General features: G+C 39.4%; 2 protein-coding genes and 1 pseudogene across 4 annotated transcripts; 1 reads left to right on the forward strand and 2 right to left on the reverse strand.

Moving 5' to 3' along the window:
• The first annotated feature begins 3,786 nt into the window (after positions 1 to 3,786).
• LOC110778481 (UV-B-induced protein At3g17800, chloroplastic) lies at positions 3,787 to 9,387 on the forward strand. The gene is made up of 4 exons (XM_021983034.2): positions 3,787 to 3,942; positions 4,068 to 4,183; positions 7,968 to 8,260; positions 8,344 to 9,387. The coding sequence occupies exons 2-4, from the start codon at positions 4,079 to 4,081 to the stop codon at positions 9,149 to 9,151; spliced, it is 1,206 nt and encodes a 401-aa protein (XP_021838726.1). The 5' UTR covers positions 3,787 to 3,942; positions 4,068 to 4,078; the 3' UTR covers positions 9,152 to 9,387.
• Positions 9,388 to 11,281: 1,894 nt separating this feature from the next.
• On the reverse strand, positions 11,282 to 28,733 carry LOC110778480 (uncharacterized). Of its 3 annotated transcripts, XM_021983030.2 has the most exons (10): positions 28,401 to 28,731; positions 28,128 to 28,215; positions 27,336 to 27,485; positions 23,420 to 23,551; positions 22,096 to 22,159; positions 21,966 to 22,004; positions 21,789 to 21,863; positions 19,207 to 19,271; positions 13,640 to 13,730; positions 11,282 to 11,576 (listed from the first exon to the last, which is right to left on the reverse strand). In XM_021983030.2, exons 1-10 carry the CDS (start codon positions 28,678 to 28,680, stop codon positions 11,520 to 11,522), a joined length of 1,041 nt encoding a protein of 346 aa, XP_021838722.1. In that variant the 5' UTR covers positions 28,681 to 28,731; the 3' UTR covers positions 11,282 to 11,519. The 3 variants fall into 3 exon arrangements, with proteins under 3 accessions (XP_021838722.1, XP_021838725.1, XP_021838724.1); XM_021983033.2 differs by lacking the exon at positions 23,420 to 23,551 and having other exon boundaries at positions 28,401 to 28,733; XM_021983032.2 differs by lacking the exon at positions 13,640 to 13,730 and having other exon boundaries at positions 28,401 to 28,733.
• A 6,008-nt stretch (positions 28,734 to 34,741) lies between these two features.
• Positions 34,742 to 34,842, reverse strand: LOC130468322 (uncharacterized; annotated as a pseudogene).
• Positions 34,843 to 72,089: the final 37,247 nt, after the last annotated feature.

Below are 72,089 nucleotides of genomic sequence, written 5' to 3' on the forward strand. Positions count from 1 at the left end.
TGCCGTGTGTGTGTGAGTTTGTGCTCATGCGTGATTCCTAAATCTACAAGAGTCAGTGTATGATTAAATTTCTATTCCTAAATTGGATAAATTAATTAAATAGAATTCATGTAGGATTCTAATTTCAATTAATTCGTATCCTACTAGGATTACGATTCCTTTTCCATAACTCTATAAATAAAGGCCTAGGGGTCATTATTTATACACAAGTTTTAAGTATTCAAAACTAAGATTTTTAAGCAGAAAAATCAGCCAATATTCTTGCCTACCTAACCGAAAATATTAGAACCTTAAGGGCGATTCTAGTTGGTCAATCTTAAGGCGGATCCGGACGTGCTGTGGACTATCTACGGAGGGACGACACTTGGAGTCCTAAAGACTTGTTCTTGTTCGGTTCGGGCGCAGCTAGGGAAGGCACGCAACAAAGAGTATGCATCTAAACTATGCTAAATGATTATGTGTAAATAATATGTTTCCTGGCTTTATGGTTTTTCCGCATGATTTATGAACTGTCATATGAATCATAACCTAACAGAGAATACTTCACTAAGTCGTGGCCCATCCTGCACAACTCAAAAAGAAGCATATCCAATGGCCAAGCAGTGTTCCTTATCTATTAGGTGGTGATCAAAATTACAAGAAAAAATCACAACGTTTACTGTGAAAATAAAACAGGGATATACCTCCTCTCTAGGGTTAATAACACCAGGACTTTTTGGTGGTCTTCCCCTCTTTGGTTTTTCTAGAGGTAGACCTTTCTTCGTAACTGCAGGAATTTTGGGTGGTCTTCCCCTCTTTGGTTTTTCTGGAGGTACACGTTCCATAATGACTTCATTTTCTCCTGATCGCTCTGAACCAACATTAGTCTCCTCTTCCTGTTCTCCCACACATATCAAACGACCAAGAGTCAGTTCGCTTTTACATTAATCAAATGCCAACAATGTAATTCATAGAGAACGTTTGGTTTGGTCATATCCACCTCATAATAGGTTGGCATATAAATATTCAGTGATAGCCAATACCCTGTTATAACTACGAAAGATGAACATAGTGCACAAGTGAGTAAGTTACCAGTTGTTTATCTTTGTTACCACGACGAGTTCCTCTTCTTTTTGTAATTTTTCTCTCTAGTTGATTAGCATCGTACGTTATGCCACCTGTACTGTCAGGACTCTTCTTAGTTGGAGCCTTCTCGGTTGTTTTCTTTTCCACCGGACTCGTCACAGGATCTTTTGTCTTTTTATTGACCACATCAAGAATTGGGAATTCCATTAAAGTGTCCATCCCATCAGGGAACTGGGAGTCGTGAAGCGAATATCTCTAATGTTGATTGTTGGACCATCATCATCATCCGGGACTTCTCCATTTTCATCCCGGTCAATAATCAATTTCCTTTTCACAGAATTCCCGACTGGAGTTAAGAACGGAGAATGTCCTCGATTACTCTTTAGGCTGTTATCGTTGATAGAGAATGGGGAATTAGGAGAACATCCTTGATTACCCTTTAGGCTGTCGTCGTTGATAAAGAATGGGGAACTCGGAGAACATCCTCGATTACCATCCCCTGTTTTCATCGACTTAATTATAAGGTCCTTCACTTCTTTCAATGTATACTCCAAGTTTCCAACCCTCCAACTGAGTTGATTCACATGGTTTTCTATAACACTCATTCGCTATTCAAGCAACCATGACATAGGAGAAGAGAAAACAAATAAGCAATTATCCAAATCCAGAAACAAATGAAAGACTTTTGTAATTCTAAATTTAATCTACTTACATCTAAAACAATTTCAAGGGAACCTTTTCCATTTGCATCTTGTATCCCTTCGGACATGACCAACAACGTAGTTTGCCGTTACTAACCTGTATTTGGGAAGTGACCCGGATACCTCCGCCTGCATTTACAAAGAAACAAGGACCCATAATCATTATAAATTCTACAAATTATAAATTATATGTACAATTCATTTAGGGTTTAGGGCCCAATTCACCTGAGAAGGGGCTTAAATTGAAATTAAAGAGAGCGAATTTAGGTTTTAGAAGAATAGAATTTAGGACTATCCTTTAATGTACAATTCTGGGAGTGAGTTGAAGAGACCGAAATTAGGTTTAAGAAGAATAGAATTTAGGGTTTGAATGTACAATTCTGGGAGAAAGCAAGAAAGTGTAGGGGAGAAAGCGGGAAACAGATAAGAAGGGTTTCACTGTTGGGAGAAAAAAGGGGGAAATTACGGACACGTTTTACTAAATCATCATTTTGAATTGTGTTTGGGTACTACCCTTGATTGATGTTGGCAATTTCTGTAATACCTTAAGAGAGGTAGCTACCAACAATGTTTACGGATACTATCCTTGCAGATGTTAGTAAATTCATAAAGACATAAGGATGGTAATCACCACAAAAGTGTTTGGATACTAGCCGTAAACGATGTTAAAGAACATAAGGATATTCAGTAAAAAACCTCGGTTCCTTCCTTCTCCCATGGCAGCGGCAGGCCTGCAACTTTTGCCAAGCAAATTCCAGGCATGGTAACCATCATTAAATCGACGAAAATTCCAGATTTAACACTAAAACATTATTATTATTCAACATATTTAACACTCCCGATGAATTGCCAAACTTCCGTCTGCACTCCATTGTTTCCGGCGGCCACCAAAGTCTGTCATTTCTCATTTCTACGGCTATGGATACCGATAATTGTTGCAAATTCTATGGAACAAGCACCGACATTCATTGCTCTTTAACACCTCCTTCTTTTGATTTCCAGATCTAACAACCCAAAACCCAGAATTTCAGATCTAACAACCCAAAACCCAGAATTTTGTGGTAAGATACAAGGACGAAACTATGAGAATATAAAAGAACTCCGACGATACCCATGAACAATGAACGGCGAACGATGAACGATGAACGACGAACGAGCTTTGTGAGGCCCATCACTGATTCACTGCAGGCCGGTTTCCGGCAATCGGAACTCCGGCGAAACCTTGGGTCAGCTTAAGCAAGAGGAGAGAGAAATAAACTTAATTGTTAATTAATAAACTTAATTGTTAATTAAGTTTCCTAATTATTTTATTTATTAATTTCAGATAATACAAAAGGTATTTTTGGAAAATTCAGAAATTACAAAAGGTATTTTCATAAAAAGAAATTGTGTAATTAAATTTAAAGATAAAAGAAATAAATTGATTAAAATATATTATTTTCATTAAATTTAAAGATAAAAGAAAAGAATTTTGTGTGGCCCATATTAATTCTAAACAATGGTCATTTCTAAGATGACCATGATAGAAACATGCACAAAAGACCACCTTGGTGTCATATAAGTTAAGCACTGAAATCAATTAGTTAAGTACCGAAACTAATTAGTTAAGCACTGAAACCAATTAGTTAAGAAATGAAACTAACTAGTTAATCAGTGGAACTAATTAGTTAGCAATCAAAGTAGTCTTTTCGATAAGGCGGTTTTACACAAAAGTTGCCGTAAATTTATTTGAAGCCACCAACTAATACGAGTACCAAAAACACTCGCATAATTAGCAGAAAAACAACACAAATAAGTTTTACGACCACAAACTCCCTAGTTCCACGAATCTAACACTTGCCTTTCATTTTCATTGTAATAGTACCACCACCCCGTGGGCTCTCCTCAATCACAATTTTATTCTAATCGACCCAGAAACTTCTACAGCCCATTTTCTCTTTCCTCAAATCCCTTCTTGCGAAATTACAGATTACCCTCACATCACACGTTATCCATCACCCACGTCACTCAAATAAAATGTCAGAGTCATTGTAATTCTATTGAAACTGCAAGGGTATTATTGTCCTTGTCCCACCACGTTGTCATCGAGCTATAAAATCCCCAATTGGCCAATTCCCATCTTTCATACTGTATTGTTTTTCGCATCAACAATTAGCTTTTACATCGTGTTCTTCAGGTAAACTGTTTTTGCTCGCAACTTTTGATTCAAATTCTCATTTTTTTGGTAGAAATTTTGCGTTCCAGTAACTTTTGTTAATTATTTGTTTTGATGGGTTTTTGAAATTGTTCAATATTTTGCAGTATTGGTGAAGATGGAAGCGGCAGCTACTGTTCTTCGATTGCCATTACGACCTTCAATTTCAGGCTCAAATGGAAAAAATTCGATTCGTTTTACCACTAATTTTCGCTTGAGCAAGGTGTGAATTTCCCCTTTTGTTAAATAAGTTTCTGGGGTTTTGTTATATATTAAGTTGATTATTGAATAGCTCTGAATGTTAATTAGTTATTGAGTGCCTTGATGATGTACTTTGTATCTAAGTATTTGGGATTGAGTTTTGATGGAAATATTCCATTGCTATCCAAAAAAATTTGGTAGTTAACTTTATTGTTTAGTTAGTAGTGAAATTGGGAATCATAATATTTTCATACTTCCTCCCTTCCAATATTATTGCGCCATTTAACTTTTAGTTTCACAAATATTGCACTATTTCCATTTAGGAAATAAAATACTAAGTATTTGATTTCACACCACCTATGTTACCTAGACTCGGATACCCATGTCAGATACCAAGTGTCTGACAAGGCTATTTTGTGAAAGTTGGCATGATTTTGGTCCAAAATAAAGTGTCCAAGTGTACCTAAGCCATGTACGAGTACCGAGGATCCGACACTGGTATTCGAGGTAAAATGAAGAGTGCGGGTGGGTGACAGAGAATACCACAGATACCCAATATACTATTACATGTAAACTCTTGTTCATTATTTAACATTTTAATCACATGGGCGAGTTTGTATTTTTGCCTTTCTCTTACTTTTTCTCACTACAAAAATATCTTGTGCTAAAATTCCAATGGTCCAATAAATATGGAACGGAGGAAGGACTAGATTAAGTCCCATGTGCGCACGAATATTCTAAAATTATTGAAATATTTTGTATTTTTTAATAATATATTTGACTGAAATATTTATCTTCTAAACATCTTCCTAAAGTTACTGTATGATTAATACATTTTGAATATAGTCGTTTAATCAACTACTCTGTAATATGTACTTTTTGTCTTATTACGTATTACCTATTTGATATGCTTAATACGCTATTTTGATCAAAATATTCGATAGACTTAATATGCTAATTTGACCAAAACATTGAGTAATATGTTTTTCATTATCAATGTAAAAATATTACCAAAATTCATTTTCATCAAATAATTATGTGACATCTATTATTTCCATCATCTATAAACATATTTTTCCCCATACATACAATTAATAAAAATGATAGAAAATTATAAATAAATAAAGTGAAGATTTTTATTAGGAAAAAGAGTTTTGGAGGGAAAGTTTTGCACCGAGAGGTGACATGTATCATTCTTGGTGTATGTTTTAGTAGAAAGTAATAGATAATTCCTACGTTTTCTATAGTTTGCACTGTTTGCCTTATTTGGAAGTTGCATATTTGGAATTATGTTTGAGGATCATGTTGAAGGAATCACGCTTTCCGTCAACGAAGGAATTGGTTAGTGGATTATGGCACTTGTGAGTTAAATATGCTGATTGGGAGTTTGATCCAAAGGAAAGTTTTGATTACTACCTTTTCGTTTTTGTTGTTAGAGTTTGGAACTTTTGAATTTTGAGAACCCTTGTTGCACTAGCATCTTCAAGGAGGAAAACCGCAATGTAGGAAGTCAGATTAACTTGTCAAACTTGTTCAAAGAGCTTTTTACAATATTAGACAATCGAGAGATATAAGAACCATTTTTTAGGTTAGAAGCTCGAGATCTGTAGGCTGTTTGACTTGGAGGCAGTTGAAATGAGTGAGATCTTTTTCGAGTGTTGATGTCGGAAGCTTAAGATACTAGCTATTCAAGTAAATATGTTGGGTTTACTTTTATCATTTATTTTTTGTAGTGTTCGAGTCAATCCTATAATGTATGTCCTAGTTCTTTTTCCCTTTAAGATCAGATTCTCCTGGGCTTATGTTAAAGAGTAGGTATAGTGGTGGTGTAGGGGCTTATGACTTGAATGGGGTCAAGAAATGTGTGACTTGAATCACTTGAGATATGGCAATGAGAGTTTATTTCCTTGGCCTTTCAATTTATCACAACAGTACTATTTGTACACGATCCTCCGATTAATTTCTTTCAAAAACATGTCACACATGTAATTTCTTAAATAGGATTTCAAGTTGGTGATTAACTATTTAAGGGTCTCGCTTCAATTATACTATTTGTACACGATCCTCCGATTAATATCTTTCAGAAATTCCTTTTTAGCTGGACATATCTTGCGTGATATACTCCGTACATTTAAAGACATCAAAACAAATCACCAGATTCACCACTAATAAAACTTTCTGTACCCCTGAATAATATGCTACATTTTTATTTGGCATTGCTCTATGCAAGAGGCTGCTAGGAAGTTGAAAGTTTGAAATTTCTTATGCTACATTACATATGGCTTATATTACCCAGACACGGATTGAAGTGTCATGTCACGGTGACACGATCCAAAATTTTGCAGACACGACGACAGGATCAAAGGAGTGTCTTGAGTAGTTCTTTAGACACGGCTATCATATAAAGTGTTGGATTTCCCACTCTTTTATTTTAATATATAAAAGAAAAAAGAAGAGGAGAGCAATACGTTAACCTAACTTTTCAGTTTTTTATTTTACTTTAGAGTTTTGGATCCGGGTAACATCCATTAAGACTAATTTATTTGCCGATGATACTTCATCTTCATCTTGGATACCAAAAATTGGACTTTTTGTGTTCTCTTTTTATCTTCTCCTCCAATCTCGACACTTGATTTCTGATCCTTGTGCCGACACGGGGTGTCAACACTTCCTAGGACACATGTCGAGTGTCATGTCGTACCTACACCCGACACCCCTGGTCAACTAGGGTGTCGAGTAACATAGCATATGGCCAATTTAATAGGGTGTAGGGAATGACGGCAATGAGAATGCGATGCTTGTGCTTTTGCAAGGAAATTGTCATGCTAATGTGCATGGGTAAATAATTTTTGCCATCTTTGTTATGTGAGAGTCGTGAGACGGGAGTACGGGCAGACCTTTGGAAGTCAAATGAATTTTTTTACATCTAGATCTCCATTGGCACATGAATGTTGCTTTTTGGACGTGTTGGAGTGTACAAGGCTTTGTGTACATCTGGGTCTCTAAACCTCCGTTCGTAGGGATAAGTTTCATACTCAGAGATTTTTTGGCTGCTGTTATAAAGTTATGTACTCTTTCGGGTCTTGGATTTGGCTTCTCCAGTTGTATTTTGCTTTGTCCAAATTTCAGGAAGGGCTTATTTATATTCCAAACAAAGTTCAGTACTTCTGTGGAAATCTAAGTTATGAACTGGAAGTAGTTGTTTCTAACAAAATCATTTATGACTTTTAGCCAATTGTTTGGTGAACACACTGCTATGTGAGGTTGCTGCATAGTCACAGTCTAAAGAAAGACTTGTTTTTTGTATTTATACCATGTGTGTAAAACTTGTGCCTTTTTTGTTTTGGCATAGGTAATGTTGGAGTTGGTTTAATAAATTGCTTATTGTACTTGTATTGTTGGGTGATAAATGTGCTGAATTCAGTTGAATCATTTTTATGATTTTTTTGTATGAACTTAGTGAATTTGTGTTTTTTGCTTCTTGATTGTCATGGATGTAGGATTATATGGGCTGTGTTTTGGAGATTAGATCCCAAAATTACTCAACATTGTTTTAACTGTTGATTGTGGATTTTGAATCTCAATGATGGGTTACCTGCTGGAGTCAGAGGGTAGGTTATTGCTGCTAGTAGTAATTTTGAGGATAGCTTTTTATGAGAATTAATTGGGGAAGGGTTGGTTGTTCTTTTGTGCATTTAGTTGTTATTTTAGGGATGACCTTTATTTCCATATAGATTTAAAATACTTCCTTTATGCATTGAAACTATCGATTAAGATACTAATTGTTGCCATCTTAAATTCTGCAGTCTACTTCTCCGTATAATGTAAAGCTTGGGGTTGGAAGATGGTCCTCTAGAAGCATGAAGTCTCTCGTGGTTAGAGCATCTAAGTCATCGAATTCTTTTGAGTCTACTGGACACATTGCTCCACTCCAGCTGGAGTCTCCAGTTGGGCAGTTTCTGTCCCAAATCTTAGTAAGTCATCCACACCTTGTCCCTGCTGCAGTTGAACAGCAACTTGAGCAGTTGCAGACTGATTCTGAAGCCGGAAAACAGAAGGAAGAGCCATCTGCTACTGGTACCGATCTTGTATTATACAGGTCAGTGGTTTATGTTTATCTAATCCATAACCATCATATATACCTTACATTTTTACTGACTTATCAATCAATTATGTGATCAGGAGGATAGCAGAGGTTAAGGCTAATGAAAGGAGAAAAGTTTTGGAAGAGATCTTGTACACTTTGGTGGTACAGAAATTCATGGATGCAAATATTTCTTTGATCCCCTCCATTTCTCCATCTTCAGCTGATCGTGTTGACATGTGGCCTAGTTTGGATGGGAAGCTAGAAGATGTTCACTCTCCTGAAGCCTACGAAATGATCCAGAATCACCTTGCTCTTATACTTGGTAATCGATTGGAAGATTCGACGTCGGTAGCACAGATCAGCAAACTCAGGGTAGGACAGGTGTATGCAGCATCAGTGATGTTTGGTTACTTTCTCAAGCGCATAGATCAAAGGTTTCAGCTAGAAAAGGCTATGAAGATCCTTCCAGAACATATTGACGGGAATGAAAATGACGTTATAATGGAAGATGGGACTACACACATGGCTTCAAACCATCAAGATGAAGCACAATTGCATCCTGAAGTATCATCGTCTTGGGCGGCTGGTGGATTTGATCAAGGGACAACTTCCTCCCGTCTTAAAAGCTATGTCATGGCGTTTGACGCTGAAACACTTGCAAGATATGCCACTATTCGGTCCAAGGAAGCTGTTTCTATTATTGAGAAGCACACTGAAGCTTTATTTGGGAAACCTGAAATAACCATGACACCTCAGGGAACTATTGACTCTTCCAAGGATGAGTTGATTAAGATTGGATTTGGTGGTTTAAGAAGACTGGTTTTAGAAGCTGTCACTTTTGGGTCGTATTTGTGGGATGTCGAGACTTATGTTGAATCCAGGCACCGTTTTGTCCTTAATTAGCTCCTCCACAGGAAACCTTCTCCCTAGGTTTCAACTAAGACTTGTTTTATTTTACTAACTAAGACTTACCCTAAATGACTGTTTTTGTACATAGATTTGGAGATTCATGTATTTCTTTTGTGTTTAGAATATTGTGAAATCTGGGCAAAATCGTTAACGTAATGATGTGAAGACACATTTGAGATTGTTTCAGTAATAGATATACCAACTATAAAAGTACACATCATTTGGGTGAACGTACTCTAGGTTTGTTTATGTTATGCAATAACTCGGATAACAAATTTAATGTGTAGCCCCTTTCGTCAAGCATTTTGCAAAGAGTTCGCAGGTTGGAAAAATTCATGTGTGGACCTAGTCCAAAATAAATGTATTGTGGACTCAAAGCCCACACGTGCCTAACAATAAGGGAAGGGGCAGCCGCAAGTCACATTCATTCCTCCAACATTCAGCGTGCCTTCGCGGTCTAGCTGGCACCGTCTCCTTTACTATTTAATTGCAATTGAAAATTCTGAATTAATTGAATCATCAGAAGTCGCACAAATAGATCTTAACAAAACGATTTAAGAATCCGAGTCAAGTGAAATTTACAAATTCATAATTAAGGTATTCAATTATGCAACAATAAGTTGATAAAACTATGCAAATTGTTTTTTACAGAATTTCATATATTCCGTACTATATTGTCAAGGTCATGTTGCAGTTCATGAAGTTGAAGAAAACAAAGAGGTTGAAGATGACCTAGTATTGATTTCTGCAATTGGCCCGTTCGTTGACTCATTTAGTAAACAAGTCAAACCATACATTCTCTTAGCTAAATTCGTCCCTCAAATGACGTCCTTTAGGGATAAGCCCTCGTGGAGTAGGGGTTAAAGAACTCCTACAAAGTTCGCATATGCCTTATCCAGCATTTTCATGAGGTGTTAATCCTCTTTCGTCCTATTAGACTATGGTGAGCCCATGGAATCATTCTTATCCCTTCCACTCAGCAAAATTGTAAAGGGCTTTCATATGGTATTTGTTTCCTCTCATCTTAGCATCTATTTTATGGATCTAGTTGAAGTCGCCTAAAACAAACATTGGGATTTGATTTGCAAAATTCATCCATGGGGAGATTTGGTCCCATATAAGGTGCCTTTTTGAGTGGTCGTGTTCACCATAGAGCAAATCAAGTTTCGGATTACATTACTAGTGCTTTTAACTTCCGCAATAACAAAATTAAAGCATTTTAAAACTATGCATAAGAGGGAGGCATCTTTCCCTCCTAACAAGAGACCCCCACTAGAACCTCTAGCATCTACACCATCCCGACTAGTTAGAAAAACCTAAGAAACTTTGTCTATTTTTCACTACTATTTTCCGACATTTTGTTTCCATTATGAATACAAAATTTGGGGAATGTGTACCAACAAAGAATTTCAGTTTGGGAATTATCGGGTTGTTGGATTGTTAAGGCCCACACAATTCCACGCCAGTCCATTCATGGAGTCTCCGGTGGTTGATTTAAGACAACAACCCTAACGGCCTGGCCCCTTCATCTTAAGCAATTGTGAAGTCAAGAGCAAGTTCCAATTTACTCCGTGGTAGTTTATTTGATCAATAAACTTACATAACACTCTTTTTTTGTAGTAACATTTTCTTTTTCGTTAATCAATACTCTCAACCTATCCAATATATATAAATAAGAATGTCATATTTCCAACTTTTAACCACAAGCCTTCACTCTCTTAAACCTTTATTTATGTGCAATTCCTCTTTTAAAAAACAATATTTAAAGAAAATATTATTCCATAATAACTTTCCATAACTCCTAACTTCCAACATTGTTTTCTTTTGCAAATGTTAATATATCCCGTAAATTAGCACGAAAACATTCTAATTAGTTGACTGGAAATGTTAGCAACCTGAAGTTGGAACTGCTCAAAAAGCTTCTTCAAGATTATTTTTTTTTGTTTTTTTTAAAGAATATATGATTCAAATGCCTTGATAGTGGATTGATTTGATTAATTAACTAAGGGTCATTCTAAAATGATAAGTATTCTCCAATTTTAATTGAAAAAACTAAGCATGACTCAATATTATCTAGTGTATTATTATGAGATGGCAAGGGATGAGTAACCTGGCCACAAAAACTAAATTGAGACTTTCAATTTTCGATCAGCTTGTAGATAACAAACCAGAGAGAAATATTTCTATATGCTAGCATTTTATTCTATTAACTGTACACAAATTCATGAAACTGCAGCAGCTTCTCAAAATCCAGCTCTCAGCCTATCCAAGATCATACAGCAGAGGTAAACGTATTAACGTAAGACTAGTATTTGATCCTATTAACTGTACACAAGTAGTTCATGAAACCGCAGCAGCTTCCTTAAAATCCAGCTCTCAGCTTATCCAAGTATAAACCATGTCTGCGAAGAATACGGATCTGCACAAAAGAAAAGGAAGATGAAGATGAAAAAAATAAACAGTGAATCTACATTTTGTATAAATCGTGCATGCAGATAAGTATGGAATTTAGTGTATCTAAATTCTTATGTGCGACGTATGCACGCCACACAACCCACTCAATCACTTGGTGTGACGCATTCAGATGAGGTTCCTTAGTTCTTACCATGCATCACGGCATTACAAATAAGCATTAGTATGGTGTAAATGGGGTTACTGTAAATGCTTTGAAGGGGTAATTATAATATTATTTATGGTTTAATGATAATGAGGCACAATAAATCGAGTGTGTGGGCATATCACATAGAAGATGAGATGTTACTGTGAAACTTGCTAATAGTCAAGTTCGATCTACCTTCTATCATGGCGTGCTTGTGACTCTTGGTTCTTTCTTCAGCAACTTTTATGGCAACCATTTTTTAGGGGTTTCATTAGTGTAATTATGTTAGGTAGGTTTGTAAATTGTAGTATTATATAGGTCAGAATAGTTTTCTTTTGTGTTTGTGTAATTGTTTTGATTTCCTTCTTTTTATGTAGTTTAGCTTTGCTCTTTGCTGTCTTGCTTAGAGTTGCGGTTTTTGGGTGAGATAGAAGAGTATGTATTTGTAGCTTAATGTGTCGTCACCGTTTAATACTCCGAACTGGGGCTTGGGGTTTGGTCGGTGCTTGAGTTAGGGTTTCGTTAGGCTCTCTTTTCTTACTACTGTAATATCTCGAAGCGTCTGTACTCCAGCCGAAAGGGTGCTTCAAGTTTTTCACGTGGTCTTCTTACCTATTAAAAAAAACGCCTCTTGTTTGGAGAGTGGATACATTAAAAAACCTCTTTTTTTTGGAAAGTGGATACATAAAAAAAAAGGACTATTTAATAGTTTTAGTTCCGTAAAAATCTGTTGCTGATTTAGTTGGTAGGTCTCCAATAGGTCATTTTCCAAAAAAGATATGTTTTTTTTATGTATCAATTTCTACTTCTATTTTTGGCAATCATTTCCGATGGAGCCAAAAATTCATTTGTTCTTTTGGCGGTGGGATGTAATGGACTAAATCAAAATGGCTTTTAAAACCTCTTCGCTTCCTTTCCATGAAGTAGAAGATGGACTTCCCATTGTCGTCCCGCTATCGCTTTTGGGTCAATTGGAAACAACCTCTCTGCAATTGCAAGGGTAAGGTTGCGTACACTTGACCCCCGCTTCTTGCGGAAGCCTCTTTGAGGCAATGAGGTAATGATAATGATAATGATAATGATGATGATGATTTTTGGCAATCATTTTTTACCATCTTGCACTTTTTCCCATAAGAATTACACATTTTCATCACCTTTCTCGTACTTTACCCACTATTACCCATTGATTTATCAGTTTTTTCATGAAATGCCCCCGATGATTAACAAAATTGGAAGGGGGTCGATGGCATAGCATAAGCGAATTAGAAGCAACATTGGGTGGTGGTGGCGGCCATGGCTTTGGTGGTGAGAGATAAGAAGAAGATGATGATGATGATGGTGTAATAGAAGCGAAGAAGAAAGGAAGCAACATAAGCAAAGGGGTTATTGTTTTTTTTTAAAATTTTTTATAATAGTTAATTAATTATCTTTAGGGGGGTTTAATCTAGTGGGTAAGTGCTTCATTAAATTAATTATGGGTTAATGCTAGGGTTAACAGAGAAAAGGGATGATTAGGGGTTAATGGGTTAACAACCGTTAGTCAATAAGGGTATTTGGTGCATTTTTATAAACCTCAAGGGTAGGTGCAGGTTTGAAAAAGTTGACGGTGTTTGGTACATAAAACCTCAGGGGCATTTCATGAACAAACCGTTACTTATTAGTCTCTTACTTTCCCCACCTTTTTCTTACCCCCAATCATCACTCCTCGAAACAATAAGTATACAGTAAAGAGGAACATAAAAAACGGAGGAGTATGAACAAAATCTCTATCAGGTAAGGCAACCATCAGTTATACTCAGCATTTCACTATTTTTGTTTTAATTAGGAAAACCATACATGCAACTGCATCTAAGAAACAGATAACGCACAAATAAGAAAGGTACCTGAGCAAAGGCATAAATAGCTTGCAGGATCCTTATATAATCAGTTCCTAACATTTGGATGACGATATCTGCTAACAATGTTCCCCACACCCTAACAAGACACAGAAAGTAGATAAGGCATCAATATATGAGGAACATCAATAGTGGGCCAAAGTCATACAATATGGCTGCCAATTATTTATTTTATTTATACTCTATATTGAGGAACATCAATAGTGGGCCAAAGTCATACTCCTTTTAGCGCACATAAAACCCTAGGTCCTTTTTGGAACAACTAATATCTTTCTGTTATTTTTAAAAATTCTACTAACTGCTAAAATGAGATCATTATGGATAAGAAACAACAAAACTTTGGGTCCTGACTGTAGAACTAGATCAACAGTTTAGTCTTCCAAGCTTCATTCCTGGAAAAAGGCTCTAATGTTTGCACATTTCCTGGCATTGATCCACCCTCAGTTAGTCGATATCATCTGTAAACAGAGCCTTAGGATCTGAATCAATGCTGATTGAAATGTCCCTAACATAATTGATCTATCATACATTAACAGAGAAGTGTGGGAAGGTCTAGCTCTCAACCAAGGATCAGAAAATAGTCTACTCTTATCTCATGTTGAATCATAACTGCCTTCATGTTGAAGTAGGGGTTAATAAGAAAAGAACAAACGAAAGCGTTCCAAGACAGATTAGGAGAAAAATAACAAACAGGTTGCTTCAAAATATTAAGTGGGCCCAGAATCTGGATCAACAACCTTCAATCTGGATCAACAACCTTAAAAGAAAATGATTTACATTCACAGGAAGCACCATCAATCTGGATCAACAACCTTCAAAACTCCCTCAAAATGATGATAACTTATCTGAGCTTATTTTCTCCATTTCCATTAAACATATGCAGAATGAGTCTGTATTTCGAGAGCAGCAAACAGAAACTACTCAGAAATGGATATGACCTAATCAGCATTTTGCAGTTGACATACAAGATGGTATTTATTGGTTAGAGCAACTTTTGCCGACAGCTTCATGCCTTCCTCCCTTTCCTAACATTCAATGAAGTGGAGCTCTTGGCGACATTATTGAATACTTCAAAAATTATGGTCCAACAACTTCGAAGATTGGTGGACATCTTTTCACCTTTTCCAATATGCACGAGAGCATGCTGGACATAGGTGCATAGAGCATGGTGCACCCAAAGAACACAAATGTTTGTTTAAGAACATGATTATGTTTTTTTATAGTTTTAATGACAACTAGAGAACATATGTCTCATGTTCTTTTAACACAATGTCATGTTCTTTTACTTATGCTTTTATGTTCATTGGGTGCACCATGCTCACTTTGCCCCCTGTCCACAGTCCACAGTCCACGAATTGCGCAGCAGGAGAGAAATTTTATATAACACAGAAAGGAGAATAAACCAAGAGGACAAAGTATCTTCTAAAAAAACAAAAAAATGCATGTACAAACTAGTCCAATACCTTTATATCTCCAAAAGTTTATTTTATTTTGGCAAAGAATGATTTCAGTTACCAAAACAAGGAAACAAAGCCTACCAAGCTAGTCCACAACACACCATTAGCTATGCCTAGCACAACATTACAATCAAGAGCAACAGCTCACACTAAAAGAAAGTTATTATCAGCCCAGATTGATAATCTGTTCGGGCACCCTACAAGTCCCACGTTCAAACAATGAAATTACCAAAGTACCCTCCATAGGGAAATCACAGAAATACTCCCGACGACGACCCCTAGATGGGCTTATATAGAAATCTCAAGTCCCAATCTTAGGCCTCCAAAGGCCCACCGATTTTATACCCCTACAATTGCAAATATTAACCAACGATGCCCTCGGTCCCTCACACATCCTATAAAATTTATTTGCATAACTGTCTCCTAGAGTATCTTGATCAATGGCAAGCCAAGTACACCTTTCAATGCCAGAAAAGGGTTAAGACAAGGTGATCTAGTGTCTATTTTTCTTTTTGCAATTAGTATGGAGCATCTCTCAAGAAAGTTGCTGCTACTAAAGGGAAACTCGGACTTTAACTTTCACCCTAAATGTGAGAAAATGAACATCACACATTTAATGTCGAAAACGATCTACTTCTTTTGGCTAAAGCTGATGACGTGTCTATAGCTTTGTTGTTTAAGGCTTTTGCAGATTTTTCTCAAACTTCTGGTTTAGAAGCCAATCTTGACAAGGGCAATATTTATTTAGGTGGAGTTGATACTCAAACTAGAGACAAAATGATCAACAAGTTGAAAGTTTCGGTTGGAAAGTCCTTTCGGGTACTTAGGGGTGCCTTTTTCAACTAAAAAGCTCTCTTATGTGTAGTAAAAGTCTCTTGTTAAAACTTGGAATGCAAGAACTCTTTCTTATGCTCGTCGGCTATAACTTGTTAAAGTTTTTCTTCTTAGCCTCCAGAATTTTTGGTGTTAGAGCTTTATTTTGCCTAAGAAAGTAAATAAAGAGATTCGGAGTTACTGTAGACTTTTCTTTGGTTGTGGTGTAAATGAGTTGTAATCCCCCGTAAAATTATAAATGTTATTAATATATTTTAGCGTATAGTTAATTATATTTAAATAGAAATTACGAATTTTAGAAATGAATATATAATTAACGTATATTTATTTTATTACATTTTTAAATATTTCAACGATTTATGAAATCAAAAAAATAATTTTTGAATTTGATGTTGAAAAGAATTTGAATTTAGAAAATAATCCTAAGCGGTGTTGGATTCAAATTCTAATACTAAATCCTAATTCTAGCACAATTGGGTGAAGCCCAGAATAATAAAACCCAAAACACTTTACTCCCTTCTCTTTCAATTTCACGTAAAAACCAATCAAGCCAACAAACCCTTTCCTCCTTCAACAACCCATGTGAACCAGCAAACAAACTGTGTGCTGCAGTCCACGACTCCACGCCGCCGCCACCACCACCGACGCTTCCTCCATCGTTGTCCCTCTCCGTCGCCGCACGGTAATATCTCCTTCTCTCACTCGTTCGTTCTCCTTCCCCTTCGTTTTCTTGCCCTTCTCCTCCTCACTTGTTTCGGTTTCTCACAGCAACCACCGTAGGCTTGCCGCCGCCTGACCATCGTCCCTTTTGCACGGTAGTCTCTCTCGTCCCTCCTTTATGTTCTCCTTCGTTCTTTCTCTTTCTCTTTCGCTCTCTTTTGCTTACTGCTCAAATCGTGCCTTGCTTGTTTGCGCAGCCGCACCACCTCGCTGCCACCACGCACCGCCGTGTGCCGCCCAGCCACCGGCCTTGTCGCCCGACCGACAACCACCCACGCCTGCTGCCGCGTCGCCATTGCCGCCGGCCAGCAGTGCCTCTCTTCTTCTTTTTGTTATTTCTTCCCCCTTCAATTTGTTTAAATTATTATTCATGTTTTAATAAATTAATTAATGTTTTTCATGTTTTAAATTATTAGTTTTGATGATGTATATTTAGAATTCAGATTATATGTTGATATTATAAATTAGTTTATTTTCAGATTTGTTAATAATGTTTAAGTTAGGGTTTTAATTATGTTTTGTCAATTTAATTTATGTTTACTTGAAGTAAATTTATAGTTTTTATGGTTTAATATAGATTTCAAAATATATGAACTACGTAATAAAGTTATTAATTTCAGATTATATAACTTTGTTAAATAAGGGTTTTAAATTATTAAAGAATAAATTTTTAGGATTTTAATAGTTTTAAAATCATAGTAGGATGGTTATAAATTATGAAAGTTATTTTTTTTTATGATTTTAAACATGTTAATTATGTTTTGGAGTAGTTTGAAATTAGTTTATGTTGCTGGAAATTTCAAAGGGCATGTTATGTTGGAGTTTATGATAAATTGTGATTATTAGTGAAGAAATCATTATGCTAGGAGATTAAATATCCAAGTTTTGATATTGGGGAATGCTCTAATCATGTTTATAAAGGGTTTGAAGCACCCTAATGTTGCTGAAAATTCAATGTGAATTGATATGAATCTATATTGGTTGTTTTTAGGTGGAGAATTCTCCTTAGGCGACTTTTGAATTATTAAAGTGGCCTCTCAATTTGTTTACACAAGGTACGTACATACCTGTGTGTTTGTGAATGTGTGCTATTGTTGAAACTATGTTGGATGTATGTGTGGACTGGGTTATGTTGGAAATTTCATGATTCAATGTCGTTGAATGAATGCATTGAGCATATAACTTTATTATGAGAATTATGCATGTTAGCATGGGTGATTGATGCAAGCATGTCAGTTGGGAACTTTATATCATTTTATATATATTGATTTAGATCAATTGATCGTTGTTCCCTTTTAGCATTTCACTACTTTATGAGGGCCGAGGACCTTGTTTAGTAAGTTGATACTTTACACCTACATAAAGGTGGTTAGCAATTATTAAAGGAAGGATTGAATTAATTGGAATAAATTCTTGATTGACAGCTTTGTGATCACTTATTTAATTCCAAGATAAAAACAATTGTGAATACTTGTTGATTAGGTGATTTATGTGATTGATGAGTTGTAACAAAATATTAATTGGTAAATCATGTAAAGTGAAACTGAGTAGCAATAGCTTTAGACTGTGCACGTCTGAAGTGACGGACAATCAGGAGTTGGGGTCATGGGTCGCCTATGGCTTTTTCTGAGGGCGGATTGATCACCGGTTCTATTTTACTCAAAAGTTCCTCGATATCGCAGGTCATTGGGGTTACGGAGTCGCGCCCGTACCTCGTCTTCCTCAGTGAAGGCTTCTAGTAGACAACTCGGTCCATTGACTATTTCAATTAAATAATATTAATGTTATAAAAGTCTGGTCCAGTCTAGTCCAGTCTAGTCCAGTCTAGTCAAGTGTGGTCTTCAAGTTAATACGTTTTGGTTGTCCTTACTTATGTTATTAGTATCATGTTAGGAATGTTCGTTTAATAGAATCATGTTAGAATTATTATTGATTTAGTATGTAGTACTCAACTTTGCTGAGTACGTGCTTTGTTTGTGTGTGTTGATCATGGCTATGCCTTATTGATCCTGTGATGACCCATTTTGGTGAGCAGTCTCTAAGGATCAATAAGCGTTGCCCATCTACAGGTTTGAAGATGATGCATCATTGGGATCGGGATTAGAGAGTTTGTATTTGTTTTTGATTTGCTAAGTTGACTTAGGTTTGTTAAATTGAACTTTAAACTTGTCGTACTAGCTACATCACTTTATTTTCGTTGATTGGTTTTGGATTTTACTCTGTAATTGATTATTTATAAACCTAAAGTTAGTTTTATGTTTTCCGCTGCAAAATTCTGAATAAGCCGTTACGTTTTCACACGGGCGATAATGCCTTGATAATTCTCTACGTTTTATATTAAAAGGTTATTCTAGAAAATAGAGAATTGTCGGGGTGTTACATGAGTTAACTGCTTTTATTCTAAAGGGTAGAAGCTTAGATTAGTTCATGCTCCCAAACACAATGTCGTGGGCTTTGAGGAAGATCTTAAGTAGTTACTTACAAATGAAAGATAAATAATTTTTACAGACAAAGAAAAGAAAGACTAGGTACGTAATTACTTACAGTGGACCAACGAATGCACCTAAACTGCGAAACCCAAAATATTGCGATGCAGACCCAATAAGCCCCTAAAAGAAACAATCATACACGAAAGTATCAGTCTAAATATTACAACAAATATAATGGAGCAAATTAGGTTAGCTAAAGGGGGCATGCCAATACACATTAGAAAGGTCAATTAGGATTAGACACACCGGTAAAAGAAGAACGCCGTGGCTAGTTACAGTGATTGTATATAGTGCTAATATTGTAATTCAACTTCAAATGCATAAACAAGTGAATTTAGAAGTAATATTTGGACAGTAATGAAACTGGAAGATATAACATACCAGCACAAATGCACAATGCTTGATGATGCGGAATAGATTTGATGCATGGTACAATGAGGGTATTCTTTTTACTTGGGCATTCGGATTTCTTACACTAGGATGTGGGTTGTCAAAAAAGGGTTATTTAGGCATAAACTAGGAGTACATAAATGCTGAAAAGTCGAATTTGAATCACTTGCCAAAACAGGGGGAAAAAAGTACTGCAAAAATCAAATATTGTTGTAGCCTGATTCCTACTCGAGTATTTCCATAAGTTAACGTTAATAAGGGGGTGTTTGTAGTTGAAGAGTGCATCTCTCAACTCTTTCTCGAAGATGGGATACATGGAATACTGAATTATAGATGCAATTTGGTGAAGGAATGGTGTTGAATTGTTGACAAAGGTTTTGCTAGATTATTGTAGTTACCACTACTATTTTACTTTCATTATCATTATCATTACCCCATTGCCTCAAAGAGGCTCCCGCAAGAAGCGGGGTAAAGGGGGGTCGGACGTACGCAACCTTACCCCTGCAATTGCAGAGAGGTTTCCAATTGGCCCAAAAGCGATAACGGGACAACAACGGAACGACCATCTTCTACTTCATGGAAAGGAAACGAAGAGGTATTAAGAGCCATTTTGATTTAGTCCATCACATCCCACAGCCAAAAGAACAAATGAATCTTTGGCTCCATCGGAAATGGACAAACCACTACTATTTTACTTTCCGGTAATAAATTTATATTAAACATATAAATAGCCAATTGGTATGGAGGGCCAAGAGAGGGAAAAGGAGTAAAGCGTATTCTGTTTCTTTGCTTAAAAAACGTCATTCCTTTTTCCCAATTTGAACAATAAGATTTCCTTAAATTCCTCTATACTGATTCCTCACCCATCCTACCCAAGGATTTCACTTCCCCAACCTACTCTATAACCACACTTCCATAAATATTATTATGTTTCTAGTTGGTAATGAATTAGTTTAGTAACAGCCTAAATGGAAAAATTCATCAAATTAACAACACTTTATGCATAATTAATAAAGTAAAGAAACATAATTACAAATTTTAAACATATAACACTCATGTCGACAAAATTATTGGAATCTCTTATTTATTGTTATATATAGAGGAAATATATTTCGGCCTTTTTATTATTTTTTTAAGCAAAATTGTCATAAAGTACCTTGCTTTTAAGTACCTTATTGGTTTGATTTTGTCAAAAAGTACATTGAATTAAAAAGTTGTATAAAAAACGGGACCTTTGGCCAACACTCCAGCCAAAAAGTCAACATTTCGTCTATTGAGTCCAATAGTTGGCAAAAATTAAGTGGGAATATAGCGCATGTGCACACGCATAATTGTATAAGAACCAAATCCAAAGTTTTTGCAACCAAAACACCCAAATAGCACCTTTGGATCTGAGATTTTTGGTGTATTAAAGCAGGTACTTTTGGAAATTTAGGTCTTCTTCCACACAATACTAGATTACTAATAGCATAGAAAAATGTAACGGTATTACTTCAGTACCCAAGCATCTTATAAACCACGGAACAAACATGACAGGCAAAGTGACAATGTCGGATAAGATGCTCATCAAGTCATCATATTTGCACTACCAAATAAACAGCAGACAAATGTGTAGAGATAAGACTAGCTCTTACACAACATGTTCATTGATACTAATTGTTGAAATAAAATTCTTAATGTTAACAGGAATTTTGGTTGTCCAAAGAAAGCTACAAAGTGAAAACTGTAAAGGAGATATTATGGGCGTAAACAATAAAATATTGATAGAAGAGATTAAGAGTAAATCAGCAAGAGTAAAAGAATCATAAAACCACCCGCCCCCATTAAACTAATCTTCTGAAAGAAAATTCCAGAAGAAATTACCACCAATTGTTCTCACAAACACTATGGTGCAATATCTTACTCATAGCCACATCCAAATTCGAAGCAGCCATTTCAAAATAATTTATGTGCAACATTAAGCATGTTGTGCCACATGTTATCAAAAAAATAAAAAGCATGATGTGCACATCGTTAAGTTGATAACTAAGGCTGTGTTCTCCACAGCTTATTTTTGCTGAACTTTGGCCTTACAAGACTCATATTTTGCTGAATTTTACTTGTTCTTTTGCGGAACTCGACTTATTTTGATTAGCTAACGAGAACAGTGCTTAAAGCAGGTCTTAAGGTGGGTACATAATTAAAAAAAAAGAAGGATGATCTCATTTACAAATAGCAACATTGATCAGCTGCAGAATCAACATGTACCTTTTTAACAAATTCACCGTCTAGCTTATGTTTAGCTGCTTCAAATAGCAATTTTCCTGATAACCTGGTCGTTACCTTGCAAGAGACACATTATGCAGATTATTAGGAGGAATGTGGAATACTATGGAAGTGAGAATCCAAACTATCCGATGATTCACATTATAGTATATCTCTTACCAATTCAGAAATCTTCAACATGGAAATCAGCTGACCACCCTAAACCAAAAACTATTAAATAATTACACAATCCAATGAATTTTTTTAAAGATCCAGACAGATAAAGAGAATGATGCAAAAGTAGTAGTACTTTAAGAAGCACCGAACATAGTTCTGCTGTCCCAACTTTTATAGCAGCGGCAGTATCCCGGTCTCTGAAACAAAATCAAATATGAAGACATCAAAAAGGAGAAAGGATGAAAGAATTCAGCAAGGTATCGCCTCATAAGAGCGTAACTCACTTCAACAGATGATGACAGCACATAATACTTGCATACGCACAGTCGGCTATTTCAAGTAGTCAAATTTGTTGATGCACTACTTGAAGTCTTGGAGTACTAAATAGCACAATAAAAAAAGCTGAAAAGATATTTCTTGCCTATACTTAGCACACAACTAGGTTCACAGCACAAAGAAAAAACCTCATGTACCAGATAGACAGCACACTTTGCTTTTGGAAGCTGACACTTGTATAAAACTACCATTGCCTGCATGAAAATTAAAATGATTTCCCTACTACAACAGCTTTTACTTATCTAACTACAATTCAGTTAACATTTTTCTACTCCTGATTTCCTTAGTCCTCCCCGGCTGCCCCAATATAAAAGTTCATTATGTCCTTCCGAGTTCTAGCCCCAGTGAAACTGTCAATTATTCAAATTTGAGATGTCCAAATGTATATGTTCTCTTTCTGAAGAGGTTTATATTCTTTTCTATTTTCCTATGATGCCTTGCTTTTCGCCATTTATTACTGTTCTTCTATATGTTTTTAATAGATTACTCCCTCCGTATTTTTTAGGGGTTACATATACCACTTACGGCAGTATTTATTTAGGGGTTATATTTCTATTTTTGGTAAGTTTTCTACCCACTCACAAATTATTTAATATATCTTACTTTCCTATGGGGCAACTACTACAATAAACTCCCTCTCTACTTTGATCAAAATACTTTTCCCACCATCTTTTTTCTATTTGTTTATTACTCCCTCCCCTGCTTGCTTTATTATTTATATTTACATTCAACTCTAATTTCTTAATACTTGTGCCGGTAAACATATAACTCCTAAAAAATTATTGAGGGAGGCAAAAGATAAGACAATAGGTCAGACATCACAAACACTCATACGACCATCACTTAAGAAGAGGTATACAACTTGCCTTATGTCTAAAGAAAATTAGACTTTTGCACCACCAGAGGACAAAGATATTCTGCAACACTGTATTCACTCTTATGGGTGTTGGTCACAGAAGAAAACAAATATCTATTTTCAATCTAGCAAGGTCTTTAGAGGTCCAACACCCAAATGTAAGAAGATAGTAACTTCTTTAAGTGCAAAGAAATCATACTGTTAGTCTTTTATAGTCACACAAGATAAGAGTTAGTTGTTATTTGTAGGAAATAACAGTATTTACCTTGAACATTCTCCAAGTACATGAATAAAAATCTCCACCTCTAAGTCCTCTGTTGATAATTTTGTAGAGCATGGAATTTTCAACTCTTTTCTTACATCAAGCAAAATATTTCTATATGAAGGCCTCCACCCTCTGTTCAGAGATACAAGATGATAATGTGTCAAATGAACTGAGTAACTATTATGTTCAGGAAGTCAACTCCAGTCAGCATTTATTTAACGTTGCATCACTTCATTAAGACATAACCGAAACATAGATGCATTTGTGCGTTCTCAGCAAGCAAAAGAAGGATAACAAACTTTCATGCTTAGCAAACCTATATTCAAAAAGACTCGCGTTCGATACAAAATTATTGGAGCAAGAACACACAAAAAAACAACTCAACTATTGCTCTCTTCTCTCAATCAAAGAAAATTCAACAGCGTGGCTTTTTTATGCGAAACAATAATATATTATCAGCTGTAAGAAAAGGAGTACCCAACTACACACAAGAGGAAATTTGTCCCAGCGTTACCAGATTCGCGGGTACCCCCTGCAAATCTCGAACCGGTTCGCCCGTACCGAATCGGGTTCTCCGGCGACCCAATTCGCTGTGGTTCGCGAAACAAATCATTGGTATTGTCAGGCCGAATCCGAAACTCTAGTTATAGCTATTGAAGGTCAGGGAAGACAAGAGAATAAAATATATGTTGGGGCTTTTATTTGGGAAGGAAATAACATATTATCTGAGTACGAATGTATGAGTATTAAAACAAAATCTTGATCAATTTTGTTTTTAAAATTCCTGGAAAAAAGAGTTTCAAACCCTCTTGCGAACCTAAAACCAGCCAACCCGCGAATCGCGAACCCGAAGTCGTACCCCGTACCGAAGCGAACCACGAATCAGGTAACCTTGACCTGCCCTTTGATTATGAATCTAAATGTCAGTTTCTCTGAACCTCCAGAATCGAATAGCTGATATAGCTCCTAAAAGCCTCATCCCCCTTACCCCATCAAGAAGCTAGATAAGGTACCTTGTCCCGGCGCAAATCAAAAGATAAGGAAGTTCGATAAAAGACACGAGAATTTCAAAAGTCCAACCTAACACGCCACAAACTTGTCATAATAGCGTTACGCTACATTAACATCTTCTCCTTGTCCTTACCATACCCCACAAGACAAACTTGTAGCCGGTCCAAAACCGTCAGAGGGAAAACCCATTATTCTTAACACATGGCAAACAATCTTCCCCCATGGTGAACATGCCATTTTACAATAAACATAGACATGTGCACAAAAGTCACTAGTAGCATGGCACATCAAACCGGGGGCAAGAACTAGTCCCATCCAACGCCTGGAACTAGAGTAAAATCCTACAGTATGTGAACCTGGTAAATACAAAACCTGTTTTCAAATGCTAACAAACCCAGCAAGAGAGGGTGGAACCTAAAAAAGAAAACAAATATATCAAACTATGAAGCCCTCAAGAAATTGCATCAAGGCTTTCGAGCACCAATCCCTACCAATTAAGTCAAGCTAACCCTTGCGTCCAGTGAACTAGAGGGTCAGGGTCAGGTGGCAATTTTGCCAAAACCTTGTGAATATAGACAACGCAAAAGTTGACCCTACCAAAAAGCTTGACCAAAACCACCCAGAAATTCACGGTCTACAACACAACTGGGAAAAAATTACAGAAAATAACCCATAAACGAACAAAAATTTGCCCAAACAACACTAAGAATCACCCAACCTCAGCCAGCTTGACTGAACTACTTTACAAGTTTACATGGATACTCAAAAATGCCAACTGAAAAAATGGAAATCACAAAAGGAAAGTGCAACACCCCATGGTTTGATCAATTACCTATCTATTAGGCAACAATATCTTCTTTCAAGAAGTTGCATTGACTTCAAGTAGATGGTGAGCAACTATAGAATAGAAGTATGTGAGCATGTCTGCTCAGTGTTGTAATTGGTTAACTTCAAGTAGATGGTGACAACTATAGAACAGAAGTATGTTGTTTCTTTGAGCATGGTTGCTCAGTAATTGTTTAACATCAAGTAGTGAACAACTATAGAATAGAAGTATGTTGTTTCTTTTAGCATGGCTTTGGTATGATCAGCTTTGTTATTGGTTAGACATTAAAAATTTCCGTACAGGACTACAGGTGACATGACGTCAACCATTCTCCTTTAATCACCCAATTCACCATTGAATGGAGTTTCTCATCAGCAGAACGGGTGGGGTGGAGTGATGTTCTGGGTGGAGGTCCACAAACCCAAATATCACATTTATACTAGAGCGAGCTTCATTATACTCCCACATACATTCAGCAGAAAAAAAAACCCTTACAACCGCTGTAAATTTTTAAGTGATACAACAAATGCTTCTGAAGCAATCAAAAATCAAACCAAGGTACTTTGTTAATAAATTCCTAAGTCCTAACCCCCCCCCCCCCCCCCACACACACACACACACACATATTTTTCCTGGTATATGCAAGGGTTGTAAATCCATATGGCACAATCGTTGTTTGAGAAAACTTCCGCGTTGGTAATAAACAAAAGCAGAAGAAAAGAAGATGCAACCCTTAATATGAAGAAATAAGCAGGTTGTAGAGCTTATTTGGTAAATGACGGCTATTTTATTGGCTTTTATCTTTTAGCTTATTAATGTGGTCAAACAACCAAAAACCAGGTTTCATAAGTGACTTGTTCATTGGCTGCAAAGATGGCTTTGAACTCAAAAAACAAAAGCCTTATTCCATCTTTAGTTGTTGGCTTGTCACAAATTCAACGAATATTTTGACCAAAAGTTGTGATTTGGCACATTGACAACTAACTCCTAGTTTTACCAAACATTTGATTAATAAAATGCTAATGCTACTAGTTGATTGCCAAACATATTGAAAGATGCAAAATACAGTAACATTTTACTATCCTGAATCAAAATCTTATTCTATCCTAAATTGGAGGTATTACATCTACATGGCTAATAGACGGAAAGGTCATTCCTATGGCAAAGTTTCTTCTTAAAAAAGGGAGCTATCTATAAGAATATAGAAGCACCGAAGCAGTACCAAAGGTGAAGTTCCATTAAAAGCCTATTGTGTGAGACAATTGAAAGATGTTGAAACTCATAATACACCACAGGAATTCATCACACATTCCTAGAGATCGTCTGGCCTTCAAAGTAACTGCGTTATTAAACATAGCTTCCTGAAAAAAATCCTCAAAATCTAATTAATTGTGTTTTCCATTTTTCTTTAAGCAACCATATGTATCCCAGATTAATCCCTAAATCAATTTATTCTCAGTTTCTCATCCTCCCTTGTATCCCCCATTCTGCTATTTGATTTCACACAGACAGCTCCATGAATTCTGTATATACACGCATTGTTCTTCTGAGCATTCTAGATTTTCCATCTAAGTAACATGGCTAGCTTAACTGTAATATAAACAATGAAATGAGAGCTCAATATATAGAGCTTTTAGCAATAATCAAGAATTACATCCACTGCACACATGGGGCGATATACTTCTGTATTATCCAAGGATAAACCTATCATCACTCCTTAAGGTTCTTCAATCACACGACAATTAAAGTGAAGCCTAAATTAGAAACAAAAAAAACAGCAGCTAAATAAAAATATTTATAAAAAAAAACAGTTTTTGAACAATGGGAAAGCAGAAAGGCACATACCTGCAATAGGAGAAATCAGCTACAACAGAAGAAAGTAAAGTGGTGCAACTAATATTAGAAAAGCATAAAATTTGCAAGGTATGACATAAACCATAGCAGACAAAAAAACGGAAGGCACCAAATAGTTGGGTTTTCGGCAAGATTGAGTTCTTAAAGAGTAAGATTGAACCAAACAACGAGGCTTAGGAACAAAAAAAAAATATCAATTTTATCATCTGAAGTAATCTGAACAACCTCAATGTAGAACGAGCATCAGCTGCGAGATATAAGAAACGAGACTCGAGAACTTCAATGAAATGGTCTCGCTCTTCAAAGTCCTCCTCAATCATGAATCTATCCAATTCCACCCCACTACTAACGGATTTCAGCAGGGGACTAAGGTAGCTGCAATACATGATGATATAAACATTAAAAATAAAATCATCAAATCCAGAGGATTTCAAAATCACATGAGCATGAAAATCCTACAATTATGCTCCCTGCATTCCCTTGTTTATATCAGGACCATTTCTTACACTAATTCCTTTGAGTAGGCAATTTTCGATTACATACTCCCTCCGCCACACTTTTATAGGCCACACTTCTAATTTGAGATGTCCGGAAGTAATTGGCCACTATTCATACATCCCTAATTTAAATCATGAATTCTCCCATACTACTTTTACTCTTTTGAGGATTTGATCCGTAGTATTATTTCTTCTCAATATTTATATAAATCGTCTAAAAAAAAGTATAATAATTCGAGTGAATTCCTTAAAATGACATCTAACCAAATGTGGCATAACATTTGTATAAATCATCAATAAAAAGTATGATAATTCCAGCGAATTCCTTAAAAATGACATCTAACATTAAAGACGGACGGAAGGAGAACTGATTAGTGTTTCGCAATTATAACCAATGAAAACTTGAACCCCATAATGCAATAATGAATCCCAGAATCTGAACTAAAAGCATAATAACATCAAAACCACAGTTCTACTCAATCCCAGAAAAATGGAGGGACTGTAAAGCAGGAAAAAAAACCTGGGTCCAAAGAGGATTTTCTCAATCTCGAAAAGTTCAGAGTTTGTGGCAAGTTCAAGGACAGCCCTCAACTCACACCCACCAGCATCTGCAGCATAGAAGAAATAAGCACAAAAATGTAAAAAAAAAAACATTAAAACTGAGGAGATAAGACAAATCCTTCCCCTCTAATTGCCAGTGGCCTAGCCTGCTAAATTGAGCCGGGTTACTCGTGCGGGGTTCCGATCCGCACTTATCTTTCCCAATATATATAAATAAAAAGGGGAGACTAACCAGTGGAATTGCGTGGAATTGAGGGGAGATTGTTTGAATCCCTGGAATGCGACGTGGAGGGCACCAGCGTTGAGGGAGGAGAATAGCGAGACTGTTGTTGGTTGGAGTCGTGGTTAATTTGGAGGGAATTGTGAGCTTTGAAAACATGGAGTCTGCGGAGGGAGGTGGTGATGGCTGTTGTCGGAAAGAAGGAGGAGGCGGCGGCGGGGGAGAGAAAGTGGCGACGGTAAAAGGAGTGATGATAATCCTGGATGAACGGCGGTGCAATTGCTGCTGCCATCCTCACTCTCCTGTTTACCGTTGTTCTGCAAACCGGAGCACCACTAGGTCAGGTGTCTAATTATACACAGTAATCAATTTTTATTTATTTTTTACTCCCTCCGTCCCTAATACTTGCACCGCTTTTCTTTTCGGGTCGTCCCTTAATACTTACACTGCTTCTATAAATAGAAATCTTTACTAGTATTATATTATTTCTCACACTTACCTATTACCCCACCTACACCCCTATTCCCTACAAAAAATCATTTAAAAATCAACACCCCTCACTCACCACTCCCCACCCCTTACACATTTCCCACTAACTATATTAAAAAAATACCCCACTATCAACAAACACCCATTAAATTACTCCCTCTGTCCCTTAATACTTGCACCGCTTTCCTTTTCGGGCCGTCCCTTAATACTTGCACCGCTTCTATAAATGGAAATCTTTACCAATATTATATTATTTCTCACACTTACCTACTACCCCACCTACACCCCTATACTCTACAAAAAAATCATTTCAAAATCAACACCCCTCACTCACCACTTCCCACCCTTACACATTTCCCACTAACTATATTAAAAAAATACCCACTATCAACAAACACCCATTAAATTAATAAGTCAATTCAAATGTCTTAAACTCCGCACCGGTCAAACCGGTGCGAGTATTAAGGGACGGAGGGAGTAATAATTCAATTCAAATATATTAAACTCCGCACCGGTCAAACCGGTGCGAGTATTAAGGGATGGAGGGAGTATAAGGCAAGGAGAAAAAACACAGGCCCTCTGCACGAGGTTAACACCTAAGTGGTTACTGTTTATAATAGACTCTAAATGTGGACTTTTACTAAGGTTGATATACATATGATTTACAATGAGATGGCCAACATTTGCTACCCAATCTGATGCTCTATTTACTTCTCTGAAAACATGTTGGATGTGAACACTTTGGAACTACTGAATAAGAATCTTGATGTCATGAACAGTATTGTGTAACTTCCAAGGAGTTTTTCAAATCCCTTTGACTGTATTAATAACTAAAAGATTGTCACCTTCGATGTGTAGATCTTTAATAGTGAGCCGTAGTGCTCCTTGGATACCTTTATGTCAACGCTCAGATTGTGCAGGGGTGTGCATGGTGCTCTTGGTGCACCTGTCCAAAAACGCACATAAATAACAATAAAACGCAAAAAAAAAAACCGCAAAAAAAAAAAAAGAACGAAGAAAATAAATCATAAAAGAACATTAACAAGTAAACTAAAAGAACATTAACAAAAAGCCAAAAAGAACACTAATATAAAACGCAAAAAATATTAAAACAAAACGCAAAAAAGCAAAAAAACGAAAAAGAACATAATAAACTAAACAGAAAGAACATGATAGAGTAAACGAAAAGAACATTAACCAAAACCTGAAAAGAACACTAATGTTAAAAAAGCAAAGAAAAGGTAAAAAACGAAAAGAATATATTCTCTCTTCTGATAAACTATAAAAAAGAACAACTATTTTTCAAAAAGAACATCATGTGAAATATGCAACAGAAAAACAAAAAAGAAAAAAAAAATCAGAAAGAACATGATAGAGTAAACGAAAAGAACATTAACCAAAACCTGAAAAGAACACTAATGTTAAAAAACCAAAGAAAAGGTAAAAAACGAAAAGAATATATTCTCTCTCCTGGTAAATTATAAAAATAACAACTATTTTTCAAAAAGAACATCATGTGAAAAGTGCAACAGAAAAAAAAACAAAAAAATCAGAAAGAACATAATAACGTAAATTAAAAAAACATTAACAAAAACCCGAAAAGAACATTAACAAAAACCTGAAAAGAACATATCAAGTAAAACACTAATATTAACAAATCAGATAAAAGGTACAAATATGAAAAGAACATATTCGTTCTCATTTAAAATTTTATAAAAAGAACATCATGAGAAAAATGCAGGTTAAATAGAACAAGATAATAATACTTGAAAAATAAATAAAAATGTCAAAAAACCTAAAAAGAACATAAACCATTAAAAATAAAAGAACAAAAAACTCAAAATTAATAAAAACAGAAAACTACAGGGGGAAAAAGCAACATGTGGGAAAGAACAACAAAAGTAAAAGAAAAGAACAATAAACAAAAGTAAAAGAACAACAAAAGAACAATTTTATTTAAAGAATGTAAATGAAAAAGAACCACAAAGTCTGGAAAAAAGAACAACATTATTTTTAAGATTAATGTTCTTTTAAAAGGTCTTTTTGTTCTTTTAATAAAACGACGATACTTGGAAGGACGAAAATTATATTTCAAAGAATATGTATGTTCTTTTAAAAGTAGTTATTGTACTTCTAATACAATTTATTTTTAAGATTAAAAATGTGTTTTTATTCTGTTATTTTATTTATAAAAAGTAACTCAACACAACACTGTAAATATGTAAAAGAACAATTAGTGAAGATATAAAAGAACAAACAATGATGATGACACAGGAATAATATGTTATAAAAAAGAACATTAGAATTTAAAAAGAACATAGAAATAAGAACAAGGAAGTGTACCTTAATCACCCGATGCACATTCATCAGCAGCATCAATATCTTTGAATTGATAAAAAGATACAAAAACTAGCGAAATTAAACTAGTATTTTGCTTAATTAGCTAGTTTTCGATAAACGAAATTCAATTAAAATCACATGTTAGAGAGAGAAGGAGGAGAAAATGTATTTTGAACTTTCTCTCTCATAAAATCTCCCTTTTGTTGAGAGAAAATAAAACCTTTCATCTTTCTCTCTCTAAAATGTGTTTTTAAAATGAGAAATGAGTAAATTCAATAGGAGAAATATTATATATATATATATATATATATATATATATATATATATATATATAAAATGAAAAATAAAACAAATAAAACAAATAAAAAAAAGGAGGAAGGAGAAGAAATATAAGCAGTGTTCATAATCTGAACGGTGCACTTGTTTTTTTGGGTACAAATATGAAAAGAACATATCCGTTCTCATTTACAATTTTATAAATAGAACATCATGAGAAAAATGCATGATAAATAGAACAAGATAATCAAATATTGGTAATAATACTTCAAAAATTAAAAAAAAACGTTGAAAAACCTAAAAAGAACATAAACCATAAATAAAAGAACAAGAAACTCAAAATTAATAAAAAAAACAGAAAACTACAGGGGGGAAAAAGCAACATATGAGAAAGAACAACAAAAGTTAAAGAAAAGAACATTCAAAATCTGCATGAATACTAATAAAAGAAAGAAAGAAACATTACCAGTACATAAAAGAACAACAACAAAGCCTAAACGAACATATTAAGATAGAGAAACTAACAACTATAAAGAATTTCAAAACAGTACCAAAAGAACTGCAAAATAATTGCGAAGTAATTGCGAAATTGCGAAATCATAATCATCAAACTATATAATCTAAATACATTAATCAAAGTAATTGAGAAATCAAAAGGATCAAAATAATAAAAAACACGATAATTGCGAAATCAAAATCATCAAAATATATAATTCGTAATTAAAAAAATTGAAAAATTACCTTCACAAATCTGATTATCAGCGTAGAAATTCAAATTTGAAGAAGAAGAATCAATAGAATTTAATATTGAAGTAGAAAAATCAACCAATATCTGAGAACTTTCAATTACTTTCTCTCTCTAAAATCAAATTTACAGTTTATCACTGATGAGCGGCATTTATGTCGCTCTAGGCCTAGGATTTTATAGAATTTTATTAAGCTTTTCGATAGTTTTGCGTAGTTTTGTTGCATTTTTATCCCCTTATTCCATCTTTGTACTTTTCAGGTAAAAATGTTGAAAATGATGGAAAATAGCTGAGAATTGCTCGGAATTTATGTGCGTTCTCACGGGTCAGCAAAGTTGCCTCCAAAGTCAAGCAGGTTCGTGTGCTCGTGCCCCAGAAGTGTGTGTTCGCACAAATTTGGAAAATCGATGCAGGAACTATATGGGAATTTGTGCGATCGCATCATAGAGGAGCTCGTTCGCACGAATCTGGAAAATCGATGCAGGAACTATGAGTGATTTTGTGCGATCGCACCACAGAGGAGCCCGCTCGCACGGAATTTCGGTGGGCTCGCACTGAATTCCTGTGCGAGCACATGAGGATTTATGAAGATTTGGCCAAGTCAGAACCGTGCGATCGCACGGTTGCTGAGCACGATCGCACGACACGAAGGAGGAGAATCGTCACTGAGCTCGTTCGCATGGATCACAGCACGATCGCACTGGTGCGATCGCAGCTGGGTATGCCCGTTCGCACAGCTGCGCGGGATTCAGTTTTCGAGTTTAAATCTCTTATTTTCGGGGATTAGTATAAATAGAATTTTCTTTATTTTCATTAACAATGAATTTCAGAAATAGATTTTAGGAGGTTTTTAGATATTTTGCTCTTCAAGCTAGTGTTCTAGAGAGAGAAACTCATTGATTTTCAAGCTTCAATTCTGTAATTCCTTCAACTCCTCTTTTTCTTGCAATTTAATTCTTAGTTTCTTAATTCTTGCTCTTGCTTTGTTGTTGATTGTTCTTCAATTCCTTAATTTCTTGAATTCTTGATTTCATTGATTGAAGTTACTTTGATTTTCAATTTGTGATTTGATTGTGCAATTGAACTCTTAATTCTCTTCTCCTACTCCTTCAATATCATGCTTGCTAGCTTATTCTTAATGGATTGCTTGATTTCTAGAATGACTAGTGAGTAGAATTAGGTTAGGATAAGGGGAGAATCTAGGGGCTTAATTAGGGGAAATTGTTGATTGATTGTTGGTTGATTCATGTGATTAAATATGATTTGATGATAGGATATCCATGCTAGTTGAGTGGTAGTTGCAAATGCTATTCGATTAGAATCACGTGGAACCATAGGATAGGTTTGGCGAGAGATTGCGGGCCTATCTTGTGTGATCAAATGGCGGTGCCTATTATATGCTAGTTAGTTTAATCTAGGATTAGGCGAAAGCTCTTCCGTGGATTAGACGCTTAGCGTTCCCTATCCGAGAGGTGGCGGGTTCGTCTTTAGATGCCATTTGCCTAATCACCATTTCGTTGCATGATCACCATTGCTAGATAGTTGAATTCATTTCCCCTGGTTTCCCTAGCCTATCCCCGACTCCCTAACGTTTCCCTTTCTTGATTCAATTTAGCATAACTCTTCGTTTTTAGATTCTTAAAAGTGACAATTCAAAACCAAATCCTTGTTCGAACTAGATTGACTTTCAAACTCAATAACCACCGTTTTTTTGGGACGATCCCTTTGCTTACCGCTAGCCGGTAGTTGAGTGGTTTTATAAATATTGTTTGCATAGGTTGTTTTCTATCAACGACGGAAAATACACCTATCAAAATGGCGCCGTTGCCGGGGAACGATTGTTGTTTTTGAGTTTTAGTTGAGACTAGTTCATCATTAGAAAATACAAAAACATTGCAATTTCGCTTAGCTTTCTTTTTCCTTGAAATTGCTCACGGTTTTTCTTGAGTTTGTATGCTTGTTAGGGGGCGTGCTCGTCAAAGGATCCTCCATCCTCTTGACCTTGAATTGGAGAGGACACTTAGGAGACAAAGGCGTGTACGGTCTAGCTCATCAAGCAATAACAAATTCGCATCGTTGAGTGTTGGTGAGGAACAACAAGAGAGTGAGCAAGTGTTTGAGAACATGGCGCTCCCGGTTAAGAACTTGGGAATACCGGGGGCATTCGAAGCTACATGTGGTATTCAAGCCCCAACAACGGGTGCCAACAACTTTGAGATCAAGCATGCCTTGATCAATTTGGTGCAAAGCCACCCCTTTTGTGGGAAGAGTAATGAATCACCTCACGAACATCTCAAACAGTTTGAGCACTATTGTGACACAATCAAGCACAATGGTGTCACATCGGATTATGTGAGGTTGACATTGTTTCGGTTCTCTCTACTTGGGCGAGCAAGTGATTGGCTTGACAAGGAGGTCAAGCCCAACTCACTTCGCACTTGGACCGAAGTGACAAGTGCATTCTTAAACAAGTTCTACTCGCATGGGAAGACGGCAGAGTGTCGCCACAAGATTCAATCCTTTGAGCAAAAGCGAGATGAGTCACTCTTCGAAGATTGGGATCGTTATAAGGAGTACCAAAGGGAATGCCCTCACCATGGGATTCCTAAATGGTTGTTGCTCCAAACATTCTACTTAGGGCTGAGTCCAAGTTCGAAGACAAGTCTTGATGCGGGTGCGGGAGGCCCCATTATGAATAAAACTGAGGATCAAATAGAGGAAATCATCGAGGATGTAGTTCAAAACTACCAATCTTGGCATGTAGGCACAAGGAATTATGATGGGAAAGGTAGAAGTGAAGATGGTAAGGGTTCGGTGTACGCCATAGAGCAAGCACGGATGATAGAGAAGCTTACCTCACGCTTGGAGAAGCTCGAAAACACACCAAGCCAATCGCCATCACCTTCTACAATCCCTCCTCCCTCGGCCACTCTTCTATCTAAGGGGAAGGGCAAGGTTAGTTCTTATGGCTCAATGCCTCCGGGCACATTCTTTTGTGAAAATTTCCAAGACTATAGTCATTTCCCCGATGCATGCCCCTTAGTTCATAACTTGTCATTTGTGGATTATGGCCCTTCGTATGAAGGAGAGTTTGATGTAGATCGAGTATGCTAATTTCATCAATGAGAGGTCTAGGAATGACAACCCTAACAATCCTAATTTTTCTAGGCAACCTAGAGGGCCCTCCATGCATGGTCCCCACAAAGGCTATGGCCAAGGAAGTGGGTATGATAGCCAAAATCGAGGTGGCTATAGAGCACAAGGCTATCAAAGCCAAGCGCTCTATGGTCAAGCTCAAGGTTTTGGCAATCAAGGCCAATACAACCAAGGGAGTTATAATCCCAACCATCAAGGTGGAGGGGGTTATAACTACTCTTATGGGCAATTTAGGGGTGCCTCAAGTGGGGGTTATCCTTTGAACTCGGGAGGTCCTTATGGTGCATCTCATTTGCCACCTCCCGGATTCAATGGACCGAGGACCTTTGGAAACCAATATCAATCATACCTTAGTGGTTATGGCGTTGCACCTCCACCACTCCCGCCTCTCAAGTCTAATCTTGAGGCTCTCATGGAGTCGTTTGTGGGGGCTCAAGCCAAGAAGAATGTCGAGTTTGAGGATGGATTCAAACAATCCAACACTCACTTGAAGATGATTGAGACCCAACTTGCTCAACTTGCAAATACCTTTAGGGAACATCATGCGCATGCTAGTCTCCCACCCCAAAGTCATGCTCCAAGGCAAATGAATGCCATAGTGACAAGGAGTGGGAAGATCTTAGATGATGTTCCTCGAGCTAGTAAGGTTTCTAAGCCTAATGGGAAGGATCAAGAGGGAGTCATTGAGTCTAGTGACAATGATGTGGTAGAAGAGGAGCCTCCCATCAATGATGTAGGTGAAACTCCTATACCAAAGGAGGCAACTCTCCTACCTCTCCCCACTCCTAAACTTCCCTATCCCCAAAGATTCATAAGGCACAAGTTGGACGTGCAATTCTCCAAATTCCTTGATGTTCTTCAAAATTTGCACATCACCCTCCCCTTTACGGAAGCATTGAAACAAATGCCTACCTACTCAAGATTTCCTTGGGAAATCTTGAGTGCGAAGCGGGATTGCGACGTAAAGGAGACGGTGAACCTCACCGAGAATTGTAGTGCTATCATTCTCAACCAAATTCCACCCAAACTCAAAGACCCGGGTAGCTTTTCCATCCCTTGTGCTATTAAGGAGCTTGAAATAAGCAATGCCTTGTGTGATTTGGGTGCCAGCGTTAGTCTAATGCCTTACTCGGTATTCGCCAAGCTTGAAGTTGGTGACCTTGTCCCAACTAACATCACCTTGCAACTTGCCGACCATTCGGTCAATTACCCTATTAGCAAGGTTGAGGATGTACCCTTGAGGGTTGGTGGATTAGTGATCCCCGTCGACTTTGTAGTCCTAGACATAGATGAGGACGTGCATGTCCCTATTATTCTAGGCCGCCCATTCTTGGCTATGGCTGGGGCATTTATTGATGTCAAGCAAGGGAACATTACCTTGAAAGTTGGGAAGGATAGTCTATTCTTTGACTTGAATAAAGCCATGCGCTATCCTAGTTCCACTAATGAGAAATGTCTCTTGGTTGACTCTTTTGATCCCATTGTGAATGACATGCACTAGCACTTGCTCACCACTAATGATCCACTTGAGCTCGTTCTTTTGAATAGACATGGTTTAGGTACTTTAGGGATCGAAGTGGCTAACTACAAGGAGCTCTTGGATGCACCACCACCTTGCGCTCAACCCGAGCAATGCATGCTTGTGTTGGATGGGAAAGAAGCTTTGGATGAAGCCGAAATTGGTAAGGAAGCTCCCAAGGTAGAGATAAAACCTCTACCTTCGAGCTTGAGGTACGCATTTCTCGGACCCAACTCTTCTTACCCCGTGATTATCAATTCCTCTTTAGATGACGAGCAAGTGCTCAAGCTCACTCATGTCTTGAAACGTCATCAAAGGGCTTTGGGCTACACTATTGAAGATTTGAAAGGTGTTAGCCCAACCCTTTGCATGCATCATATAGAGCTTGAGGACAACGTCGTCCCACATCGTGAGAGGCAAAGAAAACTTAATCCACCTATGGGAGAGGTGGTTAAGAAGGAAATAATGAAGCTTTTGGCGGCCATGGATTATCTATCCTATTTCTAATAGTCGATGGGTATCCCCGGTCCATGTGGTTCCAAAAAAGGGTGGGATGACGGTAGTCAAGAATTCACATGGAGAACTCATTTCCACCCGGACGGTAACCGGGTGGCGCATGTGTATTGACTATCGCCAACTCAATTTATCCACTAAGAAGGACCACTTTCCTCTACCATTCATTGATCAAATTCTTGAACGTCTAACCAAACACAAGTATTTTAGTTTTCTTGATGGTTATTCCGGGTTCTTTCAAATCCCCATAAACCCGGAAGACCAAGAGAAAACTACATTTACTTGCCCTTATGGGACTTTTGCCTATAGGAGGATTCCATTTGGGCTTTGCAATGCCCCCGGGACGTTCCAAAGGTATATGATGAGTATTTTTGGTGATATGCTTGAAGAAGAAATGGAGGTGTTCATGGATGACTTTTCGGTGGGAGGATCCACCTATGATGAATGCCTCATCAATCTTGGAAAGTGCCTTGCGAGGTGTGAGAAAGTCAACTTGGTGCTCAATTGGGAAAAATGCCACTTCATGGTGGAGAAAGGAATTGTTCTAGGGCACAAAGTCTCTCACCATGGGATCGAGGTAGATAGAGCGAAAATCGAAGTCATAGAGAAGTTCCCCCCCCCCCCCCGTGAATGTTAAGGGGATCCGGTCCTTTCTTGGGCATGCCGGATTCTATAGGCGATTCATTAAAGACTTTTCCTCAATTGCTCGACCTCTCACTAACCTCCTCCAAAAAGAGTGTGACTTTCACTTTGATTCCGCATGTCTCAAGGCCTTTAACACAATCAAGAGTGCCCTTATTTCTACTCCCATAGTTCAAGCTCCGGATTGGTCTGTCCCTTTCGAATTGATGTGCGACTGTGAGGGGGTCGAAAAAGCGCGAGGCTAGTGCTTGACCTTGTCCCTCGTGGGTGTGACGTTTCTTTTTGTCAAATCAAGTGTAATTGGATTTCCTGTGAGTTTACACCCAATTGACTAGTAATATAGGAGTCGCCATTCAGTTTTTAACGACAATGAGAAAAACTGACAAAACCCGGTTATCGTGACATAAAGGGAGTGCAATTATGTTTGACCACGACGGTCGTAGGTTCCCTTGTGATCCCTGGTGTGGGGATCTCTCAACATACACCCGCAAGGTAGAGATTGAGGGTTCGGGGGACTGTAACTACCAAGAGGAGTACTCGCTCTTCGATAACTCCAGACAGGATATCCTTACTAGCTCAGCATAAATAATTGAAGGGACATGTGTTAACTATTAAACTAATCTGAATTGATTTTAACAATATGCAACATATAGTACTAGATCGAGCGCGATTATCTGATTTAGATTGTTTTAAGAGACCTAGCATGATAATCCAATTTCCCAAAAATATCATATTTATTAGGCGTGATCGAACAATCAGATTTAGTTAGTTTAACAGTTCATAAAAGGGCGAGGAAAGCAATTAAATCATAGAAAAAGGACACATTACGACGCACCCTTGAGAGGTGCGTCACGGTTCACAGAAAACTAACCACTTTGACTTTGCTATTTCTCCTTTTATTTAACGAATCTCAAATTATGGGACAGGATACGTTCTGTTCGATTTATGGATCGATTGCGATAGAACGCGTGATCAGTTTTGCAGCGTGAGGCTTAGGCTTAGGGGTTTAGAGTCAATACTCAGAATAATAATTGTGTTCTTTTTTCACGTCGAACTTGGGCTATATTTATAGAAAAGAGTTCGTGGAAAGATAGAATAGTAGAGCTCTAATCCACGAGGAATTAGGAAAGAATACGTCCCAGGTAATTTCAGCGCCCAGGCCTGGGCGCCGAAGATTTCGGCGCCCAGAGCCAGGCGTTGAAAATAGGATCTGGGCTGTTTTCTTAGTCAGATTCGGATTCCTAGAATCCGGAGTGTTTGAGACTTAATCGAGTCTTTTAGTGTGTATTAACCTTGTGATAGAATGCGTCTGGGCCCGTTACGAACTCTAGGCTCGTTAGGATTTTAATTAATACGTGACTCTTATTTTCGAATCATATTAGGAATAGGATTCTCTCATAATCTCTATCTCATTTAGGATTTATGTTGGAGTGCAACACCTAATTCTGACAGGTTTCTATCTTTTATGACTTGCCACTTTTAACAACTACCCATTACGGCAGTTACTATTTTTAGCAGGTTTCCATAAATAGCAGGTTTCTATAAATAGCAGGTTTCGGGTGAAATGAAAAGGGGAATTGAGATTCGTTATTTTATAGGAGATGCGTTGTTAAGTGGAGATTTATGTTTTCATCATCGAACCTTCCCTTTCGGGAATGGGGACAAAAGTAGGTGTCTACAGTTAGCCCCCACTTTGACTGAGTCTTGGAGTAAGACGATGGTCAAAGTATTAGACGGAGTGCGTCGCACAAGCCATGGTGACCTGTTTTGGCGAGGGTCTCACGAGCCCCCGAGTGATAACATTTGACTTAAGGGTCATCACTTGAAGTGTCGACATATCCCTCACGTGTCATTGGGATTTGTCAACGGATAGTATAGAAACTTCCTCTCTTTGTCATTGGAAGGATCTAAAGGTGCGTAGAAACTCCCTCACTTTGTCATTGGGAGTAGCTACAGATGTTTTCGAAATCAAAGCTATAAAGTGTAATTGGGCCTGGCCAAGCCCAATCACGAGCTAAAAATGTTTTTAAAGATTCTCATTTTCAGGGTTAGCTAAACGAGAAAACCCCCTTGTTTTTATGGGACGTAAAACGAAGGAAAATCCAGCACATCGTTCTTTTTTGGAAAAAAAGGAAAACCAATCTTTGGAAAAAGGGAAAGCTACTCACATCGTTCTTTTTTTTGGAAAAACGGAAAACCAGAAAAAGTTATCGCTGCAGCGACTAAGGACCTGCGCGGTTAGTGACGCAGACCCCGCCGGCTAAAGATGGCGAGCCTGTCCGCTAAGGGTGGACACCCCGTCCGATAGAAGTGGACGAATCTATTTTTGAAATGTGAAAATAAGGACCTACGCGGTTTGTGACGTAGACCCAGCCGGATAAAGATGGCGAACCTGTCCGCTAAGGGTGGACACCCCGTCCGATAGAAGTGGAAGAATCTATTTTGAAATTTGTTTTGTGTTCATTTTTTGAAAATAAGGACCTACGTGGTTTGCGCCGTAGACCCCGCCGACTGAAGATGGTGAGCCTGTTTCATTTCGTTTTTTTTTGAAGACTCTATTTTTCGAAAACTGAGGATCTGCGCGGCTAGTGACGCAGACCCCGCCCGCTGAGGGTGGGCGAACCCTGTCTGCTGAGGGTGGACGTCCCTGAATTCGTTTTTTGTTTTGGAACTCGCGTGGTTCGTGACGTGATCTTGCCAACTGAGATGGGCAAGTTTCCTATTTTTTTATCGTGATTTCTTTTTTGAGAATTTCTTTTGTTCATTCTTGCAAGAGAGAATTCTTTCGAGGGATGCTCGAATTTAGTTGTGACCTGAACGTGGGTTGACAACGGGTTTAGACGGACCTTTGTCTTGCGACCGTCTGCTTTCGTGGTTTTGAGCTAGTCTTTACGGCTCGATTTTTGCCACTACTTGGTCTTTGATCAGAGGACCATGTACAAGTGTCAATGACGACCCTTTTCTGAGGTCGAACCTGTTCTTTTGAGATCATCCAAACATGGGACGGCGTATAGCGTAGTCTGGGAATGTGATTTCGATTGCGCACTCTTTGTTGGAGTATACTTTTCGCGAGCCCCCAAGCACTCGGGCTTGGTTGGTCATTTTTCGCATATTTCATAACGTCTTTTAATCATGTTTGGGGTCGTGCTCGTATGTGCGAGCGACCTTTCATAGTGGTGTGCTATTTTGGCGAAGTCATGGGGTGCGACTTCAGTCTTCAGGCGACAAGGTTTAATATCATCCGGTTTAGCTTGGCCCGGATTAATCTTTTGACAGACAAACATTTTTTATTTGAGAAACCAACGACTTAACAACATTTTTTGGTGTTTCGAAGAATGACCTTGATATTTCATATTTGTTTTGAAAAGTGTACATATATGTTCCTTGAGACAAGTCTAAGTTTCGACCAAGTTTTACCATTCCTTTTTGCTATTTGGGAGCTTAAAGGTGCTTTTGGGCTTGATCTTAATTTGCAATAGGGCCTCGGGCCTTGGGCTGCATTTCCGGCGCCCAAGGATGGGCGTTAATTATTTCGGCGCCTAGCTTCGGGCGCTGAAAGTCCTTTCCTGGCGAATTTTGACTTTCGGATTTCTTAACGCGTTTCCGAATGGGATCAGGATGTCACTTGATGCGTTCAGCTATATATAGGGGCTAGATACGTCCCTATTTTCCATCACTCTCAATTTCCTTCTTTCTTTGTTGTGTTTTAGTTACTCCTTGCTTTCGTCATGTCGATTCCTACTTTCTCACTCCAACGGGCTGTTAGGCGTTGGCTACGGGCCCTTACTCCTACAGAAAAGGCTTTGTTAAAAGAATACCACTTAGAGGCACTTTTAGGCTTACAACAAATTAATATTGACTATAATTTTCTACATGCAGCCCTAAGCTTTTGGGATTCCGATCATCATGTTTTTGTCTTTCGGGGTAACAAAATATGTCCTTTGCCAGATGAATTCGCTGCGATCCTTGGTTATCCTACTAATGCTACCCCTGCCACTCCTGGCACTATTGAAGAGGGTAAAACAACCATAGGGGCTTTCCTAGGACTAGATGCTAACATGCTTGCTGAAATTGTTGTAGGTGATGAGGTTAATTTGGCAAAACTTGTAAAACATCACTTTAGGCCTAGTAAGAATATGACCGAACAGAAATTGAATATTCGAGCCCTTGTATTTTGCTTGTTGAATCATTATTTGCTGTCGAATAACAATGGTGAGTTCGGTGACATAAGGTTGATCCCCTTGATTAGCCAGATGGAAAGTTGCTATTCTATTATGCCGTTGGTTGTTGCCGAGACTTTGCTGAGTGCGGATGAGCTGAAGAAGGATGCCAAATCTGAATATTTTAAGGGAAGCCCCTTATTACTGCAGGTAAGCGATTTTTTTTCTTTGCGCACGTATACATTTTTTTTGCATATATATTTTTTATTCGTCCTGCCTTGGGGCTGAGTTTCAGCGCCCAGGGCTGGGCGCTAGAATTTTCGGCGCCTGGTCCTGGGCGTTGAAACTGCGCCCCAGGAACCGTTTTCTTTTTATTATCTTTTTTGATCGTACCCGTTTTTTGCAGATTTGGCTCGTGGAACGGCTTAGGCTCTTGGAAACTCCTGCCGATCCTAAACATTATCGCCCTATAGCCTTGGGTAACCAAAAATATTTGCACCGAGGCCAGGACGAGGCCGAGTGGGCCTTCTTTTTTACTCATGGTATCTGTTCTATTAAGTGGGTGGTACCGTGGTGGGGTTTGACTACTATGACGGGGGGTTCTGATGTATCGGTTTATGTTTCCTTGTTGGGGCTATCTCGGCCCATTTATATTTTCCCTTACCGAGTCATGCGTCAATACGGTTTAAGGCAGACTATCCCCTTTTCTGATACGGTACCACCTAAAGTAGCGGCCTTTTCACAAGCACGGGTTCAAGCGTGGGCTAAGTATTATGATGGTCTCCCGCGTTGGGCCGTAGCTACAAATGGTTTTGTGGGTCTTTCTGAAAACTACAAGTTGTGGATGAGCTCCGGTGATAAGGCCGTGAGGACCGAGGCTCGAAATGGGGAGCCGGCTGAGCTTTTGATACCTCGCATTCGGGTCAGATATGAGGGCCGTGATTCTGCCAATCTTCGCACCCATGGTATTAAGACTGTGAAAGCTCGTCCTGATCGAAAGCGAAAGGAAGTTCCTCCCCGTTCAAGTTCTAGGCCTAAAAAGGTGCCTAACATGAAGGGGCCTGCTGTTGTTAAAAGAAGTGCAGGCTCTCGCGGAGATCGTCGCCGGAACAATGTATGGGTTAGGAAGGCTCAGCCGCCTGTAGAAACAGTGGCTAGTCTAGTTGATGATAATAATTCTTCTCCCACCATTGTCTATGCCCTTGAGGCTGAGCGGGCTATAACCGAGAATGTTTCTGAAGCCTTGGCGTCTTTGGAAGTTAGTGTCTAGGAGCCGGTTCTTATGGAGATTGATATAGGGGCAGCGCAGAAGACTGTGGGGGTGGATCCTGCGAACATTGCCCTCTACAAGACTTTATTTGATGATCCGGAAGAACTAGAGTAGTGTAGTTCTTGCTAGGGTGTAGGTGCCCTTTATTTCAGTTGTGTTTGTTTTTTCATTTCTTAGTACTTTGTTTTCCTTCTTATTATTTTTCAATAAAGGCGTATTTTATTTTTCATTTTCATTTTTTGTTTCTCCTCTTTTTTATATTTTTATATATATAACACTTTTTGCACAATTTATATATGTTTTTTTTTATTGGACCGAATCCTTGGTAAGGATTGCCTACGTATCTTGTCAGAATCAGGTCGCGCGTAGTTCTAGCTAGAATAAATTCTAAGATGCCGGATTTTGATAGATATGCCCTGAGGTGGAAGCATATTACTTAACCGGTCAATATGAGTGAAGTATTATCATTATTTTCGTCTGCCGTTTTTTTTGCCGTAAGTCGCGTAAAAAATGAAATTCGACTATTTTTTCTATGGCTATATTTTTTGGTGAGCCTATTTGGATACGTGCTGTACCCCCCAAGTGTTCGTTATTTTTCCGTTATGTGCGGATAAAATGACGAGCACTTCTAAAAAATTTAGGCAGGCAGAGAGTTTCAACGCCCAGGCTGCGGCGTCAAAGATTTCGGCGCCCAGCCCTGGGCGCTGAAAATGATTTCTGGCGGTCGTTTTTGACGCTTTGCTTCACGTGTTCTTCATTTATTTCTTTCTTCGTTTTAGTGCTTTGCTTTTTACTTGTATAAAAATTGATTTTGAGGCTATTTTGGAGGCTTTTTTGACTGTTAGCGTGAGACACATTTTTGTCCGGATTAATATTTTCTATTCGTGACTCGAAACGGCTTTGAAAATGGAGTTAGGGTGCGGGAGTTATGAAGATCTTTGTGTAGGCTTTTGGGTGGGTTTGAGGTGTGTGTCGTTTTTGAAGGGTATGGTGGGGTTACATTTTATTAATTCCCTTTTTAAGCAACATTTGCATTTGTTTTGGATTTTGATTTCCTTTGATTTCTTTGGGTTGCATGGATTGACTTTTATGATGACACTGGTTGACTTTTATGTTTTGGGGATATGAAGGGGATGGTACGGTTTATTATGTGGATTTCGGGAATTGGTTCCCATGGCACGATTTCAAGACCGAGTGGGTCTCGTTTATTGGGCCTAGAGTGGGCCGCTTCTTTATTTTTGTATTTTGCAAGTGCATTTGGTGCTTACTTAGTGTTAGAATAAAATTTTAGGAGAAATATTACGCCTTTATTAATTTGGAAAGTAAGGGAAACACACTGAAATAAAATTGACCTATGTTCTAAGGGGTCTTAGGACCATTTAAAGTCTTTATTATTTTTTTCTACCAATCTAAAGAACTAATAGGCGCTTTTACTAAGGTGCTCTATGTGGCTCAAGCCTTGGGTTTAGTCTCGTAAAACTTTGGTCCTTCACCGGTACTCATCTTGAATTCTATTCCTTTTGCATTGACCCACTGATATGTCTTCACCCGTCCGTTCTCGATCTCTTCTAGTGTTGATGCAGGAGCGATTAACCGGGTTGGATCGAAACCTTCATCTTGTAAAGCTAGGGTAGTCATCACAGTCTCGTCCTCCATAGGCCTCGATTCGTTAAACAATGTCCATAAAGCCTGGTTGTCCAATACTTCAGCTGTTTTAGTCTTGGTGAGGTGGGGTGCCTCATCCAAGGTGTGGCAGTCATGGAAGATTTCAAATCCTGGTTTTAGCAAGCCATCCTGAACGAAGGGTTCAGGGAAATCACATCATGGGTGTCCATCTCCTTCCCGAACGAACATCCCATTAAGGGTTCTTTGATACGGGGGAAGGAGGGTGGTTTGTTTGGCCTTGTTAAGGCGTAGCCCAGACAGGCGGTCAGCAATATCTTCCTCCGTTGGTTCATAGCCTAAGCCAAAGGGAGTAGATTTGTTGGGTAAAGGATGGAATGTGCATTCCTTCTTCCTTATGCCCAATGGGGTTCCAGGGAAATAACCTTGAGCTAACAGCATTCTAGGGATGACTCGGGATGCGTGCGGGTCTAGGAATGCTGGATCATAATCTTCGATGAACTGGATTGCTTCTTCCATTTGAAACCCGTAAAGGTCGTCTGTAGTTTCGGCCGTTCCAACCATAGTACAACTGACGTCGAGAGGAGGGGCGCGGATTTCTAGTATTACCCCGTTATGGTTAAGTTTGACCATTTGGTGCAAGGTAGAAGCCACACCTCCTAAGTCATGGAGCCAAGGTCGCCCCAAGAGGAGGTTGAAAGTGGGCTTGATGTCGATTATTTGAAACTCCGTGGTGCGTGCCACAAGCCCGGTTTGTATGGTAAGGTTGATTTTTCCCAACACAGGCCTTCGGGAGTTATCATAAGCTCGTACCCCTTGCGTGGAGGTTTTGAAGTCATCGTTTCCTAGCCCCAAGCAATGGGCGGTTCGCAATGGGCAAACATTAACCGCCGAACCGTTATCTACGAGTGCTAGGGGGATGTTTTGTCCTTTGCATCCAACTACTAGATAGAGGGCTTTATTGTGAGCACCCCCCTCTTTGGGCAAGTCTTTGTCAGTGAAAACTATGGCCTTTTCTCCGGCATCTCTCTTGACGTGGTTAACCAATGAGTCAGGTGTGATATCTGTAGGTACTGAGATGAGGTCGAGTGAGCGAATAAGCTTTTCGCGATGTTCCTTTGAAGTACATATGAGATCCCAGATGGTAATTTCGGCTTTGGTTCTTTTTAGTTGTTTCAAGAGAGGATTTTCAATGACTTCTGCGACGGTGGCGTGCCGTCCATTCTCAGGAGTTCGCCTAACTGGGATATCGTCCATAGGAGGTGGGCGAATATCCGGTTGGTATATCCTTCCGGATCGGGTGAGGTTGTCGACCTCGGGTTCCTGAGGGGTGGTGTCAATGTGAGCATACCCGGGCCAATTTTCAGTAAAGAGGTCCTGGCCCGACACTTGAGATAGGTAAATATCTTCAGCATCATCATCCCACACACCGCACACTTCTCTCTCGATTCGATCCATAGGGACCACAGCGAGTGGTGCACCTTGAGGCGTAATGTACACCGTAAGGTCGAAGTTCTCATTTTCTGGTTGGTCGAGAGAGATGTGACAAGAGCCGAGTGGGCTCTTGTTGTTGTTGGGTTTGCCAACGTTAGGGAGAGGTATCACTTCATCCTCTATCATGTCCTGGATTGTATTTTTTAGGTTCCAGCAGTTTTCGGTGTCATGCCCATTTCCTTGATGGAACTTGCAATAAGTACCTTCGACCCAATATTTGCTCTTGACAGGAGGGTCACGGGTGGGGCCTATAGGTCTCAACTTTCCTTGATTGGTTAGTCTTTCGAAGGCTTGCACCAAAGTCGACCCGAGTGGCAAACTTTCGGTCTCGGACCCATCTTCCAGGGCTTCTTCGGGTGGGAGTCTCCTCTACGGCATGGACTTCTTGGGCTTGGGATGTGTTGCCCCTGTTGTAGGTGTTGCTTTTGTATGCGGGTTTACTTTGTATTGTTTTTGCGAGATCATCCTCGATCTTTATTCCCACATCATAAACTCTTTTTAAGTGTCAAGTCCCAGGTACCTAAGGTGTTGTCTGTAAGCCGGGTCCAGGTTGTCAATGAATTTTTGGACCAATTCTGTTTCGGGAGGCCTATTGATTAGTTGGGGCCGCCAGGTCCCTCCATCTAGCAAAATAGGTTGTGAAACCCTCATTTTTCTTTTGGAAGAGAACTTCCAGCTCGCGCATGGTGACTTGAAAATCCATGTTCGATGAGTATTGCTTGATGAAGACATTGACAAAGTCTTCCCAAGTGGGGAAGAGCTTAGGGTCCTGGTGATAGTACCATTAGAGCGGCACAGGTTCCAAGGACAAAGGAAAGGCAGGTAAATACATGGACTTGTCCACGCCTTTCAAGTTCATGGCATTCACAAAGCTCAATAGATGATCACGGGGATCGTCCGTGGCTTTAAACTTTGGTAAGTCAGATGAACTAAACTTTTCTGGTAGTTTGCCAGGAAAAGGTTCAGGGTCGAGGGAGAAGTACTTGCTCCCCATGGTTTGCTGTAGGACCATTTTTTCAATCCTCTTCTCGTTATCGAGGTCATTTTTGGCTTGTGCAGCCGCTAAGGCTTCTTTTTCCATTTTCAGTTGGCCCATGAGTTGGGTCATTTGAGCCATCTGGTCTCGCAATTCTGCGATGGACATGTTTGAGGGTGCGAATCGAGGTTGGGGAAGCGGAGATCCTTGAAATGAGGGATGACGGACGGAGCTTGGAGTCACTAAACCTGGTGTTGGCGATGTATCTTCGAGACGTACTAACCTTTGATTTCCCGATCGGCACCAAGTGGCAGGACCAGTCCTATGCATAAGATAAGCTAAAGTTTAGGCCCCAAAGTTTCAAGCATTACTTAGTCTAGACTTTGACTCTCTCTATTGGTTTTTCGCTCTTTCTTTTGTTGGTACACTTTTAGTTTTTTTTTTCTTTTGGCCAATCTTTGGATTTTCGAAACACTTGCCCGTGTGACATTCATAGTTATTAGCATGTTCGGTTTTGGTGCCGAGCATTGTCGTCGTAGGAGGTCTAACAACGAAGCAAAGAGCTTTTTTTTATTTTTTTTATTTTTTTTTAAGTCGCTTCTAGAATCGAGTGCTTTTTCTTACGATCTCGTAGCAATTTTTTTTTACGAACGGTTTTTTGTGCTACGTATTTTCCTTTTGCGCGGGCACCGAGGCTGCTGCGCCTGACCAGAAGGCCAAGCAGCAACTTCAGCGCCCAGCGTAGGGCGTGTGAAATTATGGCGCCCAGCCAGGGGCGTTGAAAATGCGTCCCTGGCTGGTTCTCGTTTTCTGTTTGCGTCTACTTTTGTTTATACGACTTTGATTTTTCGTGCTTGCCCAATAACTTCCTTTACGCGTTGTGCAGCGTTTGTGGGATTCGTTACAGGCCATCCCGAGCGTCGCTTATTTTTTTGGCGATCGTTCGGGTTTGCGGAACACGTATTTCAGTATAACTCTTTGGCAAATTGGTTTATGAATGTTTGGGCAATTTTTTAAGGTCGTTGGTTTGCTAACATTGTTTGTCACACACAATCACATATTTCGCTACACATAACTAACATTCCATCATGAGGCAATAATAATATGTCATGTAGTTTATGATAGGCTTCTATGGGTAGTTATTTGCGCCTGGCTTGGTACCGCTTCTATTGCAGATCCAACACATGCCCCGGTCGAGGTAGTGTCTTCAACAGACGAATTTCGCCCAAGAGGCCAATCACGATGTAAGCCAAGGGGGCATGCACCAATGAAAGGGACCTAATGGGCGAGCGATTGGGTTTGGGACGGGTGTACTACTAGCGAAAGTGCCGAGTGGACAACATTCGAAGCGTATGCACCCCCCGGTTGGCGATGGGTATCCTTAGTCCCAACTCCCGGGATGAAACATCTAAGGGAGCCAAGATTCGTTATGCTGTTCTGTCCGTTCACATTAATATGCTGATTTTCAGGTCGTCCCAACTTGATGGGGAAATAAACGCGGGGTAGGATCGTTTGACCCTTCGGCTATTTTGATTACCTACGAGCACGAGTATTTCCTTCACTATCCCCAGTGGAGTCGCCACTGTGAGGGGGTCGAAAAAGCGCGAGGCTAATGCGTGACCTTGTCCCTCGTGGGTGTGACGTTTCTTTTTGTCAAATCAAGTGTAATTGGATTTCCTGTGAGTTTACACCCAATTGACTAGTAATATAGGAGTCGTCATTCAGTTTTTAACGACAATGAGAAAAACTGACAAAACCCGGTTATCGTGACATAAAGGGAGTGCAATTATGTTTGACCACGACGGCCGTAGGTTCCCTTCTGATCCCTGGTGTGGGGATCTCTCAACATACACCCGCAAGGTAGAGATTGAGGGTTCGGGGGACTGTAACTACCGAGAGGAGTACTCGCTCTTCGATAACTCCAGAGGCAGGATATCCTTACTAGCTCAGCATAAATAATTGAAGGGACATGCGTTAACTATTAAACTAATTTGAGTTGATTTTAACAATATGCAACATATAATACTAGATCGATTGTGATTATCTGATTTAGATTGTTTTAAGGGACCTAGCATGATAATCCAATTTCCCAACATATTATCTTTATTAGGCGTGATAGAACAATCAGATTTAATTAGTTTAACAGTTCATAAAAGGGCGAGGAAAGCAATTAAATCATGCGAAGGGGCACATTACGACGCACCCTTGAGAGGTGCCTCACGGTTCTCAGAAAACTAACCACTTTGACTTTGCTATTTCTCATTTTATTTAACGAATCTCAAATCATAGGACAGGATACGTTCTGTTCGATTTTTGGATCGATTGCGACAGAACGCGTGATCAGTTTTGCAGCGTGAGGCTTAGGCTTAGGGGTTTAGAGTCAATACTCAGAATAATAATTGTGTGTTGTGTTTTTCACGTCGAACTTAGGGCCCTATTTATAGAAAAGAGTTCGTGGAAAGATAGAATTGTAGAACTCTAATCCACGAGGAATTAGGAAAGAATACGTTCCAGGTAATTTCAGCGCCCAGGCCTGGGCGCCGAAGATTTCGGCGCCCAGAGCCAGGCGTTGAAAATAGGATCTGGGCTGCTTTCTTAGTCAGATTCGGATTCCTAGAATCCGGAGTGTTTGAGACTTAATCGAGTCTTTTAGTGCGTATTAACCTTGTGACGGAATGCGTCTGGGCCCGTTACGAACTCTAGGCTCGTTAGGATTTTAATTAATACGTGACTCTTATTTTCGAATCATATTAGGAATAGGATTCTCTCATAATCTCTATCTCATTTAGGATTTATGTTGGAGTGCAACACCTAATTCTGACAGGTTTCTATCTTTTATGACTTGCCACTTTTAACAACTACCCATTACGGCAGTTACTATTTTTAGCAGGTTTCCATAAATAGCAGGTTTCTATAAATAGCAGGTTTCGGGTGAAATGAAAAGGGGAATTGAGATTCGTTATTTTATAGGAGATGCGTTGTCAAGTGGAGATTTATGTTTTCATCATTGAACCTTCCCTTTCGGGAATGGGGACAAAAGTAGGTGTCTACCGCGACGCAAGTGATTTCTCGGTTGGGGGAGTTCTTGGTGAACGAAAGGACAAAAATCTCCATGTGATATATTATATGTCAAAGACCCTCAATCAAGCTCAAGCCAACTACACCACGACCGAGAAAGAATTTCTCGCTATTGTGCATGCATTTGAGAAGTTTAGGACCTATTTAGTAGGGTCAAAGACAATTGTGTACACGGATCATGCGGCTATTCGCTATCTTATGGCGATAAAGGAGGCCAAACCGAGACTCATTCGTTGGGTTCTACTCCTTCAAGAATTCGATATTGAGATAAGAGATAAGAAAGGAGCCGAGAATGTGGTGGCCGACCACCTATCTAGGCTAGAACTTGGGAGTGTTGCTCCGGATGATGTCCCAATCGAGGATGCTTTGAGAGATGATACTTTGTATATGGTTGGGAGTTCCCAACTCCCTTGGTTTGTAGACATCGTTAATTACTTGGCTTGTGGGGCGATCCCGGAAGATCTCACCACTCAAGAGCGCCGCAAGTTGAAGTATGATTCTAGGCGCTATATTTGGGATGAGCCCACTTTGTTGAGACGGTGCCCGGATGGCCTTTTAAGGAGATGTGTTCCGGATGAAGTGTTCCCTATTGTTCTTCGTATGTGCCACTCCTTCCCTTATGGTGGGAATATGGGAGGTGATAGAACCGCTTCCAAGATTCTTCAAAGCATGTTGTGGTGGCCTACCCTTTTTCGGGATGCTTGGGCATTTGTCCAGTCTTGTGATCGTTGTCAAAGAACGGGTAATATTTCCAAGAGACATGAAATGCCACAAAATCCTATCCTAGAGTTGGAAGTTTTTGATGTGTGGGGAATCGACTTCATGGGTCCCTTCCCTTCTTCTTATGGCAACCTCTACATTCTTGTAGCGGTTGACTATGTTTCCAAGTGGGCGGAAGCCATTGCATCTCCCACTAATGATCATAAAGTGGTAGTCAACCTCTTCAAAAAGATCATCTTTCCGCGTTTTGGGGTTCCTAGGGCTTTGATTAGTGATGGAGGGTCCCATTTTGCCCATGGTAAGTTCAAGGCTCTCTTGCGGAAGTATGGTGTCCGTCACAAAGTTGGTGTGGGCTATCACCCTCAAACTAGCGGTCAAGTGGAAGTCACCAATAGGGAGATCAAGTCTATCTTGGAGAAGTCGGTTGCCAAACACCGCAAGGATTGGTCAATCAAACTTGATGAAGCCTTATGGGCGTATAGAACGGCTTTCAAGACGCCAATTGGGATGACTCCCTACAAACTTGTTTATGGCAAGAATTTCCACTTGCCGGTGGAGCTTGAGCACAAGGCCATGTGGGCCATCAAAACTTTGAATTTTGAGCTCACTAGTGCGGGTGAGCGGCGCTTGCTCGATCTCCATGAGTTAGAAGAACTCCGTATGAATGCCTATGACTCGGAAAGCATCTACAAGGCGTGTTCTAAACAATATCATGACGCCAAGATTGAGAAGAGAGATTTCAAGGAGGGGGAGAAGGTCCTCCTTTATAACTCTCGCTTGAAGTTGTTCCCGGGAAAACTAAAATCCAAGTGGAGCGGTCCGTTTGATGTTGTTCGAGTTTTTCCCCATGGTGCTATCGAGATTCGGAATGATGATTCCGGGTCCTTCAAAGTGAATGGGCATCGGCTCAAACACTATTTCTTGGGAGACTCTATTGGATCTTTTGCTTCCTTTGATCTCAAGGACCCCCCATGAATTTGGGGGGATTCGTCAAGCTAATGACGTTAAACGAGCGCTCCCGGGAGGCACCCCGCGGCTTCTATGCATGATTATGATTGGTTTCGTTGATGTGGGTTCCCACTTTCCACATATATGCCTTGTTCGTCGACATTTTGGTGAGTGTGTTTGGTTTTTACCGGTTCTTTGCGGGACTTGCTCCCACGACATTTCCGGTAATATCCTTCCATCTCACATGCATTCTTTGGGACGGGCATCTTGCATTTGGGGCATTTGGTTGGATGGGTAGCTGTGCCCCTCCTTGCTTAGTTTTAGGCCTTGAGGACACGGCCTATTTCTAGCTTGGGGGGAGTTTTGTTGTATAGTTGCCTATTTGTGATGCTCATGTCTTGGAAACCATACCATTTTGTGCCCTTGTATATGTTAGTTCTTTGTTTTTAGTTTGATTTAGTTTGATTTTAGTTTCTTTTTGTTTGTTTTGGTTTGTTTCTTTTTGTTTCCCTTTTTGGCGTGTTTTCTTATTTTCTTCCTTTTTCTTTTTGTTTTGATTTCCTTTTCGTCAAGGCAAGTTTTTCTAGGTTTTCTTAGGCAATATTCTTGATTGGGGCATAAAAAATTGGAACTTGTAGATTAGAATGCTTTTATTCCTAATTGGTAGATTTTTACACGGTTCTTAATGTCTTGGGTCGAGTCTAGGATTTGGTGTCAAGAAAGTTGGTTGAACTATTGGTAGCATGCGTCATGAACTCTTGGCTTGTGGTAAGATGGTGTCGATTTCTCTAGTGATTTGTGAAGGAAATAATGCCCTTGGTCCAAGTATGCATTCTATGTTAAGTCTAATAAATGCGGTTCAGTATTAATTAACAAGTTAATAATTCAGTGAGATCAAGTGAGCTGAATGCCTAGCTAGAGGCCGCTTCAGTTCAAGTGGAATTAATGATATTAATCCACAGCTTACTCTTGACTGAACCCGTAGGGTCACACAAATAGTACGTAAACGGATCAAGTATTTAATGGCATTAAATACTCCATCTATGAATATTCGGAACCGACGGATCTTGGTTTCAGTGGGAGCTGAGATCGTCACAGGCAAGAAATGAATACTCCGGAAACGATGATATTACCGGAAACGGAAATATGGATCGTATCGGAAATATGAATATTATCCAAGTCGTAGATGTTGCCGGAAACGGAAACATGGTACGTATCGGAAAATATTATTGGAAATGGAAATATTACCAGAATCGGAAATATTGCCGGAAACGGAAATATTGTCAGAATCGGAAATATTGCCGGAATCGGAAAATAATTCCGGAAACGGAAATATTAAATATTTGTTCGAAACGGAAATTAATTCCGGAATCGGAAATATTAAATATTGTTCGTATCGGAAATAGATTCCGGAAATGGAAAGTTAATCGGAAGCGTATCGTACGAATTAGCATCGGACGAGGCTTGCCGGACGAAGGCCCAGCACGAAGCCGGGGCCATCGCCCAGCAAGCATGCGCGCCACAAAGCCCAGCCAAGGCAGCGGCCAGGCCTACCGCAAGGCAGGCCCAGCGCGCGCCAAGAGGCCACGGCTGCGTGGGCCGTGCTGCGCGGGCTGCTGCTCGCACGCATGGGCAGCCCTTGTGGCTGCCGTGTGTGTGTGAGTTTGTGCTCATGCATGATTCCTGAATCTGCAAGAGTCAGTGTATGATTAAATGTCTATTCCTAATTGGATAAATTAATTAAATAGAATTCATGTAGGATTCTAATTCCAATTAATTCGCATCCTACTAGGATTACGATTCCTTTTCCATAACTCTATAAATAAAGGCCTAGGGGTCATAATTTATACATAAGTTTCAAAGTATTCAAAAGTGAGTTTTTTGAGAGAAAATTAAAACACATCTTGCTCATAAAAGTGCCGAATTTTCTAGTACCTTAAGGGCGGTTCTAGTTGGTCAATCTTAAGGCGGATCCGGACGTGCTGTGGACTATCTACGGAGGGACGACACTTGGAGTCCTAAAAGACTTGTTCTTGTTCGGTTCGGGCGCAGCTAGGGAAGGCACGCAACAAAGAGTATGCATCTAATTATGCTATATGATTATGTGTAAATAATATGTTTCCTGGGTTAATGGTTGTTTCCGCATGATCTATGTAAATGTCATATGTATCATAACCTAACAGTGGTATCACGAGCCCCTTATTATTTTCATAATCTAAATTGCATGAACATGGTTAAATATTACAAATTTGCAAGAATTAAAAGGGGTGATTAATTTTCGTAATTGTTAATTAATTGCAAATTGCGTTTATTTAATTATATGTACGCAGTTTTTCGGCAGTTTCTTCATTACTCATCCGAATTGAGTGATTTTTGTGTCAATTCCGCATGTAAAAGGCATTCTAAAATTTTGACAAAAATAGTATTTTTCTGCCGAACCCAGAATTCTCAAATTCGAAGCCTAACTATGACTTTTCGAAGGTTTTAGTTTTTCGAATGCAAAATTTCGTAAATTTAAGATGTTAAATTAAATATTTGCGATTCCTGTTGATAAATCTTGAATTTTTGATTGACCTACTGCATATGTTTAACAAGTTTGAATGCCTAGTCTTGTTAATTATGCAATCTAATTTGTAATTATGATTAATTTGTTGAAAATTAGAATAATTTAGAATTAGTTTGATTTTCATAATTAATTGTAATTTAATTAGAAACCTATGATTAAAAACCACCATAAAAATTGTAAATTTACGATAAATTTTAAATTTTTATGACCTAGACTTGAATCCATAACAATCGGAAATCAATTGGATAATAAATTTTCGATTTTTCGCCCTAAAATTATGAAATTAATAATATTTATTAATTTGTCATTAATTTTAAATATAAATTTTAAATTTTTTTTTTTTGCGATTCGTTCAAATAACTTGCACGCACGAAGCAATGGACGCTTCGTGTTACCCTTAAGGGGTGTTGTATAATGCGGGCATGCGACGACGAGCAAGGGAGCTCGTCGCCCGTGCGGCACGAATGCAATGAGCAAGGGCGTAGTGCACGAGCACAAGGCAGCAGCCCTGCCTTGTGTCGTGTGCCACGAGCAATGAACGAATGGGCATGGGCGAAGGGCGAGCCAAGGCAGTCGCGTGTGGGCAGCAAGCGAGCTGCGCCACAACGCGCGCTGCCTCGCACAAGTGCGCGCAGCCTCGCGCGCAGCGAGCGCAAGCTCGCGTGCCACGAGCGCTGCGCCCAGCACTGCTCGCGCGCGCAGCGCGCGATGTCGCTCGCCCAGCGAGCGATGTCGCGCACCAGCGAGCGATGGCTCGCGCCAGCGAGCGATGGCTCGCGCGCGCAGCGCGCGATGTCGCTCGCCCAGCGAGCGATGTCGCGCCCCAGCGAGCGATGGCTCGCGCGCACAGCGAGCGAGCCAGCGCGCCCAGCGAGCGATCTCGCGCGCGCACTGCGAGCGATAGCTCGCGTGCGATGGGGCGCTGTGCGGAGGCTTGCGATAGGACATCAGCAGCTATGCGACGAGCGCATGGGCTGCGCGCACATGGCCAGCAATGGCTGTGTGCGTACGGCCCATGGGCGTGCAACGCGTAGGGTGTTTGCGTTACGATTAGATCGTTTTGAATGTTTAATTTGAAAATTTCAGTTCACGTAATTTTAATTAATTTTAAAATTAATAATTTGAATTAATTTCTTGGATTTTAATTTTGAATATTATAATTATAATAAATGGTATTTATTCTAATTATTTTACTAAAATTAAAATGATGAATTAATTTAAATGCGACTGAAATTAAATTAAAATTTGGATTCAATTATAAATTTATATGAGCTTTAAATTTTAATTAAATTTGTATGTTTCCGGTTAGACTAGAAATACAATTTTATGTTTAAAATTAGTAAAGCATATGAATTTATTGGTTTGAGTGGGAGCGCTTTTTAGTCATAAACTCTTGATTAGGTCTACAAATCCTTAAGGTTAAAACAACTCGATTAGAATTAATAAGGACTGAATAATTGGTAGATTATTGGTGCCCTTGATTAATTGCTGCAAATGTTTACGTGATGCATAATGTGTTTTACTAACCAGCTATGTGGGCCATTCATGATAATGAATGGGTGAATGGTATATATTGTATATGTACTGTTTTGCAGGTTATGAAGTGACTAGTATGGCCCAAATAGGATAGAAAATATGGTCTGCGTACCATTAATTTGAATGTAATTGGTCTAAAGTACCAAAGTTATTTTTCAATTCAAATATGGTCTGCGTACCATCAAATAGTTGTAATTAGTTATAGCTTATCCTATTTGAAGAAAATGGTGCCTCCCACGGAGATTTTCAAGACGGACTTTGAAGTCAAAGCTTCAAGATGAAGTCGGGCCATACTAGATCACAAATATCTTATGCATGTTTTAAGTTATTTATTGCTTTAAATATGTCTTAAAATGCATGAGATCAAAAGCTTGATTATGTTGCATGATTAAGGATTTTAGTTCACTTAAAATCTAACCAACATAGTAAGAGCCTTAAGTTCCAAACTTAAAAATTGAGTTAAAAGGTGCCATGCCAAAATATACACTTGCTTGGATATCCTTTACATCAATCTAGTAATAGTTTTCGCTCAGCGAGGTGTTACTTATTGGTCCTAAAGGGGCAAGGTACACAAATAATTGTGAGTACATGTTAGTTTTGGTGAAACTCAACGATATAAGTAAGGAGTCCTTTTATGTCGTGGCAAATTCGATAGGTTTACCTAATAAGTTCTTAGACGTACCTATCAACCAAGAATAGTTTCTAGACTATTAGCAAAAGGCTTTTGCTTACCTAAGATGTTCTAGGATTAAGTCGACAAACTGTGCTTAGTTCTTCAATGATTTTAGGATCTTGGAATCATTTTATTCACACCTGCCGGAACACATAACTTGAATAAAATGCTTAATAAACATTGAATTATGCATGTATGCTAGAATTTAAGTTTATTAAGAGAAACTGTGAATGGTTATTTATTTGTTTATTCTTTTCAATTGTAGTTTTTAATATGGCAAACAACAATTCATTCAACATTCGATCAATTCTCGAAAAGGAGAAGTTGAACGGGAAAAACTTCCTTGACTGGCAAAGGAACTTGCAAATAGTTCTTATGCAGGAAGAAAAGGAGTATGTCCTAGATGAGGCGATGCCCGAAGCTCCAGGCGACGGGATCACTCAGGCAGCCCTCAATCGTTGGATTGATGCCAACAAGGATGTGAAATGTCTAATGCTCGCCACTATGAGTGCGGATCTGCAGAAAACGTTCATCAACTCAGATGCTTTCACAATCATCAGTGAGTTGAAGAACATGTTCCAAGATCTGGCTCGAGTCGAAAGATTCGAGACTCATAGGCAAATTCTTGAGACCAAGCTTAAGAAAGGCGAGCCCGTAAGTCCACATGTTCTCAAAATGATTGGACTCATTGAGAATATGAGTCGGCTGGATCAGCAATTTTCTCAGGAAATGGCTATAGACACCATCCTCCATTCTCTTCATAGCGGGTATGATCAGTTCAAACTGAACTACAGTATGAATAGTCTGGACAAAACGCTCACTGAGCTTCACGGTATGCTGAAGACCGCTGAAAAGACGCTCAAAGGTGATAAGCAGGATGTGCTTATGGTGCGTGGGGGCAAGTTCAAGAAATCTGGAAAGAAGAGGAATGCTAAGAAAGGTGGCAACAAGGCCAGCCCAACTAAGCAAACTGGCGCCAAATCTGCAAAGAGGAAGGTCAGTCAACCCACTTCTGAATCCGAATGCTTCTACTGCAAGAAGAAGGGGCATTGGAAGAGAGATTGCTTGAAGCTAAAGGAAGATCAGAAGAACGGAACAGTCGTTCCATCTTCAGGTATTTTCGTTATAGACTGTATACTTGCTAATTCAACTTCTTGGGTATTAGATACAGGTTGTGGCTCACACTTATGTTCCAATCCACAGGGACTAAGAAGAAGTAGAAAGTTAAGCAAGGGAGAAGTCGACCTACGAGTGGGAAATGGAGCACGGATTGCTGCATTAGCCGTAGGAACTTACTATTTGTCGTTGCCCTCCGGGCTAGTTTTGGAACTGGAAGAATGTTTCCATGTTCCAAGTCTTACTAAAAACATCATTTCAGTTTCTTGCTTAGATGCTAAGGGATTTTCCTTTATAATAAAAGACAATAGTTGTTCGTTTTATTTTAAAGAGATGTTTTATGGATCTGCTAGATTAGTCAATGGACTTTATTTATTAGATCACGACAAACAAGTATATAACATAAATACCAAAAGGGCCAAAAAGGATGATTCAGATCTCACCTATCTGTGGCATTGTCGATTAGGCCATATAAACTTGAAACGCTTAGAAAGACTTCAAAGGGAAGGAATTCTAGAACCATTTGACTTAGAGGATTATGGTAAATGCGAATCATGTTTACTTGGCAAAATGACAAAGCAACCTTTCTCTAAAGTCGGAGAAAGAGCAAATGAACTATTGGGTTTAATCCATACAGATGTATGTGGACCAATGAGTACAAATGCTAGAGGTGGTTTCAGCTACTTTATCACTTTCACTGATGACTTCAGTAGGTATGGTTATGTCTACCTAATGAAGCATAAGTCTGAATCCTTTGACAAATTCAAGGAATTTCAGAGTGAAGTAGAGAATCAATTAGGCAAGAAGATTAAGGCACTGCGGTCTGATAGAGGCGGTGAATATCTGAGCTATGAATTTGATGACCATCTGAAAGAATGTGGAATTCTATCAGAATTGACTCCTCCTGGAACACCACAATGGAACGGTGTGTCAGAACGGAGGAACAGAACCTTGCTAGACATGGTCAGGTCAATGATGGGTCAGGCCGAACTTCCATTAGAATTTTGGGGACATGCACTAAATACAGCTGCACTCACTATAAATAGAGCTCCGTCTAAAGCTGTCGAAAAGACTCCATACGAATTATGGTTTGGAAAGCCTCCAAATGTGTCTTTTCTTAAGATTTGGGGATGTGAAGTATACGTCAAACGATTAATTTCAGACAAACTTCATCCAAAATCTGACAAATGTATCCTTGTGGGCTATCCAAAGGAAACAAAGGGGTATTACTTCTACAATACATCTGAGAACAAAGTGTTTGTTGCTCGAGATGGTGTCTTTTTGGAGAAGGATCACATTTCCAAAATGACAAGTGGGAGAAAAGTAGACCTCGAAGAAATTCGAGTCGAACAACAAACTCTAGAGAATGCTCAAGATGACATTCAGGATGAAACTCAGAGATCTTTAGAAGAATCTGGTGAGAATCATGGTCAATCTAGAAATGTTACCCCGCGTAGATCGCAAAGATATAGATCTCAACCGGAAAGGTACTTAGGTATTTTGACGAACGAGAGCTATGACGTTCTATTACTTGAAAGTGATGAACCTGCGACTTACAAGCAAGCTATGACGAGCCCTAGCTCCAAGCAATGGCAAGAAGCCATGCAATCTGAATTAGACTCCATGTCTGAAAACCAAGTATGGGATTTGGTCGATTTGCCAGATGGCTACCAAGCCATTGGAAGCAAATGGGTTTTCAAACTGAAAAAGGACAAGGATGGGAAACTTGAAGTTTTCAAAGCTAGATTGGTTGCAAAAGGTTACAGGCAAGTCCACGGTGTGGATTACGATGAAACCTTTTCACCAGTTGCAATGCTAAAGTCTATTCGAATAATGTTAGCAATCGCTGCATATTACGATTACGAAATATGGCAGATGGATGTCAAAACTGCTTTCTTAAACGGCGTTTTAACAGAAACTGTGTTTATGACACAGCCTGAAGGTTTTGAGGATCCAAAGAATGCTAAAAAGGTATGCAAGCTAAAGAAGTCAATCTACGGATTGAAGCAGGCATCCAGGAGCTGGAATATACGTTTTGATGAAGCAGTCAGTGACTTTGGTTTCATCAAGAACGCAGACGAATCTTGTGTATACAAGAAGGTCAGTGGGAGCAAAATTGCTTTCCTAGTATTATATGTCGACGACATATTGCTTATCGGAAATGACATTCCTATGTTGAACTCTGTCAAGATTTGGCTTGGGAAATGTTTTTCGATGAAGGATCTAGGAGAAGCACAGTACATATTGGGCATCAAGATTTACAGAGATAGATCTAAAAAGATGATTGGACTTAGTCAAAGCACTTATATCAATAAGGTGCTTGATAGGTTCAAGATGGCGGACTCCAAGCGAGGCTACCTACCCATGTCTCATGGAATGACTCTAAGCAAGACTCAGTGCCCAAAAACACTTGATGAGCGTAGACGAATGAATGGGATTCCATATGCATCATTGATTGGTTCAATAATGTATGCTATGATATGTACACGCCCGGATGTTGCGTACGCACTCAGTGCTACGAGCAGATACCAGTCAGACCCAGGAGAGGCGCATTGGACTGCTGCCAAGAACATTCTGAAGTACCTGAAAAGGCACAAAGATGACTTCCTGGTCTATGGTGGAGATGATGAATTAATTGTTAAAGGCTATACGGACGCAAGTTTCCAAACCGACAAAGATGATTTCAGATCACAGTCTGGGTTTGTCTTCTGCCTCAACGGAGGAGCAGTAAGCTGGAAAAGTGCTAAGCAAAGCACCATTGCGGATTCTACAACTGAAGCGGAGTACATTGCTGCACATGAAGCAGCAAAGGAAGCTATATGGCTAAGGAAGTTCATAGGAGAACTTGGTGTAGTCCCCTCCATTAAAGGACCAATAGCCCTGTATTGTGATAATAACGGAGCTATTGCACAGGCAAAAGAGCCTAGACACCACCAGAGAGTCAAGCATGTACTTCGTAGATTTCACCTTCTACGAGAGTTCGTTGAAAGAAAAGAAGTCGAGATAAGCAAAATTGGAACTGATGACAACATATCAGATCCATTAACTAAACCTCTGCCGCAAGCGAAGCACAACTCGCACACTGCAGCTATGGGAATCAAGCATATTGGAGAATGGCTTTGATGTCTCTGTTTAATGTTTTAAAGTTTTAGAGTTTAAATCTCTGTAAAACATTATTGGTTAATCATTCACAATAAATGAAAGAAATTCATTTTTCCATTTAATTTGTGGTTTATTAAATGATGAGTCCCTTCAACTTGACGATATATTCAAGATAGACTGTCAGGACCAGTCCTGTGACTAAGAAATGTCTATCAAGTGAACTTGAATGTCAAAGGTTGAAAATGGTCCCTAATCGGAGTTTTCTATAAAATTGGACGCATAGAAAACGTTAGACGATTAGAATGCAAGATGACTAGTAGTTCTGTTTCTTGAACTATGTGGACATGGCAATGTCATAATCATTTGCATAGATACTTACTTTGGGAAGACTAGTATCGGACAAGACCTATGAAACTTTACTGTAAGAGATAAAAGTCTGTCATAAGTAAATTTCATTAAATTATTAGACACTAAATCCTCAATACCTGAGTGATTTGAGATTACTTGTTTGAGAACTGGTTGCTTTGACGTTGACCAACCGTCGCACCGTAAAAGGAGGCTATAAAGGCAACGCTCAGGTAATCACCTATCAAACGAAGTCTAATCTCAAGATCGCAAGATTGGGATTGTCCTCCCATAAATCGGGATGAGATGCTTAAAAGTTGTACAAGGCCACTCGGAGAGCTAGAAACTGTGAAATGCATGGCCGTGCTCGGATGAATCATAGGCTATGATTATCTGTTTATTTGATCAGTTGAACTCTGAAACCGAGAAACACCTCTGGACATAATAAGGATGACAACTCTTACCTTATGTTCAAGAGCAAGCATCGAGCGACAAAGGAATTAGGAAATGCACACTTGTCCCTAAGGACAAGTGGGAGACTGAAGGAAATAATGCCCTTGGTCCAAGTATGCATTCTATGTTAAGTCTAATAAATGCGGTTCAGTATTAATTAACAAGTTAATAATTCAGTGAGATCAAGTGAGCTGAATGCCTAGCTAGAGGCCGCTTCAGTTCAAGTGGAATTAATGATATTAATCCACAGCTTACTCTTGACTGAACCCGTAGGGTCACACAAATAGTACGTAAACGGATCAAGTATTTAATGGCATTAAATACTCCATCTATGAATATTCGGAACCGACGGATCTTGGTTTCAGTGGGAGCTGAGATCGTCACAGGCAAGAAATGAATACTCCGGAAACGATGATATTACCGGAAACGGAAATATGGATCGTATCGGAAATATGAATATTATCCAAGTCGTAGATGTTGCCGGAAACGGAAACATGGTACGTATCGGAAAATATTATTGGAAATGGAAATATTACCAGAATCGGAAATATTGCCGGAAACGGAAATATTGTCAGAATCGGAAATATTGCCGGAATCGGAAAATAATTCCGGAAACGGAAATATTAAATATTTGTTCGAAACGGAAATTAATTCCGGAATCGGAAATATTAAATATTGTTCGTATCGGAAATAGATTCCGGAAATGGAAAGTTAATCGGAAGCGTATCGTACGAATTAGCATCGGACGAGGCTTGCCGGACGAAGGCCCAGCACGAAGCCGGGGCCATCGCCCAGCAAGCATGCGCGCCACAAAGCCCAGCCAAGGCAGCGGCCAGGCCTACCGCAAGGCAGGCCCAGCGCGCGCCAAGAGGCCACGGCTGCGTGGGCCGTGCTGCGCGGGCTGCTGCTCGCACGCATGGGCAGCCCTTGTGGCTGCCGTGTGTGTGTGAGTTTGTGCTCATGCATGATTCCTGAATCTGCAAGAGTCAGTGTATGATTAAATGTCTATTCCTAATTGGATAAATTAATTAAATAGAATTCATGTAGGATTCTAATTCCAATTAATTCGCATCCTACTAGGATTACGATTCCTTTTCCATAACTCTATAAATAAAGGCCTAGGGGTCATAATTTATACATAAGTTTCAAAGTATTCAAAAGTGAGTTTTTTGAGAGAAAATTAAAACACATCTTGCTCATAAAAGTGCCGAATTTTCTAGTACCTTAAGGGCGGTTCTAGTTGGTCAATCTTAAGGCGGATCCGGACGTGCTGTGGACTATCTACGGAGGGACGACACTTGGAGTCCTAAAAGACTTGTTCTTGTTCGGTTCGGGCGCAGCTAGGGAAGGCACGCAACAAAGAGTATGCATCTAATTATGCTATATGATTATGTGTAAATAATATGTTTCCTGGGTTAATGGTTGTTTCCGCATGATCTATGTAAATGTCATATGTATCATAACCTAACAATTTGGGGCCGGAGAGAATGGTATTTTCTCCCATGTGAGGTTCATGTTCAAATAAGCCCAAACACATTTTCATATATTGAGTGGCATGTATCCTTAGCATTGACTTTCTTGTCTCCCGAGTTTGACCATTTCCTTCCCGAGACCGCGACCGAACTACTTTAGGGGACGATAGAGGCATTTCTTTCGGTGACTATTTTTCTTTTTAGTTTAGGACTTTATTTTCTATTTTTCTGATATGTTTTTGTTTGCATTTGCCCCTTTGCTAGCCATTTGAGCCTTAACCCTTCATTTCTTATAAGCACATTACAAGCCTAATAGCCTTTGTTTTGTTTTCAACCTTAGAAGTGATAGTGAAGCTTAGAGTTATGATGCTTGTTGTTTTGGATTGATTATGCAAAGTTGAGGAATGAATGTTGTTTGGTGTGAATGGCAAAGTTTTGGAAGAATGTTGTATATAATGAATAATTGATGCAAAAAGCAAAAAGAGAGTAAAGTTTTGAAAAAGCCAAAAATAGAGAAAAACAAGGCATGAAAAGTTTCATTTGAAACACAAAAAAGAGGAAAATCAAATTAAGGAAAAAATGCAAAAAAGAGTTGTAGTTTAGAATTGTTGTTGAATAAGCTTGTGGGTACCCCAAATAAGTGGTACTGTGAGGGGGTCGAAAAAGCACGAGGCTAATGCGTGACCTTGTCCCTCGTGGGTGTGACGTTTCTTTTTGTCAAATCAAGTGTAATTGGATTTCCTGTGAGTTTACACCCAATTGACTAGTAATATAGGAGTCGCCATTCAGTTTTTAACGACAATGAGAAAAACTGACAAAACCCGGTTATCGTGACATAAAGGGAGTGCAATTATGTTTGACCACGACGGCCGTAGGTTCCCTTGTGATCCCTGGTGTGGGGATCTCTCAACATACACCAGCAAGGTAGAGATTGAGGGTTCGAGGGACTGTAACTACCGAGAGGAGTACTCGCTCTTCGATAACTCCAGAGGCAGGATATCCTTACTAGCTCAGCATAAATAATTGAAGGGACATGCGTTAACTATTAAACTAATCTGAGTTGATTTTAACAATATGCAACATATAATACTAGATCGATTGCGATTATCTGATTTAGATTGTTTTAAGGGACCTAGCATGATAATCCAATTTCCCAACATATTATCTTTATTAGGCGTGATAGAACAATCAGATTTAATTAGTTTAACAGTTCATAAAAGGGCGAGGAAAGCAATTAAATCATGCGAAGGGGCACATTACGACGCACCCTTGAGAGGTGCGTCACGGTTCTCAGAAAACTAACCATTTTGACTTTGCTATTTCTCCTTTTATTTAACGAATCCCAAATCATAGGACAGGATACGTTCTGTTCGATTTTTGGATCGATTGCGACAGAACGCGTGATCAGTTTTGCAGCGTGAGGCTTAGGCTTAGGGGTTTAGAGTCAATACTCAGAATAATAATTGTGTGTTGTGTTTTTCACGTCGAACTTAGGGCCCTATTTATAGAAAAGAGTTCGTGGAAAGATAGAATTGTAGAACTCTAATCCACGAGGAATTAGGAAAGAATACGTCCCAGGTAATTTCAGCGCCCAGGGCTAAGCGCTGAAGATTCCGGCGCCTAGAGCCAGGCGTTGAAAATAGGGTCTGGGCCGTTTCTTTGTCAGATTAGGATTCTTAGAATCCGGAGTGTATGAGACTTTAATCGAGTCTTTTAGTGCGTATTAATTTTATGATGGAATGCATCTGGGCTCGTTACGAACTCTAGGCTCGTTAGGATTTTAATTAATACGTAACTCTTATTTTCGAATCGTATTAGGAATAGGATTCTCTCGCAATTTCTATCTCATTTAGGATTTATTTTGGAGTGCAACACCTAATTCTGACAGGTTTCTATCTTTTATGACTTGCCACTTTTAACAACTACCCATTACGGCAGTTATTATTTTTAGCAGGTTTCCATAAATAGCAGGTTTCTATAAATAGCAGGTTTCGGGTGAAATGAAAAGGGGAATTGAGATTCGTTATTTTATAGGAGATGCGTTGTCAAGTGGAGATTTATGTTCTCATCATCGAACCTTCCTTTTCGGGAATGGGGACAAAAGTAGGTGTCTACAGTTAGCCCCCACTTTGACTGAGTCTTGGAGTAAGACGATGGTCAAAGTATTAGATGGAGTGCGCCACACAAGTCACGGTGACCTGCTTTTGCGAGGGTCTCACGAGCCCCCGAGTGATAACATTTGACTTAAGGGTCATCACTGGAAGTGTCGACATATCCCTCACGTATCATTGGGATTTGTCAACGGATAGTATAGAAACTCCCTCACTTTGTCATTGGAAGTATCTAAAGAGGCTTAAAAATCCCTCACCTTGTCATTGGGAGTAGCTACAGATGTTTTCGAAATCAAAGCTATATAGTGTAATTGGGCCTGGCCAAGCCCAACCACGAGGTAAAAATGTTTTTAAAGATTCTCATTTTCAGGGCTAGCTAAACGAGAAAACCCCCTTGTTTTTATGGGACGTAAAACGAAGGAAAATCCAGCACATCGTTCTTTTTTGGAAAAACAGAAAACCAATCCTTTAATTTTTGGAAAAAGGGAAAACCGAAAAAAAGTTATCGCTGCAGCGACTAAGGACCTGCGCGGTTAGTGACGCAGACCCCGCCGGCTAAAGATGGCGAGCCTGTCCGCTAAGGGTGGACACCCCGTCCGATAGAAGTGGACGAATCTGTTTTTGAAATTTGAAAATAAGGACCTACGTGGTTTGTGACGTAGACCCCGCCGGCTGAAGATGGCGAACCTGTCCGCTAAGGGTGGACACCCCGTCCGATAGAAGTGGACGAATCTGTTTTGAAAATTGTTTGTGCTTTTTGAAAATAAGGACCTACGTGGTTTGTGACGTAGACCCCGCCGGCTGAAGATGGCGAGCCTATTTTGAATTTGAAGATTTTATTTTTCGAAAACTGAGGACCTGCGCGGCTAGTGACGCAGACCCCGCCTGTTGAAGGTGGGCGAGCCCATTTTGAACTTCTTACTTTTTCATTTTGCCTATGTAGAAGGGCTTTTGTGTTTACAACCTGTTGGTGGGTCGCAATATTTCCTGATTAAGTGTGTCCTATAAGTGGGCCCACACTGTGTATATTTTTGTTAACGATATTTTTTTTAAAATACCGTTTTTTTTTTAGATTATCCAAACACCGGACTGTGTATAGCGTAGTCCGGGAACATGATTTTAATCTTGCACACTCTTATATATTTTTTCGCGAGCCCCCAAGCAATTGGGCTCGTCGGTCATTTTTCTCCAAGAGGGGTACGTAGCTTATAACGTCTTTTAATCATGTCCGGGGTCATGCTCGTATGTGCGAGTGACCTTTATGGTGGTATGCTATTTTGACGAAGTCGTGGAGTGCGACTTCAGTTTCCGGGCGACAAAGTTTATTTTCCAATAATATTCGGTTTAGCTTGGCCCGGATTAATCTTTTGACAAACAAACATTTTTCATTTTTGAGAAACCAACGACTTAACAATATATTTTTTTTTTGGTGTTTCGAAGAATGACCTTGATATTTATTTTGCTCATATTTGTTTTGAAAAGTGTACACATATATTCCTTGAGACGAGTCTAAGTTTTGACCAAGTTTTAACATTCATTTTTTGATATTTGGGTGCTAAAGGTGCTTTTGGGCTTGATCTTAATTGCAATAGGGCCTCGCGTCTAGCGACACGGTTTTAAGTCCTTTCCTGTTCCGCATTTTGTGAAATCTGGGCCTTGGGCTGCATTTTCAGCGCCCAAGGAAGGGCGTTAATTATTTCGGCGCCCAGCCGTGGGCGCTGAAAGTCCTCTCCCGGCGATTTTTGGTTTTCGGATTTCTTTACGCGTTTTCGAATGGGATCAGGATGTCACTTGATGTCTTCAGCTATATATAGGGGCTAGATACGTCCCTATTTTCTATCACTCTCAATTTTCTTCTCTCTTGTAGTTGCTTAGCTTTAATTCCTCCTTGCTTTTGTCATGTCGATTCCTCCCTTCTCACTCCAACGAGCTGTTAGGCGTTGGCTACGAGCCCTTATTCCTACAGAAAAGGCTTTGTTGAAAGAATACCACTTAGAGGCACTCCTAGGCTTACAACAAATTAATATTGATTATAACTTTCTGCATGCATCCCTAAGCTTTTGGGATTTCGATCATCATGTTTTTGTCTTTCGGGGCAACGAAATATGTCCTTTGCTAGATGAATTTTCCGCGATCCTTGGTTATCCTACTAATGCTACTCCTTCCACCTCTGGCACTATGAAAGAGGGTAAAACAACCATAGGGGCTTTCCTAGGACTAGATGCTAACATACTTGCTGAGATTGCTGTAGGTGATGAGGTTAATTTGGCAAAGCTTGTAAAACATCATTTTAGACCTTGAAACAATATGACCGAACAAAAATTGAACATTCGAGCCCTTGTATTTTGCTTGTTGAATCATTATTTGCTGTCGAATAACAATGGTGAGTTCGGTGACATAAGGTTGATCCCCTTGATTAGCCAGATGGAAAGATGCTATTCTATCATACCGTTGGTTGTTGCCGAGACCTTGCTGAGTGCGGATGAGCTGAAGAAGGATGCCAAATCTGAATATTTTAAGGGGAGCCCCCTATTACTGCAGGTAATCGATCTTTTCCTCGCGCATCTTTTTTGCATTCTTTTTTACTCGTCCTGCCTAGAGCTGAGTTTCAGCGCCCAGGGCTTGGCGTTAGAATTTTCGGCGCCTGGTCCTGGGCGTTGAAACTGCGCCCCAGGCTTCGTTTGTTTATTTATTATTTTTTAATCTGATCGTACTTGTTTTTTTGCAGATTTGGCTCATGGAACGACTTAGGCTCTTAGAAATTCCTGCCGATCCTAAACACTATCGCCCTATAGCCTTGCGTAACCGGAAGTGTTTGCACCGAGGCCAGGACGAGGCCGAGTGGGCCTCCTTTTTTACTCAAGGTATCTGTTCTATTAAGTGGGTGGTACCGTGGTGGGGTTTGACTACTATGACGGGGGGTTCTGATGTATCGGTTTATGTTTCTTTGTTGGGGCTATCCCGGCCCATTTATATCTTCCCTTACCGAGTCATGCGTCAATACGGCTTAAGGCAGACCATCCCCTTTTCTGATACGGTACCACCTAAAGTAGCGGCCTTTTCACAAGCACGGGTTCAAGCATGGGCTAAGTATTATGATGGTCTCCCGCGTTGGGCCGTAACTACAAATGGCTTTGTGGGTCTTTCTGAAAACTATAAGTTGTGGATGAGCTCCGATGATAAAGCTGTGAGGATCAAGGCTCGAAATGGGGAGCCGGCTGTGCTTTTGATACCTCGTATTCGGGATAGATATGAGGGCCGTGATTCTGCCAATCTTCGCACCCATGGTATTAAGACTGTGAAAGCTCGTCCTGATCGAAAGCGAAAGGAAGTTCCTCCCCGTTCCAGTTCTAGGCCTAAGAAGATGCCTAACATGAAGGGGTCTGCCATTGCTAAAAAAATGCAAGCTCTCGCGGGGATCGTCTCCGGAACAATGTATGGGTTAGGAAGGCTCAGCCGCCTGCAGAAACAGTGACTAATCTAGTTGATGTTGATAATCCTTCTCCCACCATTGTCTGTGCCCTTGAGGCTGAGCAGGCTGTAACTGAGAATGTTTCTGAAGTCTTGGCATATTTGGAAGTTAGTGTCCAGAAGCCGGTTCTTATGGAGATTGATATAGGGGCAGCGCAGAAGACTGTGGGGGTGGATCCTGCGAACCTTGCCCTCTACAAGACTTTATTTGATGATCCGGAAGAACTAGAATAGCGTAGTTCCTGCTAGGGTGTAGGTGCCCTTTGTTTATTCCAGTTGTGTTTGTTTTTCCTTCTTAGCACTTTTGTTTTCCTTCTTATTATTTCTTTAATAAAGGCGTATTTTTTTTTTTTTTACTTTCGTTTTTGCTTCTCCCCCTTTTTTTTATTTTATATATGTCTAACACTTTTGCACAATGTATATATATATTTTGCTATTTAATTGGACCGAATCCATAAATAGGATTGCCTACGTATCTTTGTTAGAATCAGGTCGCGCGTAGTTCTAGCTAGAATAAATTCTAGGATGCCGGATCTTAATAGATATGTCCTGAGGTGGAAACATATTATTTAATCGGTCAAATGAGTGAAGTATCATTATTTTTGTCTGCTATTTTTTTTTTTTTTTTTTTTTTTTTTTTTTTTTTGCTGTAAGCCGTGTATAAAAATGAAATTGTTTTTTGTACGGCTATTTTTTTTGGTACGCATATCTAGATAATCATGTTTTTTGTACGGCTATTTTTTGGTACGCATATCTAGATACGTGCTGTACCCCCCAAGTGTTCGTTATTTTTCCGTTATGTGCGGATAAAATGACGAACACTTTCTGGAAAAAGGTTTATGTAGGCAGAGAGTTTCAACGCCCAGGCTGGGGCGTCAAAGATTTCGGCGCCCAGCCCTGGGTGCTGAGAATGACTTCTAGGCGGTCGTTTTTCGACGCTTTGTTTCACATGTTTTTGCACTTATTTTTTTTTTCTCTTTGTTTTGTGCTTTACTTTTTTTACTCGTATTAAAATCAATTTTGAGGCTATTTCGGAGGCTTTTTTTGACTGTTAGCGTGAGACGCATTTTTGTCCGGATTAATTTTTTCTATTCGTGACTCGAAACAGTTTTGATAATGGGGTTAGTATGTGGAGGATATGAAGATCTTTGTGTAGGCTTTTGAGTGGGCTGAGGTGCGTGTTGATGCAGGGGGCGGCGTTTATTTTTATGAGTGTTTTTTTGAGCAACATTTGTATGGTTTCTTTTGCTTTATTTGGGTTGCATGGGTTAGACCCTTATGTTTTGGTAATATGATAATGTGGTTCTCTTTTGGGGTTTGATGAATTTCGATGTCACGATTCAAGACTGAGTGGGCCTTGTTTATTGGGCCTAGAGTGGGCCGCCTCTTTGTAAGTACGTTTGGTGCTCTTTTAGTGTTAGGAATAAAGCTTTTAGGAGGAATATTACGCCTTTATTAATTTGGAAAGTAAGGAAAACACACTTGAAATAAAATTAACCTATATTCTAAGGGGTCTTAGGATCATCTAAAGCCTTTATTTTTTTTCTACCAATCTAAAGAACTACTAGGCGCTTTTTACTATGGTGCTCTATATGGCTCAAGCCTTGGGTTTAGTCTCGTAAAACTTTGGTCCTTCACCGGTACTCATCTTGAATTCTATTCCTTTTGCGTTGACCCACTGATATGTCTTCACCCATCCGTTCTCGATATCTTCCAGTGTTGATGCAGGAGAGATTAACAGGGTTGGATCGAAACCTTCATCTTGTAAAGCTAGGGTAGTCAACACAGTCTCGTCCTCCATAAGCCTCGATTCGTTTAAACAATGTCCATAGAGCCTGGTTGTCCAATATTTCAGCTGTTTTGGTCTTGGTGAGGTGGGGTGCCTCATCCAAGGTGTGGCAGTCATGGAAAATTTCAAATCCGGGTTTTAGCAAGCCATCCTGAACGAAGGGTTCAGGGAAATCACAGCACGGGTGTTCTTCTCCTTCCCGAATGAACATCCAATAAGGGTCCTTTGATATGGGGGAAGGAGGGTGGTTTGTTTGGCCTTGTTGAGGCGTAGCCTAGACAGGCGGTCAGCAACATCTTCCTCCGTTGGTTCATAGCCTAAGCCAAAGGGAGTAGACTTGTTGGGTAAAGTATGGAATGTGCATTCCTTCTTCCTTATGCCCAATGGGGTTCCTGGGAAATAACCTTGAGCTAACAGCATTCTAGGGACGACTCGGGATGCGCGCGGGTCTAGGAATGCTGGATCATAATCTTCGACGAACTGGATTGCTTCATCCATTTGAAACCCATAAAGGTCGTCTGCAGTTTCGGCCGTTCCAACCATAGTACAATTGACGTCGAGGGGAGAGGCGCAGATTTCTAGTATTACCCCGTTATGGTTAAGTTTAACCATTTGGTGCAAGGTAGAAGCCACACCTCCCAAGTCATGGAGCCAAGGTCGCCCCAAGAGGAGGTTGAAAGTGGGTTTGATGTCGATTATTTGAAACTCTGTGGTGCGTGCCACATGCCCGGTTTGTATGGTAAGGTTGATTTTTCCTAACACAGGCCTTCGAGAGTTATCATAGGCTCGTACCCCTTGCGTGGAGGTTTGTAAGTCATCGTTTCCTAGCCCCAAGCAATGGGCGGTTCGCAATGGGCAGACGTTAACCGCTGAACCGTTATCTACGAGCGCTAGGGGGATGTTTTGTCCTTTGCATCCGACTACTAGATAGAGGGCTTTATTATGAGCGCCCCCCTCCTTGGGCAAGTCCCTGTCAGTGAAAACTATGGCCTTTTCTCCAGCATCTCTCGTGACGTGGCTAACCAATGAGTCAGGTGTGATATCTGTAGGTACCGAGATGAGGTCAAGTGAGCGGATAAGATTTTCGTGATGTTCCTTTGAACTACACATGAGGTCC

The sequence above is a fragment of the Spinacia oleracea genome, chromosome 2 (genome assembly GCF_020520425.1).
Source record: "Spinacia oleracea cultivar Varoflay chromosome 2, BTI_SOV_V1, whole genome shotgun sequence".
Taxonomy (NCBI): domain Eukaryota; kingdom Viridiplantae; phylum Streptophyta; class Magnoliopsida; order Caryophyllales; family Amaranthaceae; genus Spinacia; species Spinacia oleracea.

Bases quoted from the DNA above. Each gene is read 5' to 3' on its own strand.
- LOC110778481 (XM_021983034.2), top strand. From the start codon at position 4,079: ATGGAAGCGGCAGCTACTGTTCTTCGATTGCCATTACGACCTTCAATT. The intron at 4,184-7,967 runs GTGTGAATTTCC...TAAATTCTGCAG, and splicing joins CTAATTTTCGCTTGAGCAAG to TCTACTTCTCCGTATAATGT. The intron at 8,261-8,343 runs GTCAGTGGTTTA...TTATGTGATCAG, and splicing joins ACCGATCTTGTATTATACAG to GAGGATAGCAGAGGTTAAGG.
- LOC110778480 (XM_021983030.2), bottom strand. From the start codon at position 28,680: ATGGCAGCAGCAATTGCACCGCCGTTCATCCAGGATTATCATCACTCC. The intron at 22,160-23,419 runs GTAAATACTGTT...ATTTTGTTTCAG, and splicing joins GTACTTGGAGAATGTTCAAG to AGACCGGGATACTGCCGCTG. The intron at 11,577-13,639 runs GTACCTTTCTTA...TCTTTTGTGCAG, and splicing joins CTATTTATGCCTTTGCTCAG to ATCCGTATTCTTCGCAGACA.